Source organism: Hemicordylus capensis, chromosome 7 (genome assembly GCF_027244095.1).
Source record: "Hemicordylus capensis ecotype Gifberg chromosome 7, rHemCap1.1.pri, whole genome shotgun sequence".
In the NCBI taxonomy this organism is placed as follows: domain Eukaryota; kingdom Metazoa; phylum Chordata; class Lepidosauria; order Squamata; family Cordylidae; genus Hemicordylus; species Hemicordylus capensis.
In genome coordinates this window covers 31403476-31473472 of record NC_069663.1, presented here as the reverse complement: position 1 = coordinate 31473472, position 69997 = coordinate 31403476, and the positions used below count along the sequence as shown (strand labels likewise).

At 54.1% G+C, this 69997-nt stretch overlaps 1 protein-coding gene and 1 long non-coding RNA gene across 3 annotated transcripts; one reads left to right on the top strand and one right to left on the bottom strand.

Annotated features, from left to right (window-relative positions):
- Nucleotides 1-37615: 37615 nt before the first annotated feature.
- LOC128333342 (uncharacterized) lies at nt 37616-48507 on the bottom strand. Of its 2 annotated transcripts, XR_008310919.1 has the most exons (4): nt 48325-48507; nt 47727-47813; nt 44144-44635; nt 37616-41791 (listed from the first exon to the last, which is right to left on the bottom strand). It is a non-coding gene; the product is annotated as an uncharacterized LOC128333342 (long non-coding RNA). The 2 variants fall into 2 exon arrangements; XR_008310920.1 differs by having other exon boundaries at nt 37616-44635.
- Nucleotides 48508-51051: 2544 nt separating this feature from the next.
- POU3F1 (POU class 3 homeobox 1) lies at nt 51052-52356 on the top strand. Its single transcript, XM_053268753.1, has one exon. The coding sequence runs from the start codon at nt 51070-51072 to the stop codon at nt 52222-52224; it is 1155 nt and encodes a 384-aa protein (XP_053124728.1). The 5' UTR covers nt 51052-51069; the 3' UTR covers nt 52225-52356.
- The last annotated feature ends 17641 nt before the right edge of the window (nt 52357-69997 follow it).

The following is a 69997-nucleotide window of genomic DNA, read 5'->3' as shown; positions in this document are numbered from 1 at the left end:
CCGCCAGCTCCAAGGGGGGCCACCCTTGCGCCTCCCTTTCCCTCCGGAGGACTCTCTCCCTGGGGTGGGCCGGAGCAAGTGAGCTGAGCCTGTATGGGCGGCTGCAGCTGGCATGATGGAGGACCTCCCTCGGGCCTCCCCTGGGGAAGGGCAGGAATTCGAAAGCTGCCTGGAGGAGCTCCCAGCAGGAGGACAGCCTGGCCACTGGAGGCCCTCCCAAGGGTGCTGGGGGAAAGACAAGCGCCAGCGCCAGGGGAAGGGGGTGTCATTTGCTGGACCTTTTGAGGAGGGGCTGAAATGGGCTCCGAGGGCCCCTTCGAAGGGGTGCAGCACCCCTACATAAGCACATCAGAACAGCCCTGCTGGATCGGGCCCCTCAAGGAGGCCCACCTAGTCCCGCATCCTGTTTCATACCGTGGCCCACCAGATGCCACTGGAAGCCACAGGCAGGAGTGGAAAGGGGCAGGCCCTCTCTCCTGCTGTTACTCCCCTGCAACTGGTACTCAGAGGCATCCTGCCTCTGAGGCTGGAGGTGGCCTATAGCCCTCCGACTAGTAGCCAATGATAGACCATGAAGTTACCCAAACCCCTCTTAAAGCCAGCCAGGTGGTTGGCTGTCACCACATCTTGTGGCAGAGAATTCCACAAGTGGATTATGTGTTGTGTGAAAAAGTACCTCCATTTGCTGGTCCTAGATTTCCTGGCAATCCATTTCATGGGATGACCCCTGGTTCTAGTGTTATGTGAGAGGGAGAAGAATTTCTCTCTAACCACTTTCTCCAGTCCCCACCATGCATGATTTTATAGACCTCTCCACAGTCGTCTTTTTTCTAAACTAAATAGCCCCAGGTGTTGTAGCCTTGCCTCATAAGAAAGGTGCTCTAGGCCCCTGATCTGATCATCCTGGTTGCCCTCTTCGGCACCATTTCAGTTCTACAGTGTCTGTCTACCCCTGTCTTCCTAGGGTTCATCTCCCTGAACATGTTGCCATAGTGAGTAGAATGTGTGCTACTTGCTTGGGGATCACCTGGCTGACATTCATCCCTCTCCGGTCTGGGATGACCCCGGCAAAAGCTCTGGGCCACAGAGGATGCTCTCTTTGCAAAGGGGCCCTTGAATCTAGCTCCCCCTCCCCCTAGGACAGACCCTCCTTGCTTGTGGCACCACCTTGCAAAGAGGGCATTTGAGACGGACCCTTCAGATCTCAGGGGAGCGGGGAGATGAGCCCCAGATCAAGGACTGGGAAAGGGGTCTGGCTGTTTCAGGTGTTGGGGGGGGGTGGCTGCTTTTGCATGCAGAAGCCCCCTGGCTCCACTGCCTTTCTCAGCCAAGCTGGTCTCGCTGGCACCACAGGGGCCTCATGGGGGAGCCCCATATTTTTTGCGCCACCTCCCTCCCCCCAACATACCCAGTGCCAGTTTGCAGAGACGTGTCTGGGAGGTGGGGAGGGGAGGGGAGGGGTGTTGTTTTCTCTGCCCTCACCCCACATGGCTTCGCATGTGCTACCTGACACAGCCTTCTGCCTCTCTTGAGCTTTTCTGCTCAGTATACATTTGTAAGTACAATTGCTAAAATAGTTCCACATTAAATATAGCATCACACAAAACTAATACTTCACATCGAGGGAGGGTGAGAGGGAAGGGCGAGGAGGGAGTCTGGCTAGTACAGCTTGCTGGAGTCATGAATATTCAATATGCAAAGAAGGAAGGCAAGCTGGAGTTAGCATAACAACCCCCTCCCCAAACGAGCATTGCCACCTTCGCCAACATGGTGCCCCAGGGAGTGGGTGGCTGCCACCAACCTGTGCTGGCTGAGCTGCCAGGGGCATTGCAGGGGGGCCCTCCCCCTCCCTCAGCAGGGCCAGTCCAGATAGCTCTGTGGGCAGCTCAGAAGGGCAGCCACCCACCAGTGGCGTCTACATAGTAAAGACATCACATCCCGACCCGGCACAGTTGCCCTGGCAGGGCTAATATTTTCCCTTTGCTGGGAAAATAACGTATAAACGAGTGAATGGCACTGTCAGAGGTTAGGTTTCCCTAGATTCCTGCTGAAGGAGGAAGGCAGAAAGTAAAGACAGTAGAATGGAGCAAATGAAATGAAAGTTAGCGGGTGGAACTCCATGCCACAAGATGGAACTGCAGCAGGGCAGTGCCAGAAAGGCATTCCTTGAAGTTGTAAGTAAAGTCATCGGCTGTGCACAGCTCAGAAGGAACTTAAGAGCAACATCTTATACTGGGCCCAGAAGCAAGCTAGGAATCTATGCAATTGCCATAAAATGTGTGATGGAGAGAACAGCCCTACTCAGGCTCAAGGACAAAAGTGAACTGGTTTCCAAAACAGACAATAGCTTTGCTTATTCTGAGCCCTGGTTTGAGATGGCATTGGCCAGTCTCTTCCTTGGTTTGGAGCGGTGTGTGGAGAGTTCCCTTGGCAGGGCACAAGCAGCGTCTGCTTCCCGTCACCTGTTCCAGTGAGCCAAGGAGGAGAGTTCCTGTGACAGCACACGTGTGGCTTCTCTGGCTGCTGCTCTGGCTCCTCCCCCCCCCCCAGGCCAAAGCCTCCTCCTCACCTGGGGTGTTGCTCCGGCACCAGGGCTTGAACTCGGGTCCTGCGGGAGCCTGTGTCTCTTCTATGCCTGTCCCACCCCAAGTGAATGGTCTGAATGATCCTCTAGAAGCAGCAGCATCTAATTGTCCGAACAAGCGGGGCGGGGGCAAAAAGAGGGAGGCACAGCTGCCTCTGCTTTCTGGCAGCAGCTGAAGTTGCTCCTCTCTCTCCCGCCCTGCCCAAGAGTCGTGCTGCCTGCAGGCCGCCCATTCGTCAGGTAGAGCTGTGCCGTTAACCGTGCAGCTCCACCTGATAAATGGTGAGCCTACTTCTCTCTCTCCTGCCCTACACACTGCAGGTCCGGAGGCTGGCTGTTCGTCTGGTAGAGCTCAGTGGTTAACTGTATAGCCAGCCTGCAGGCAGCATGGCTCTCGGTGGGGCAGGAGAGAGAGGAGCAACCTAAGCAGCCTCTTGGGCACCATTTGGCTCATTAGGACAAGCCGCTACTGTCCAGAAGAAAAGTCCATGTTTCTGCCCATGTGAATTGGCCCGTCAAAAGGGCGAGCCTTTGCAGGCTGGGTGGGTAGGCAGGTGTTATTGTCAGTGGTGGGTGCAAGGGTGTGACATTACCAAATGACCCCCTTTCCCCTTTCTTAAAGTGGGGGGCAGGCAGGAGGGCATCTTGCCGCCTGCTGGCGGTGACCCTCTATTCTGCTGCCGGAATGACCACCTGGCCTGACCTCACGCAAGGGGCGAGTGTCCGGATCGGGGCCTGCAGGGATCCCACCCTGGAGCACATCAGAAACTGGCCCCTTGCTGGGTTTACCACAATGCTCCACACAACGGAGGGTGTTGTGGTGTGTTTGTGCCACGTGTGGGCAGTGGGAGACATGGAGATGCTCAGCTCCTCCGTCATTGTCTGGCGTGGGGCGGCTCCTTCCATGGAGGGCAGCCCTGAGGGGATTGCCTGCCTGCTGACCCTTGGCTGGGGGGTCTTAGTGGTGCTGCTGCTGGCCACACCCCCACCCCAAATAAAGGGGGGTTCTGGAGCGTTCAGTGTGCACATGAGAACATCCCTGTGTGCACTGCTGCCCCCCGCCCCCCCGCCCTCCCTTGCTTGCTACCCCGCTGCCGAAGAAAGGCCGTGTTGCCTGGGGGGGGGGGTGGGGTGGGGAGGCAGTGCAGATGGGCTCCCATGATCCGTGCAGGGAGGGCCCTGCAGCACAAGCCGCTTGCAAGCCTTGACCCCAGCAGCCTCCCAGCGGTCTCAGGTGTGTCTGGGATCAAAGCCAACCTGTGGCTGTGATTTAAACTCTGGTCCCAGGAAGAAAGGCAGAACCCACCTGCTGGAGCACACTTCCGCTGCCCCCCTCCACCATGGTGCTGCTTCCCCCTTCCCATCGCCCTCCCTCCCCTCCCCTCCCCAGGGCTGGCCTGAGCTTGATGTCGGGCCCCCACCCCGCCACTGGCACAGGAGGAGAGCCAAAATCCCCGCAGGTGCTTGAGGCTGACAAGCTGCCAGCACCCCAGGACTGAGTGGCTCCAGAGTGGCCGCAGAGCAGCCTTTGCTGAAGCTGAAGCTGCCCATATTCCCTGGCTAGTGTGACGGAGGGGTCAAGACTCGCCCCCCCAGAGATCATCTAGTCTGCCCCTGCCCTGTCACAGGAGACAGGTCTCTCCACTAGGTCCCACTCCCGCCCCAGCCTGCGCCTCCCAGGCAGCCCAGTTGGGATGAAGTGGCAGCTTCAAGCTCCCTTCCAGGCAAGGTGAGGGAGGGTCTCCATGGCCAGGAGGTGCCCCCCGGGCAGGAACACAGAGGAGGACAGGACAGAAGAGGCAGCAGCGAGGACAATGCCTCGGAGGAGAGCTGAGAAGGGGCCATGGCCGGAAGGACAGCAGGAGCCCTTGAGCAGAGTCTGCTGGCAGCCAAGACGAGGAGGCCGCCAAGAGCAGCAGAGGGGCCCGGGCAGGCCGTTCTCCATGCCATGCCTGCCTGGGCACCCCCTCAGCCAGCCAGCCAGCAAAAGGGGCCCCAGCTTGCGACCAAGAAGAACGCCCGCGAGGAAGGCGACGGCAGCACCACCTGAGTCCCAGGAGTGGCTGCCCCTCTCTGCTGAGAACCCCGAGTGCCCCCGAGATGGAGACAGACAAGAAGATTCCTTGGAGCAGTTTCCTGAGTGCCAAGCTGAGTTATACGGAGGGAGCGTCTAACTGGAAGAAATCTCCTTCACTCTCCACGTTCGCCTCCCTCGCTTCTGCTGGAGTGGATTCCTCCTGGCAGCTCAGCCGCCTCGCCAGGACAGCCAAGGGGCTGGAGACAGCTCTGCTCATGACACGAGGCGGCTTTCCCTTTCCGGTCCACGCTCCTTGTTTCTTTCCCATGAATTGATGCACAGTAATAAGGGGTTCTGGTAGGGGCGGGGGGGGGGAGAAGGGGGCATTTCTAGCAGCCCACTGCAGCTGCTGCAGCAACAACACACATTGCAAAGAAGCATCACTTCTGGGTGCCCCCCCATGGCCAAAAGAGGGTTGTGTTTGCCCCCAGGGAAGAAAGAGGGGAGGGGTGCAAGGGGGAGCCCCCTTGGTTGCTGTGCATTCCTGGGGTGGCTTTGGCTGCAGCAAAACCTGATCATCTTTTGCCTGACTCCAGTTTAACCAATAGAGGAGAGCTGGTCTGGTGGTAGCAAGCATGACTTGTCCCCAAAGCTAAGCAGGGTCTGCCCTGGTTGCATATGAATGGGAGACTAGAAGTGTGAGCACTGGAAGAGATTCCCGTCAGGGGATGGAGCCACTCTGGGAAGAGCAGAAGGTTCCCAGTTCCCTCCCTGGCAGCATCTCCAAGATAGGACAAGATTTTTTGATTGAACCAACAAACTACCAAAGCATACAGTATGTTGCCAAAGCACAATTATATACAAAGTGGTTGTTTGTACATGATATATCTACAAAGATTTACACACAAGGATTTGGAAACCCTCAAGGTTATGAAGTATATGCAGGTAGTACTGTAACTTGGGCTGAGAGAGACTCCTGCCTGCAACCTTGGAGAAGCCGCTGCCAGTCTGTGTAGACAATACTGAGCTAGATGGCCCAAGGGCCTGACTCTGTAGAAGGCAGCTTCCTATCTATGTTCCTATGACTGGGGGGGGGGCAGGGATGAGAGACTGGCACTGAGTGGAGCTGGCCATGATCCAGAGATTCGCCACAGCCTTCAGGGGTGGGGCACTTTGCCACTTCTGCTGGGGGGAGGGCTGGGGAAGGGACGCCTCCTTCTTGTCTGAATTGCTCCAAATGTTGCACACCCTGCGGCCTGTGTCTGATGTTTTTGCCATCCTAGCAGGCACTTTTCTTCCCCTGCTGTCCTCTCGTAACATCCGAAGAGTTCTGCTGGACCAGCCCAAAGGTCTACCAGCGGGGAATGCAGGCTTAGAGTTCCCTCGGCAGAAACAAAGGCAACGGGCAACTCTTGAACTGCTTTGAAGCAGTTGCAGCCGGTCCTAATGAGCCGGGAGTGGGGGGGGGGCACCCAAGGAGGCACAGCTGCCACTGCTTCCCAACCACAGCCTGGGTGGCTCCTCTCCCCCCCCCCCCCCGAGCTGCCTGCAGGCTGGCCTTCCGTCAGGTAGAGCTGTTGTGCAGTTAACCGCACAGCTCCACCTGATAAATGGCCAGCCTGCCGGCAGCACAGCAAACAAAGGAACGACCTGAGCTGCTTCAGGGAAGCAAAGGCTCCTCCTTTTAATTTTATTTATGTATCTATCATATTTAACTGCCACCTGATATGTGTATCCCTAGGTGGTGTACACAATTTAAAATACAACAAATATTTTAAAACAGAATAAGAACCAATTAAAACAATTTCACAGAATAAAAACTGTTAAATAGTTTAAAATTAATTTCAATTAAATGCCTGAGAATACAAGTGCATCCTGAGGGGCTTTAAAAAGCAATCAGAGATGGAGACACTCTTATTTTGACAAGGGGGCGGATTCCAAAGCCCTGGGGTAGCCACAGAGAAGTCCCAGTCCTTTGTTGTGGTGGTGGCAACTGTAACTGGACTTGACAAAGGGTTGCCATTCAGGGGCGTAACTATAATAGGGCAAGGGGAGACAGTTGTCTGGGGGCCCACTGCCTGGGGGGGGGGCCCTCAGAGGCAAATCACATGACTGACTCCCCCAGCCGCGCACCCGCCTGGGCTTCCTTCTGTTGTATCCATCCTCCGAAATGGATGTGAGTGTTAAGACCTGGAGCTACCAGAACAGCATGTCTTTCTCTAGTACCCTTAAATGAGTTGCATCCTCCATAATTTACAAAACCTTAAAAAAAAACAATTTAGGATGATGTTCTATTGTGGCACGTAGGATAGATAGATAGATAGATAGATAGATAGATAGATAGATAGATAGATAGATAGATAGATATTTTACTCTGCTTTTTGTTACCACTATTTAGCCTCATTTAAGATTTCTTTACTTCATGAGCTGAGCTTTGGGGGGGGGGAATTGTAAAATCTTGTCTCTGGGCCCACTCCAGCCTTGCTACGCCCCTGCCTCTCACCCCATTGCAATGCTTTCCCAAGCAAATCTTGTGCCTCTGAGAGCAGCATGGAGAGGTGCATTGCAGGTCCTCCCCTGTCTGGCCGTCTAGCAAAAGACAACGCTGCTTCAAGAACAAACCCGTCTTCTGGCCACGTGGAATTAGGTTAAAGCAATAAATTGCCGCTCAGGGTGATGAGAGCAGCAACCCCTGGTCCAGTCCCGCAACCCCTCTCTTGGCACGGAGAGGAAACAACCCAACCCCTGCTGCTGCCTTCTGCTTGTAGGCTGAGGGGCTTCTCTACGCGTTCCGGCTGTCTGCATGCCCCTTCCTTCCTGCCCTTCCTGTCCAGAGATGTGCATCTGGGGACAAGCTGCAGAACACCCCCCACCCCCTGCCAGCCACTCTAAAGGGCAAGAGAGCCCAGCTACCAGAGCAACACGGAGGTCCCCCCCCCCGGGAGTGTGTGCGTGTCTCAGGGAGCAGAGAAGCCACCCAAATGTGTGTGGGGCTGCACTCTTAATACCTGGAGCCTGCAGCTCCCTTGAGAGGAGAATGACCCCAGATGAGTAGCTCAGAGCACTGTCACCGCCAGCTGTGGGCGGCCAGAACTCCGGAATGTGCCTCCTGCACCAAGAGCAGCTGTGCTATCCTGGGGAGCACCTTCTGTGTGAAGGAAACACCCTGGAGATGATCTGCCAAGCGCTTCCTGCAAGCCCTGCAGAACCCCCAGCTGGCACTCACCCTTGGCTGACTCTTCGGCTCCCATCGCCTGCCAACTCTCCTCTGGAGGCAAGGTGAGAATTGGCCCATGTCTGAACTAGCCTTGGGCAGAGATGCCGGGGATGGGATCCCTCTTGCTAAATGTGGGGAGGCAAGCATGTGGGGAGGGGAGCGCTTGCACTGCAGTTTCATTCTCCCCACAAGGGGCTCTGCTGCAGCTTCCCCGGTGACTGTGGGGCATCCCACCTCAGGTCAGTTTAGTTCTGCCCTATTGACTGACCCTCAACTCTCGTCTCGCTACACTTCTGTCTAGACTGTGCCATCTTCTGTCCTTCTCTCTCCTTTCCATGTTGGGAAAGGGCAGTCTCTTCTTCAGAGTGAGGCTTCCCTGCAAAGACCATGCCCCACTCTGCAAAAATATGCCAAAGGTGGGGCTGCGGCTTCTTGGCCCCCAAATATGCAGAGCAGCTACAGTCACACACCAGGCTACCAAGGCTGCTTTGGAATGCTACCCCAAGGATGGCACAGTGCCCCAAACATTAGTGAACATAAGAACAGAAGAAGAGCCCTGCTGGATCAGACCCCCCAAGGAGGCCCATCTAGTCCAGCATCCTGTTCCTCACAGTGGCCCACCAGATGCTGCTGGAAGCCACAGGCAGGAGTTGAGGGCATGCCTTCTCTCCTGCCATTACTCCCCTGCAACTGGTTCTCAGAGCCGTCCTGCCTTTGAGGCTGGAGGTGGCCCACAGCCCTCCGACTAGTAGCCATTGATAGACCTCTCCTCCATGAAGTCATCCAAACCCCTCTTAAAGCCATCCAGGTTGTTGGCTGTCACTACGTCCTGTGGCAGAGAGTTCCACAAGTGGATCACGCGTTGTGTGAAAAAGTACTTCCGTTTCTTGGTCCTACACCTCCTAGCAATCAATTTCATGGAGTGACCCCTGGTTCTAGTGTTGTGTGAGAGGGAAAATAATTTCTCTCTCTCCAAATTCTCCCAACCATGCATGATTTTATAGACCTCTATCAGGTCTGCCCGCAGTCGTCTTTTTTCTAAACTAAAAAGCCCCAGGTGTTATAGCCTTGCCTCATAAGAAAGGTGCTCTAGCCCCCTGATCATCCTGGTTGCCCTCTTCTGCACCTTTTCCAGTTCAACAATGTCCTTTTTAAGATGTGGTGACCAGAATTGTACGCAGTACTCCAAGTGTGGCCACACCATAGTTTTGTATATTGACTCATCCTAATGACTGGGGCGGGGAGGCCAATGGAAACACATCTGCCTCTGCTTTCCATCAGCAGATTGGGTTGCTCCTTTCTCTCCCACCCACATGCTGCTTCTAGGCTAGCCATTCATCAGGTTGAGCTGCATAGGTAACTGTGCAGCTCTACCTGACGGATGTCCAGCCTGCTGGCAGTGTGGCTCTCATTAATGCCAAGTTGGGGAGCTGAACTGTGCAGCCCTGCCTGACAAATGGCCAGCCTGCAGGCAGCCCGGCTCTCAGGTGGGGCAGGAGGGAGAGGAACAACCTGAGCTGCCCCCAGGAAGCAGAGGCAGCAGCACTCATTTGGTGCCCTCCCCAGCTCCTTGGGATGAGCCGCTACTGGTACTGGTGCCAAACCATGGACACCTCCAGGGGCTAGAGCCCAGCAGAACAACAGGGCTTGGTACTACTGCCTAGGACCCTGCCGCTCCAGCAGGACTCTAGGTCTGCTTCTGCTTCTTCTCTTCCTGGATTACGGCATAGCAAAGCTGGTCTCCAATGAATCTCCTTCCATGGCGGCCGCTAACAGAGACCAGTGGCACCTAGAAATCACCACAATGCTTTCACTACTAAGCCCCAAAGCTGCCTGTTTCAAAAGGCAGCTACTGAAGCTGGAGCCTCCATAGCCAACCCCTCTAGGCCCTCAGACCAAGTCTTGCTGCAGGAGAACCAGCATGGCTTCTGCGAAGCTCCGCCCTGCCACACGAACCATTTAGAATGCTTCGAGAATGTCAACAGGCAGGTGCATCGAGATGCTCTGGTGGCTGATGCTGTGCACCTGGGTTTTCAAAAAACTGCAGGCAACGTCCTTCACCAAAGGCTCTTCTTAGCAGTCATGGGATAGAAGGACAGGTCTTTTCATGGACTGGTAACTACTTGAGAGTTACCAGAGAGCAGAGAGTAGGAACACTCACAATTGTAGCAGTGGACAAAAGAAAGAAAGAAGTGGGATCCCCCAAGGACCTGTGCTTTTTAAACTTGTTCATAAATGATCTGGAGTTAGGGGTAAGCAGCAAAGTGGCCAAGTTTCAGACTACTCTGTGTAGTGAAAACTAAAACAGGCTGTGAAGTGCTCCAAAAGGATCTCTCCAAACTGAATGAATTAGCAAGCAACCAAAAAGCACATACAGTTCAGTGTAAATAAGCATAAAGCTGTACACATTGAGGCAAACTAGGCAGGTATGGAGGTCATTCACACAATCCAAAAGTGTGTTCTACCCGGGTTTGGGAGCTGCCTGTGCTCCCAATTTACAGTTGTGTAGAAGCAAGGTAGGATGAAAATCTGGGTAGCTCTTCCTCTTACCTTGCTTCCACACAATCACTTCTGCCCAGGTTTTCCTGCCACCTTGTTTCCACACAACTGAAAACTGGGAGCACTCACTGCTCCCAAGCCCAGGTAGAACACACTTTTGGATTGTGTGGATGACCTCAAGCTCTGACTAATCGGTAGATCAGAACTGGGCGGTGAGCGAGTGCCCAAGCCCGGCTTCCCTTGGGCCCTTGGCTTCTGGCACTGACCAGGGCATGCTATGGATGGGAGCCAGCCATGATGACATGGCATACGGGAGAAGCTGCTTGGGGTGGCTGGCCAGAGGCAGAGGAGGAGGAGGGCAGCAGGGCTCCTGTGCATGGCAGAGGAGAGGGAACCTTCACAGCTGCTGCTCTCCTCACCCCACGTGACCTTTCTCTTCGGCATCCTTTCTCCTCCGCCACCCTTACGGGGACAGATGGCCCTTTGCCTCTGGCCTCTCCAGACCCCACTGTGCTCTGCGCTACAGGCCCCTCCTCCCCTCCCCCCACCCCCCAGGCACTGCTACTCGGCCCTGCTTGGCCCTGTTTTGCAGGAGGCAGAGGGAAGGGCTGCTGTGGGGCGCCTGTGTCCATGTGCCCACCCTGCGCAGGCTGTCGCTTGTGATGCGGCTTCCCTCCGCCGGCCGTCTGGCCGAGCCTTGGCAAGTGGAAGCGCAGGTGCAAAAGGCACGTGCTGCATGCCTGGTATTTCTGGGAAGAAATGCTTTATACCCAAAATCTCTCTTCTCCAGGGGGATGAAAGCAAAACAAATTTAAGGATTAAATCACACCAAAGTATAACCCCCCAGGGAAACTTTTGTTACTTATTATGGTGATTTTGCAATGTATGCCTCTGAAGCTGTGTGAATGCCATTTCAAAGGGGAATAATTTCCAGCCATACAGCCTATAGTGCATTATAATGTGCTCAGAGGGGCCTGGCTGAGTAATAGCTGTAGCCCTCACTCTCCCAGGCTTTTTCCTGTTGACTCTGATGCTTGGAACACATTCTTTGTCTGCCGAACAAGGCCGGCAAAGGCTCTCCTTCAGGCAAAGAGCCCCCAGCTCAGCACCAAAGAGCCTCCAGCTCAGCACCATTCAATGGCAGGTCCATGAGGCCTTTGCAGCAGGGGCCTGCTCCTGTGAGGGCTGCTGTATAATAGCCACACCTGTCTGGCCATCATCTGTTTGTTTGTTTGTTTGTTTTATTTAATTTAGTATATTTGTACACCGCCCCAAACTCACGTCTCCGGGTGGTTTATAACAAACATATAACAAATTAAAACAAATTAAAACAAGATAGTATAAAACCACAATTCTGGTTAAAAAGCTTGGGTGAATGATGTCTCTGAAGAGTCTTCCCCAGACTGTTGGGAAAGGGAATACCATAGACTGTGGTGGTGCATAGGAAGAAAGGGGGAGAAGGAGGTGGCTGGTGGCCAGTGAGTGAACTAGCAGAAGGAGGGAGAGGGGAGAGGGAGGGGAGGGGGAGACCCTTTGCGGGTGGAAGGGCGGGGAGAAGAAACCATTGGATTGCTGACCCAACTGGATGGGATTCACAGGTTGCTGCTGCTCAAGATCACCCTTGTTTCCCCCAACTTGAACAGCAGCCGCAGAGGGCCTCAGATGGGACTAGGATGGGGAAAGGAGGCTCAGCTCCCCATATAAGGCAGCTCCCCCTGTTCATATATTCATTTTTAAAAGTTTTTAAAATGTTTTATATTGTATTGTGTGTGTTGTGATTTATTTCTTGTGTTTTATGTATTTTTATCAGATGTTTTTAAAGGTTGTGCTGTGAGTCGCCCAGAGAACACAAATAAAGTTGTGTTGTTGTTGCTGTTGTTGTCTGTTTGCCTTTTAACACCCTCAAGAAATGTTGGAAGGAACAGGAAGAAGGAGAATCAAAGGACAAAGAATCAAAGGACAAAGACCCACAGCGAGCCACCCCACATGGGCTTCCCACTCCATTTTCCTGGCATGGCAGCAGCCCATCGCCCAGACCAGATCTCAGGATGGATCCCCCGTGGCAGAGGAAGGATGGAGAATGCCTCCTGAGACCAAGTGACAGCAAGATCTCTGCTCACTTATTCCTCAAGTGCTGGCAGAAGAAAGAGGGGATGAAAGTTCTCCAAGGGACTGAATAGAGGGCAGCAGAGGAGATGCTACCAGCAAGACCCTCTTGGCATTTGAATCCCATGGAAGAGCTTGAAGCTCTTGGGAAATGGCAGGCAGGGAGTTGGGAGTTCCAGGCAGGGGCAGAAACACAGGCACACTGGAAAACAGCTACCTGGCGTATCTCCGTTGTGCCCATGATGAGGCCCAGGAAGGAAGCAGCTACAGATGTTCCCCAAGAACATGAGGAGTGTTCTCTTGAGCCTCTCTTGAGAGTATGTATGTATGTATGTATGTATGTATGTATGTATGCATCTGTCTGTCTATCTATTAATAGAGAATCTATTCTTTACATTTATATACTGACCTTCATTCATCCTGGGACCTCAGGGCAATGAACGACAAATCAGAAACAACAAACTCATTAAAAATTCAGCTAAAAAACACCAAACACCATTGCAAAACCAAATAAAAAGAAATTGGAGGACAGCTCCGGTTTGTTAAACAAGGACAAGAATTGATTCTGGGGAACTTAGGCTGAACGGCCCCGGGCCAAAGCAGTCCTCAACCATATTTTCTGGACTTTCCTAGAAGGACTGGAACTGTTCCCAAACCAGCCCACTGAGCCCCAACACAGAGAGGCAGACCAGAAGGAAGTGGTCAATGGTATGGCAAGCTGGCAAAAGGTAGTTGAGAGTTTGGCACCCTATTCTGTGGGCAAGACCTTGTGAGGTTGGGGAGCTGACCCCCAAGACCCCTAATTGCATACCATTCAATGCACCAAAGTGGACCAGAGCTGGGCTTTCATCTTCCATGTCCCAGTGCCTTCTGCTATCACCCATGCCCCCTCCCTCTGGGGAGAATCTCTCATACTAGCCTTTCCCACCTCAGCAAAGTCTCTCTGTCCTCAACTGCACGTGAATGTGTATGGTGGGGTAATTTGGGTCCCTGGCAGGGGTGGCCCTTTCATGAGGCCAGGCCAGGCCGTTGCCTTAAGCAGCCAATTACTAGGGTGTCAGCAGGGCACCAAGCACCCCCCCCATGCCCCATTGCATCAAACAGGAAGAAGAGGCATGCAGTGGTGCCAACACTAGTCCCTGCTGGTGTCACTTCCCAACATGGGGTAGAGAAAGAAAATGTCTCTTTATTGCTCCCTGGACCAGATGCTTCTGCATCCATTTCCTCAGCCTGGAAAGGCAAGGTGGGGTCAAGGCAAGGGAAGCAGACACACACACACACCCTTCTCCAGCCGAGGCAGGCGTTCAGAAAGCGCTCTTCTCCTGCCTGCTAAAGCCCTTTTCGGTGCTTCCTGAGTCTCCACTCTAGGCACCGGCTGGTGCTTCCCTGCTTTCTTGCCTTTCCTTGCCAGCTCCATTTGCTGCTATCCTGCCAGGTCTCCACAGAGTAATTTACTGGCAGAATCTCTCCCAGAATCCAGCTTGAAACCAAGCTGTAAAAACAGCTGAGAGTGTAAATAATTCATGCCGACAATATGACTTTTTTATGTAAATTCAGTGCATTAACCCTCTATTATAATGATGGACGACAGATATGGGCGACGTTGCCTTGGTAAGAGCTAATGGATGGCCGCCATAAATTCACTGCACATTTTATTGTGTTGCTGGAAATTGTGCCTTCAGGCAATGCTGTTTACTTTTATGTAAAACTCTGGGTTCCCTAAATATTACAAATATTTTACATCCGACTCCTCAGCATTTCGGCAGAGGGCACAAATCAAGCTTTCTCCATGCAAGTTGTAATTAAAGGTTTGTTGTTTTCTTTTCTAGGGACAATTATCTAGACCTAAAAAGAGACATATATTTCCCCCCTTAGATGCTCAGTCATTGGCTTCTCAAAAAATTCTTTTGATGCAAAAAGAATAGTGACTGCAGCATGCCACGCTGGGTGCTGAGGCTGAGTGTGTCACCGGATTGGAGCATTGATCAGGGGCGCTTGGCCCCAACCGAGGGGATGCCTGATGCCCTGCTGATTTCCACACAAAATATCCCGTCTCCCCCTCCCCCACCACATCTCTTTCTATAATTCATATCCACTTTTTAACAGAGTAATTCTTTGAAGTGTGTCCTAGAGGAATTGTCTCTCTGCACAGACAGGGAAAGTTGTGTTCGTTTGGGGGAGGCTTAAACCAAGATTTCCACAGGGACAGAGGGAGTTTAGTCTTGAGTGGGGCTCTTTTGCAGGAAAAGAGGGCTTCTCTGAAGCACTGGAGACCTGGCATGAGCAGAAGCATTTCATGCCCCGAAGACATGGCCACCGCTCTTGCTTTTCTGTTTCTCCTGTTTCTCAACTTTGAGGCCGACTTGTGAAGTTCTTGTTGATTCTTCACGTCTGCTTTATGGTTGACTGTGAAGAACAAAAGACACAGAATTGATGGCTTTGCATCCTGCTCAGCCAGCTTGCCAGCCTCCCAGCAGGTAGCATTGAAATGGGGGGCCTGGCCTGCAGCTTTGCCTCTTTCCTTCTGGTTGCTGCTGCTGCTGCTGCTGCACTCTCTGGGTTCTCCCTTTGTGTGGCCAGCGCCACATGTGGGGAAACAGCATGGCCTTCTCACAGCACTGCCAGTGGGTGAGGAGGAAAAGCCACCACTCAGGACTGCCTTGAACCACAGTCCCCGGAATTGCCCCCCACCCCCCAGTCTAGCATTCCATGTCCAGCAGTGGCTCTTTGATGCTTCCCAAAGTTCACAAGCAGAGCATGGCAGCGATAGTTAACTCCTCTTTGTCCCAAGCATCCGGTATTCAAAGATACACTGCCTCTGAACGTGGAGGCCCTACTTAGCTAGCCTGGCCTTAGCTATCCTCCATGAACTGCTCTGTTACAGTTTCAAAAGCCATTTATACCACATCCAGTTGTCAGTGACGGATTGCCTCAAGGGCTTCCCTTTGTCTGCCCTGGAGCTGCTCCCAACCTCTTCCATTCATGGCTTTGTACTCATTCTCTCCCCTCTGTTCATCATTGTGCAGGCCTCTGTTATGCTTCCTCTCCCACCACCAGCCGTCTTCCTTCTAAAGCCCAAGTCCCAACTGTTTTGGCCCCAGGGAAGGTGCTCGGAGTCCGGCTGATCCTTCCGGCCGCCATCTTCCCAGCTCTGCTGCCTGAAGACTCCTCCAGCTGTGTGTCTCCCTTCTCCCCATGTCGGTGAGACTTGCTTCCCTCTCCTTCCCATGAAGCTCAGCATTGCCTTCCTCCGCCCTCTGTCCTCCTCACTCCTCCTCTCTGAATATTTCCCCATCCAGCCAGGTTCTCCTTCTTTGGTTTTTCATGAGTAAAGAGCAAGGGTGGAGACGAGGGAGGCCAACTCAGCCTCATGCGCTTAGTACTTGGGTTGAAGGGGCATTTCTTGTCCTGAGGAGGCCAGAGTGCTTGGGGGCTGAGCACCTCCCTGGCAAGGACTGAGGGCTGGCTCAGAGCTACCTTACACATTGTAAGGAGGTCCAGCCAAGGGCCTGATTCTTCCCCAAAAGAGTATGAGTTCACAAGCATATCTGCTGTAGGGAAGAGTCTTCCCTCATCTTGATTTCTTGTCCCAGTGGAGAAGAAGTGGGATGCGTATGAAATAGGGAGGGGGCAGAATCCGAGCACAAAACCTTGTGAACTGCATGTGGCAAGGAAAGAGGCTAACAGCTGAAACGTGCATAATCCCCCTTAATCATCTGATGCATTTGAGTCGTCCTCCGCTCTCTGGATAAAAGCAGCCTCTAAACATGCGTGAGCTGGACCAGGAGGGCTGGCTTTTGTCTGCCCCTCACGCTGGGGACAGAGGCCCTTTCGACATGGCCTGGTCAAGCTTTGTGCAACACCCTGCCCCCGCCCGCGTGCCTCTCTTCAGCAACAATAGCACAATAGTCCAGGGGGTTGGGGGCTTCTCACAGACCTGGCGGCGAGGTTGGAAGAATTACACTCCAGGGAAATAGCAATGCTACTCCTCCCCTTTTAAAGTCTGGCTAGATGCATGCTCCATCTCTTGGGGTTGTGGTTGTGGCTTCGGAGAACAGAAGGAAATTGCTCAGAGGGGGTAATCCTTGTACCTGCTTTGAAATTTTGACTGCTTAAAACCATCTGCAGAGTGAGCACCCTCCATGCCAGTGGTGTAGGATGTGGGGGCACAAATCTTCAAGGAACGCAAAACACACACATACATACCTGCATGCTTTGTGTACCGAATTGGGTGGAGCTGTATGAGGAGCTGTGCTCCTGCTGCAAAGAAGACTCAAGAGGTGCCTGTGACACACACACAGCCCCTCATGTGAGTGCCCCACAAAAGACAAGCAATCTTGCATGCAGGAGAGGACATGCAGTCTGTATACAAGCAATGGGAAGCCAGCAACTGCACATGATGTTGCTAAAGCTCTGGCCCTACATTTCAACGTTCTTTTCTTTTCTTTTCTTTTGGCACTATGGCTTTGGGGGCCTAACAATGCTGACACATGAATTTTTAGGCCTCAAATTCATTGTTTCCCCATATACTATTTTGTGCTATGTGGGATCCATCTGCAGCCTTAAGCAGAAAGGCTGGGAATGCTTCACTGAGAATCCTGGGCAAATTCCCGCAGATCCTTTTCATTTGGGATAGAATCTGCTGCCCAAAACACACTCGGGAGACTTCACAGAAATGCCTCTGAGGCTTGTTCCAAGCATAGCAGCAGGCTAAAGTGGTCAGCCTGGGATGGGAGGAGGAAGAGGAAGAGGAAGAGGAAGAGGAAGAGGAGGAGGAGGAGAGGAGGAGGAGGAGGAGGCCACAGCAAAGGCATTTCCATCATATTCTGTCTCTCCTCCCTAAAACGCCTCTGTCCAGGGGCTGCTGCCTTGGATTCAACCAAACAAGGCCACCCTCACCAGCACACACACACATGCACGCACTCATACACATCACTTATGATAGCCATAATTTCTTCAAGAGCTTCCGGGTTGTGCTCTTGAGACATATTTTGGCAGTATTCTTACAATCACAGCAATCCTGGTTAAAGAGTTAACCAGGATGTCTGAGTCCCACAGAGTTGATTGTGAGAATACAGATTTCCTGGGCAATCCTGGTCAAACTGCAAATCACATTTAACCAGGATAAAGAATCAGGAGGAACAGACCCTGGTTACCTATCCTGATTAAATGCAATTTAACGGCAGCAGTTTGACCAAGATTGCCCAGGAAATCTGCATTCTCACAACCAGCTCTGCAGGGCTCAGCAAACCTGGTTAAAAAGTTAACCAGGATTGCCGTGATTGTGAGCATGCAGTCTTCGTGAGCCAAGAGTAGACCAGGAGCTGGGTGCTGGTGACATGGTGATGTAGCAGGTGATGGAAAGAGAAGGCAATGAGGCTGGAGCTCCACTTGTAGTGTGCCTCCTTGCATGACCTGATCTGGCTGACAGCGACTTCTAGCTCCTGCTCTAGACAAAGCTTGGTGGTGGAGGCAAATTGAATGAAACCCTGCTTGGCACCGTTTGGGCTCAGGAGGACCCACTGTGGGCTTGATCCTGAACAGAATGTGCCTGGTCTCATCCTTCCTGTCTGCACTCAGGGAGCTAAAACACACTGCTGGGGTGGATGCAACCCAGGCCGCCTGAACCCCGTTTTGTCTTCTTCATGACCCCCAGATGACTGCTCGAAGCACAACCCTGCTCCAGACAACAATATATCATTCTACACATGCTGGAAGACACAACAGCTTCCCACCAGCTGCTCCAGCCAAAGAGGCTCTGAGAGTAGCAGGAGGAGGAGGAGAGCAGCCCAAAGCTCCTCCCAACTCTAGCATGGCTGGCCTTGGCCAGGGAAGGTCTCGAGAAGGAGGAGGAGGAGAGCAAAAGGATGTGGCTGGCTGGGGGGGAGGGTCTGGCTCTCCTGCCCCCACCCTCAGAGGTAACTTGGTTGTGAATCCACAAGACTAAGCCCCCCCCCCAATTTAATACCACTAAGTAATGCACTATCTGCTTATGAAGGACTCCCATGTGATCCAAAAGGATTCAAAAACATAGGTTTGAATGAAATGTGTTGACAACTGCTGAAGTAAAGTTTTTGCTAAGTCTCAGGAGTTTAGCCATGACGAGCGGTATTAATGAATTGAATTAATTAAAAAGCATTTTGAGATGAAACAGCCTCTGCTCTATGTAAAACGCTCTGTACATTAGACAGACATTATGGAAATCTCAGCTTTGTACTCTGTCGTAATGCAGCCCATTTATAAAAGCTCCTCCAGATCCATGGATAGCAGCAATTTGGACTGCTTTGGCAGGTCTTTGAAATTATTGACTGCAGCGTGTGCTGCTTTGAGGCATGACATTGGGATGGTTCCGCTGCCCTCCCCCTTCCTCTGCTGGTTTCCCTGAGCTGGGTTGTTCGTGGCACTCCTGGGATGGGTAGCAAGGGGGCCCGGAAGGCAGGCTGTGCTGGGGAAGCAGCGGGGTCAGCACCAAGGCCTGCAAGGGAGACGCTGGGCCCAAGAGGCCCACGGGGGAGAGGGGAGCTCCAAGGGGACAGGTCTCTCTCTCTCTCTCTCTCTCTCTCTCTCTCTCTCAGAGGTGCAGATAGTGCTGCTGGCCTCTCCCTTGTCTGGCGGGCAGAGCAGAACAAGGCTGCTCCCAGTATCGCAGCAGGCAGGCAATCCTGGCCCTCATCATTGTCCCCGTCTGGACAGGCATGGAGGAGTCCTCTTCCGCAGAGCTCCAGAGCTTCCCTGCTCCATTGAGGAACGGCTCCCGCCGCCACCACCTCACTTGGCTTCCATTCCTCGGAAGCAGCAAAGTGAGCATCATCAGTACCCCCAGAAGAGCATCTCAGCTGAGCTTCACAGGTGGAGTGGAGGTTCATTCTGACTCCTGCCGGTGGGTAAAGCAGGGCCTGACTCTGGCATGCCTTATTGATTGGTTTGATGTTTTCTACTTGCTCACTTCATGAAATCCAGCCCAAGACCCCAGTGGAGATCCAACACGGCCCTTCCACTTTGTGGCCCCTCGCGCTGGCATGGCTGGGAGGGCATCCTGACTCTCGTGGCTTTGCTGCTGTCCTGTCCCAAGTGGGGTGGGCCTGGTCTCTTCAGCTGATTGTTGACCTTGCAAAAAAGAATTGAGGGAGAGGAGAATTGCCTCTCTGTACGGGATTCCCAAACTTGGGGGCCCAGGTGTTGCTGAACCACAACTCCCACCCACCCACCAGCCACAACAGCCTTCAGTCACTATGGCTGGGGTGATGGGAGTTGTAGTCCAATATCTGGGGGCCCAAGTTTGAGAACCCTGCTCAACCTGAAAAGCCAGTGCCGTGATGGAAGCCCCCTCCTATTCCACCATCCCAGTTCTTCTGCATCCTTTGGAAAGGATCAGCAGCACCCTCTCACTCCAACCCCCCCGCAAGAAAACACACACGTACACACTCCTCTGCCCCCCGCCCCGAAAAACAAGTAGGGGCCATCTTGCCAGCAAAGCTGCTGCCTCCCCCCTGCACTGCCCAGTGTTGACTGATGGCCCGTTAAGGGCGGGCCCCCCTTGCATTAGCCTAGCCATTTGGAGGTTTAACGAGCTGCCCCAGTGGGGCCACTTGGGGAAGATGCTAATTGGAGGTGGCAAACCCCAGTTACCTGGGCAGCGCTGGCATCCGACCGTCAGCCATCAATATTTAATTTAATTACTGCTGTTGTGGTGCAGGGAGTCACATCTGATTTAGGAGACAAAGAGGGCTCTTTATTAATGAACTAAAACACATTCACGTGCACACACCATTGTGGCTCTGGAGCACTGGAGGGAGGAAGCGCCAGCACAGGGGGGTCGGTAGGGATAACCCCCCCCCATCCACTTTCCTTCCCAGGGTGACTTGCCCTACAGGACAGAAACACTAGAAAGGAGACAAACTGGTGAGCCTGCGGGTGGGGAGGGGGCCAAGAGGGGGGAGTGCCATTTTTCAACATAAAGATGCACTGGTGTTTTAAATAATTTATCATTTACATTATTTTGTTACACAGGAAAAAAAAATCCTGGCATTAATCTTGCAATGTGGCTACAGTTAAGTGCAGCAGAGGAAAAAAATGAAGCTTCCCTTGACTGTGGTCGGGAAAGGAAAGAGGGTCACACTGGGGAGGGAGGGGGTCTTCTGTGCAGGCTGAAAATTTCATGTGGCGGAAGAGTGATGTGGGGGAGACCAGGGGCGTAGCTATCATTGAGCGGAAGGGTTCAAAGAACACGGGCCCCCAGCTCCTGAGGGCCCTCCAGCTCCATCCCTCCCTATTTTCTCCATTGTCTCCCTCACTCTGAGGGGCCGCCAGAGAGAGGGATGAACACGGACCCCTTCTCCCCTAGCTATGCCCCTGGGGGAGACCCAGAGTCCTTTCCAACCAGCCTCTTCCTGTCTTGCCCTCGGCTGAGTTAAGCTCAGGGGTGCTGCAGGCCACGTCGGGGTCCCCAAATGTGGTGGGGCATCCCAGAAATGTGGGTGCCTCGAGGCCCAACATGCATCCTGCGGACGCATCTCGTAACCCAGTGCTGGTTGTGGGTCACCTCTGTGCAAAGCTTCTGCTGGGGAGCACCGGGGCTGGGTGGGGCAGATGGGCCCCATTTCCTGAGCAGCAGTTGGGAAGTGTGCAGGCAAGGAACGGCCAGCCCATTGTGGGGGAGGGCTGAGGGTAAGGGGGGCCCAGAATGGAGGAGGGACGACTTGCTCAGGCACACCAGGCTGCGCCACCAGGCCGGGCCCAGGGGGGTGCCAAAGGAGGCTGCTGGGGTTGCTCCTCTCTCTCCTGGCCCGCAAGCAGCACAGGAGAGAGAGAGGAGCAATCGGAGCGGCCTCCTTGGGCTCCTCCACACACACACCCCGGCCCCCTAGGATGAGCCGCTGCTACTGCCAAGCAGCCGCTCTGGGGTGGCCGGATGGCCAGAGAGCCGGACTTCTGCCTCAGAGACAACTGGCAAGATGATGGCTTGTGTGGGAGAACTATCCGGAGGGAGGTTGTGGACGAGATCCAGCTCTGTACTGCTTGGGAAAGGAAGGGGCCCAATGCCACCCAACTGGCCTCAGCGTGGGAGTCCTGGCTGGGCAGCCTTTTCCTGTCAGAATGTCCTCCATGGGTCACCAGCTGACCAGTGGCTGATGCTGGGCCCACCATGGCCAAATGGGCAGCTTTGGGAGTCAGGTTGTGACTGGCCAAAGAAGCCTTTCACTGCAGGCACCCTTAGCATCCATTCAGCAGCCACGGCCCTTTCTGGCCCTTGCAGGAGGGACTGAGATCTAGGGGGGCTGGCTGTGTCCATCGTCATCAGTGGGGCTGGCTTTTTCCAGGGCATGGGCCAGAGGGATTCAGGTTGGGACTCTTGCCTTACAGGGGCCTGGTGGGAGGCTGAGCTATGCTCTTGGAGAAGGAAGCTCACGTGGAGAAGGCTGCCCGTGCTGAGGTTCACCGTTTGTGCGGCCTGCCCCATAGTGGAACCCTGGTGGCGGCATCTCCAGGTAGTGGTGTGAAAGACGCTCCTCTGCCTGAGACCTGAGGGAGCTGCTGCCAGTCAGTGCAGACAATGCTGAGCTAGATGGGCTGAGGGTCTGACTCAGTATAAGGCTGCTTCCTGTGTTGCTATGAGCAATAGGGCCCACAGGTGGGGCAGGTCACTGGCAGAGGCGCTCTTAACTCTGGACTTTGGGGCCAAAGGCTAGGGCTTTCACAGCCCCTGGGAGGTCCCCAAATCCTCTTTAGTCTGTGGTCACCCAGTGGAGCATAATTGCGCTTAATTTGCAGGGGAGGGGGGCCTCCAAAGGCCTTTAGGTCCAGGCTCCAAAATGACCTCGGTACACCTCTGGTCACTGGGGCAAGGGGAAGAAGAAAGGGGCTGTTTGGGGGAAACTGCAGTGCATAAATCACAGCCAAAGGGTGGGGTGGGGGGTTCACGATGGGGTGGCGGCAGCATGAAGAATCCGGCAGCCTCTCCGCTGTCTCTCCGCCACCCTCCCATTGCCAGGAGGGGAGAGGCACCCTGAGAACGGCTCCCTTCCCCTCCAGCACATTCCGCATCCAGCCCAGACCTGTCAGAAGAGTGCAGAGGTGGGCTGGAGAAGGCTGGGCTCCTGGAAGCGGCATCAGTGGTGCAGCCGGGGCAAGCAGGCCAGGGGCCCCCAGTCAGGACAGAAGGCAGGGAGCGGAGGGGAAGGCTGCAGCCCAGCGGCCCCAAATGCACATTTCCCAACCGCACGTTTCAGAAGGTGGGGTGTGACAAAGCGGGGGGGGGGGCTCTGTGCTCTGATCCCAACCTAGGAGCAGACCCCTCCTTTGAGGTAGGCTGCCACCAGTTGGAGACTGACCTGAAGCCACTGACTGGGCTTGGGCACGGCTTCAGCCATCTAGAACGGTCTGGCTCGGGACATACAGGCACTCCACAGCCGGGGTCCACACAGCCCTGCTCCAGGCAAGAATATATCGTTCTGAAAGCAACTCAACAGTCGCGCATGACCTTATACGAAGCACGTGGGGAAGAGTTTTGCTAGTATCCCTCCAGAACCTGTTGAATCAGCCTGAAGCCACTTCTAAGTATATGGGCCTGATTAAGAAACATGGGTGCACATAGAATAAGGAACTGGGGGAAATAGGGGAGACTGGAAGCAAATAAAGGCACACAGGAATTTAAAAGAAAATACAAAAACATTAACTAACTAACTAGCACTGAGTTTTACTTTAGTCTAGCAGTAGGCAGGTCCTTGGCTGAGGGAGCATTAATCCCGGCAGCTTCTCCTTTTCTGGACACTAGTAGCAGCTGGAGGCATGGTGCCTGGTTGCTGGCAACTCAGGACTCTACGGATGACCAAATGGTGGGGTTCTTGTCCCTTATTTTATAGTGACTAAACTGCCACCTTAAGTGGCGCAGCAGGGAAATGCTTGACCAACAAGCAGAAGGTTGCCGTTTCGAATCCCTGCTGCTACTATATTGGGCAGCAGCTATATAGGAAGATGCTGAAAGGCATCATCTCATACTGTGCGGGAGGAGGCAATGGTCAACCCCTCCTGTATTCTAACAAAGACAACCGCAGGGCTCTGTGGGCGCCAGGAGTCGAAATTGACTCCACACTTTACTTTTAAAGAGGGGAAAGGCTCCCCCACTCCTCCAGAGATAGACAGCTCTGGGATCCAATGAAAAGAGCCCACTCTTCTCTGATATAAGGCTGGTCTTAGGCCAATCCAGGGCAGAGGTTTCCCCTCCAACCTGGAGGTTCCTCCTCCTCCATGGGCCTGAACTTGCATGTCTAAAGATGAGTCTGGTTTGAACTGGCTACCTATCATGAAAGAGGGCTTAGGCCTGCAGCTGGCTGGCCCTGTCCCCGCAATCACACAAGTAAGAAACTGTCCCCATTTGGTGACAAAAAGGAGGAATGTCCCCCCTTCCAGAGCACTCCGAGCGGCGCGTATGTGTAAGACATGGCTGAGCTAAGGTGGGGATCTGTGTTTCGTCACATGGGGAAAGAGAGCCAGAATCCTGCAGCCCAAGTGCCAGAGGAAGGTCCCTGCGGTGCTCAAGCAGCGCGCCAGGCCTCTGCCATGCAGGACCTCTTGGCGACGGCAGCAGGACTGCATAGCCTGGAGTGAAAGAAAGGCGCGGCAAGGACAGGGCTGGGGCCGGACAGGCCTCCATCCTCGCTTGTGGCTGCAGCTTCAGCCCAGGCCTCAGAACTTGGGGAGGCGGCCTGCCTCCCCGCCTGCCCACGCTTCAGAGCACCACACTTCTATTCAGCCCACCCTGCCTCTGCTTCCCCCGGCTGAGAAGAGCCCTCGTGCCAGGGTATCTGGCACGGACAGCTAAAGAGGCTCAGCCAGCCAAGTGGGAAGAGGGTGGTGGGCAAGCCCAGCACAGGGCCACCCAGTCCGCCCACTTGCCGGCCTTCCTCCTGCTGCTGGGCTTCCCCTCTCGGGACAGAGTGGCTGCAAGGGGCAGGTGATGCCCTTTCTCTGACTCTTCTTCGGATGGGCTCCAAGGCTTCACTCACAGCTGGGTGCAGAGTGAGTGAACATGTCAGAGCCATCTGTTCCTGATTCCAGCGAGTCATTGCAGAGCTCAGAAGCCCAAGGTGGCAGCCAAGGGGAGATTTAGGCCACCTGCAATCTCACCAGAGGGCAACTGAGTTGGATCTCTGCAGCAGCTGGCAGGGAAGGCTGAGCTGGGCGTGACCCGACGCTCCCTCTCTCCATGCTGTTCTCGGCTCCCTCAAAGGCACCGCCGGTGGTTTGGAACTGGTGCTGGGAAGGGCCCAGCCCTCTGCCTGTGTGTGTTCTGCCACGTGAGTCCCACCAAAAGGACTCTTGGAGGACGGGGGAGATTCCCAGGGGAGGGCCGTTTGGCTCACCGCTGAAACAGAGGCAGCGTGTGTGGACCAGCTGGGTGGAAAATGGACACCATGGCCCGATCCATATCCAGTCATCAAAATCAAGTTAAGAGGCAGGTCACCCTGGTCTGCACGATCGTGTGAACTCGCAGAAATCCCTCCAGCTCAGGGTGCTCAAAGCAGGGTAACCCAGCTTTCATATTCTGCTCATAACCAGGGTAGGGAGAGAGCTCTCCCTCCTTGATTTTCTGGCCATGTGAACCCACTAGCCTCTTCTGCACAGCCACTGGGATGCTGCAGACATGGAAACAACAGAGAGCGGTGGCTACAGAGAGGAGAGCTGGTCTTGCGGTAGCAAGCATGACTGGTCCCTTTAGCTATGCAGGGTCCGCCCTGGTTGCATCTGAATGGGAGACTCGATGTGTGAGCACTGCAAGAGATCTTCCCCTCATGGGGTGGAGCCGCTCTGGGAAGAGCAGAAGGTTCCAAGTCCCCTCCCTGGCAGCATCTCCAAGATAGGGCTGAGAGAGACTCCTCCTGCCTGCAACCTTGGAGAAGCCGCTGCCAGTCTGTGAAGACAATACTGAGCTAGATAGACCAATGGTCTGACTCAGTCTATGGCAGCTTTCTATGTTCCTATATACAGGGGCAAAGCACACGCTATGATATGATCCTGAAGCTGGAGCAATTTCAGCAGGGCTGGGTTTGCCTCCTGCCCTCTCGGGGCCAGAGGGCAGCTGTGGATGTCATGAGGCTTTCCAGTCTGCTGGTAGTGCAAAGCATGCTGGGAAGGCGTGAAAGGCCTCAGAGGACTCTCAGCTCCCCATTTCAACAATGAACCCCTGGTTCAACCATGTGTTTTCCGGGTTTGCTGAGTCAAACAGCAGTTCTGGCCATGAGCTGCTAATGGTGTAGGAGCTCTCTAACCCCAACCCCAACCCCAAATGGCCATGTGAACAGGCCTAGTGTGTATTTGAGGGGTTGTGGGTTCAAGTTCCAATTGGGCACAAGAGCCTTGATTATGGCTAAAGTGAGGTCCAGCATAATAATTATTGTTTTAAAACGTAGCAAATTAAAGGTCCTGAGGTGTCCTACCCAGGATGGGATCTGTGTGCACTCCCAGTTTTCAGTTTTCTGGGTGCAAAGAACCAGGTAGGAGGAGGGAGAAGTGATTGTGTGGAATCCCGTTAGGAGGAAAAGCTGGAGAGAAGTTCTTTTCCTCCTCCCTTGGTCAAATGCTGGGTATGAAAGCAGGGCGGGAGAGCACTGCCCTCTCCAGCTTTTCCTCCTACTGTGATCCCACACAACCACTTCTCCCTCCTCCTACCTTGTTGTTTGCACCCACACAACTGAAAATTGGGAGTGCACACAGATACCAAAACTGGGTAGGACACTTATTCTACCCAGTTTTCATTTGTTATGAAAACAGCCTCTTTGTCAGTGGCGATGGGTCGTGCAGGAGGGCGCCGTTTACCCTCCGCCTTCTCTTAGTCACAAGGGGAGGAGTGTCTGAACCAGCCTGGAGAGCGAAGCTGATCTGTCCCTTTAATGCAGAGAGTATCAGCTGCATGCTCAGGGCCGGTTCAAACTTTCCACCCTTGCACGGCTGTTCAGGGGCAAGGAATAGTGGCACACCCCTAGCTCTCTTTGCATTGTGGGTCACCACTGAACTGACCCAGCCTGTTGTAGCTATTCTAATATGCCTTTGAAAGCTCTCTGGTTTTAGTTTTTGCTTTTTAAACTGCTTGCACGTATCTTACAATTTTATCTGACATTCTTGTCATTTGCTGCACTGTGGTATTGATGCCACACACACCCCACACCCTGCTGTCCCAGTGCCTGTTCCCCCATTTTTAAATCCCCCCAACAGTAAGTGATCATGGCCTCCTTGGTACCTGTCATGTTGGAGAGCCTTGGAGCAAAGATCCAGTCACACAGGCTATGAACTCCCCATGCAACTTCAGGTGCCAACAATATCTTCTCAGGTTGGCAGCAAAGGAATTCCTGATTTCTGCTAATAGAGAGGGCAGCCACTTATGAGGACACCATCTCATTTCCCCCATCAGTAGCAAATCCAGGAGATTTCTAGGTCTTTCCACTGGCAAGGAAAACTCAGGTACCATCCCCAGGTAAACATAGCAAAGCAGCTGCTGCTTAATTCAGGAAGAACCAACCTTCCTTCCTTCCTTCCTATCATACAGAACTATTCCTCCTGTGATTATTTTCCATGGGCTCTGAGAGAATTCAAGGGGAAGGGCAGGTCCCTTTGAAGGACATAGGTCTTGAAAAACAAGGGACAATCTCCTGTGTGTTACAAGTAATAATCAATAATTAAAAGCCTTGTTCAAGTATTGTTGGATTGAACTTCAGAAGAAAAGTAGTTATACTGCATTTCATGGTTAATTCAATGTCAATTAACGGATTGCTAACTTCCCTCCAGCTAAATCTTGCTTGGTGCAGAGAGGAGAAATCAAAAGGCTTCTCGCTTTAACAAGCCTAGTGTTCCAATCACTCATCTCTAGCCGCAGGCATAGAATCAGTGTCGACAGATGCTCTGTTGCAGTTTTATCAGCCATTTTGTCGTGTCACTGTTTTCTCAGCTGTGCCTCCCACCACCACCACCACCACTACCACTGAGAAATCTTCACTGCCTGGCAAGAATGTTCTTTGAGCAGAGATCCCTTCCTCATGGTTTCCCTTTCCTCTGGCGGACATGGAGAATGTCTCAGCCACCAGGCTACAGAGAGAGCCTCCCAGGATCCATCCTAGTCACCCACAGAGTACTGAGGAGGGGACAGTCTAACAAGTAACTAGCAGCTGGCAACTGGAAGGCCCAGCGACCTTGGACTAGATTCAGCACCACGGCCAGATCCCAGGGAGGCAACTCTGAACTGGCAGGCAGAGGCAGAACTCAACCACTGGCAGGGTCCGACTCGCTTGCTTCCCATGCTGGAGTCCCAGGATTCTGTCCCAGGACCTCCAAATGCCCCCAAGAGGCTAGATTTCTGCAGAGCACACCACTTGTTCCACCCCCCACAACACCAGGCCCAATATTTGAGAGGGAACCTCATGGAACAGCACCCCCACCCCCCATGGAGAAGCTGCTGAGAAGTGGGCAGAATTGCCTTGCCTACTGAAGTTGTGGGCCTACACTGGCCAGAGTCTTGCAAGACCCACGCTTTGGACGGGAGTCTTGCAAGAGTTCAGGCAAATGGCAGCAATGGGCCTCTATCAATCCAACCCAGGGGTGGGCAAAGAGGTCAGTGTGGCTGGGGAAGACGGTCGTTGTAGTTCAGCAACAGTTGGAGGGCCAAGTCTGCCCACCCCTGATCCAGCCCCATCGGTTGAGGCAGACAGGGAGGGAAGGGCCCCGGCTCTGGCCAAGCTGGTAGAGATCATGGGGTGACTGACGTGTCACTGACATCCCCAAAGGATGACGCAGCATGTTTAAAATGTTGGGATCAGATATCAGGGAGAAAATGGTGGGCATGTGCAGAATATGGAGCATGTGGTGAGGAAGAGATGCTGGGTCCGACAAGGTGGCGGGCCCATCCAGCCCAACCTCTGGCCTTTGGCACTGGCAAGCCCACCAAGCAAGGTGTAAAGGGAAGAGCCCTCCCTCATTGCTGCTCCTCCGTGGCCGCTCAGGGGCAGACTGGAGACGGAGTTCTTCATTCACTCTCTTGGCTAATAACCATGGATAGGCCAAGCTTCCATGAATCCATCTAAACATGGGGCAATCTCTAAGGAAAGCCTGCGCGCTGGTGGTAAGGTTTCCCTATACATGTCTTTTCCATTCTCACATTACTGCTGATCAACTACATCATAAAACTCTGAGTTCTAGGCTTCTGAGACAGGGAGAAAAAGCTCTCTCTAGCCACCCTTTTCATGCCATTCATCTGAATAATCCTCTCCCACGTCCCCTTTCATAGCCACGCTTTTCCCCCGAAACTTAAAAGCTCCAAATGTGTTTGCCTTTCCTCATAGGGAAGTTGCTCCCCCCACCCCCAGCTTGTTTTGGTGGTCATTTCTGGGACCTTTCTAAGCTGTGCCTGGAAAGTACAGCTGACCTTTTGGGGGTGTGGTGACCGGAAGGGTGACCAGTATTCCACACATGGCCACACCATAGATGTGTATAAAGGCTGCATAAAGACAGCCACAGTTTTATCCTCAGTCCCTTTCCTAACATTTCCTAGCATGGAATTTTCCTTTCTTCTCACAGCTACTGCAAACCAAGTGGACATCTTAACTGAGCGATCCACCTTGACACAAGATCTCTCTCCTGGTTAGCCATGCACCAGCAGCTCAGATCCCATCCTTGTCCATGTGAAAATAGGAAGCATTACAACAACTTGTACCACTTTACACTTACACTGAAACTCATTTGCCATTTTGCTGCCCATTTACCTAGTTCAGAGAAGTCTGTCTGGAGTATATGATCTGCTTTTAATCTGCTTTTGATTCCACCACCTTAAACAATCCCGTGCCCTACAAAAATGAGCACCAAACCTTCCCTAACTTCAAATACAATATGAGCAAGTCACCAAGCACCAATCCCAATACATTTTTTCCTCCCCCTGCCCCCACCTTTCTTTTTCTTTTTGGTGTGTGGAGATGCTTTAATTCTCTCCATAATGAAAAATGTCTCTTTATTCCTTTGGCTACTCACTACCCCAAAGAGGATCTGTCCTCTTGTCCAGGGACTTAAGTTTTTTCAAGAGCCTTTGGTGATGGACTCTGTCAAAACCTTTTAGAAGTCCAAGGACACAGAGCATACCAGATCACCCCTTTCTAATGTTTGTTAGTAGTCTCTTTGTCCTGGTCAAGGCTAAGCAAAGGTCTCCACAGACATGGACAGCTCCAGGTTCCAGAGCTGGAACCTCAAACAGAGCAATAGGGCTGGGTAACACAGCATAAGGCAACGTCACTCCGGCAAAGTCTAGCAGTAGAGCTGGTTCTGATTGATGTTGTCCCAGCAGTGTGGATTGGCCCCACTCCTTTCCTTAGAACTGTTCCTTAAATGGGACTTGTCTAGTTCCTCAAGTGCCATCTCCAGTGATTCTGGGGGGCTTTGCTGCAATTAGCAGTTCCCCAGAGGATGAGGGCAGGGCTGTGTCCTTGGGCTGAGGTGGGAGTGTTGGCTATGGTTCCCCTGGTTATCCTGGTTGTGCCAGTGCTAAGGGGTCAACTGGGGTCTGGATCCTAGAGTGTTCCCAGCCTGTCTCTTCCCCTGAGCTTTCTGCATCATCCCCAAAATGGGGGAGTGCTGGATCTGGGGTCATAATACTCCACAGGTTGGTGAGGCAGGACTCCCCTTTGCAGAGACCATGCTGATTCTTCCTCAGCAAGGCTTGTTCATCTATACAAACATGCTCACCAGTTTCCCAGGAACCAATGCTAAGCTAACTAATTTCCTGGATACTCTCTGGGTCCCTTTTTAAAAATCAGTGCTATGTGCTCTACCTTCCAATCTTCTGATATGGTGGCTGATTTCAGGGACAAGTTGTATATATTTGTGAGAAGGGTTAGTAGTCGATCATTTCTGATCTTTAAGAACTGTCAGATGAACACCACCTAGATGAGGGGAACAATTAATTTACACTTTCTCAATTAGCTCTAAAAACTTTGTCCCTTTTCCCAGACCTGTTTGGCATGGCTCCTCTGATGCTTTCCACAAAAACAACAGCTTTTTTTTCCTATGGTGAGTCACTCTGCAAGTAGGGATGTGCATCCATTCAATGAATGATGGCCCTGCCATCTCCCTGGCTTGTTTCCTGCTCCTGGGGCAGTGGGGTGGGCATGTTTGATGCCTTCAACTATTTGCTCCTCCATTTCTTTTCTCTGCATGTTGTATCGTCAGCTTACATTTATTTGCTCAGTGTGTACTCAGTTCATTTTCCCAAGTGGTCCAGAGCTCTGCTTGATGAAACGTGTTTCTTTGGATGTGGCTGCACCCACAGGATGAGTTGGGGCCCCTGGAACCGTTTGGCCAAGTGTGACCTCAGATCTGTTGCCTGTGCCCTCCAATGGCTTTAATCTTCTGGGATTTACATTTGAGGTTGTGGGCCACTACTTTGACAAGGCAAAATCCCTTCCATGTTTAGCTTTCGAATGGTGTTGTGGTTATCCCCACACAATGTCAGGGATTTCGGGATTTAAATGGATTGCAAACATGTGAGAAGTTGTTCCAAACACTGGTGGGATAGTGACAGAAGCCAGCCCCACAGCATTTCTGGAGTTAACCCTATGGATGCTGGCCCACTGGCCTACCCACAGGCTCCTGGAAAAATGCATATCTCGGATCCTGGAACCAGAGTCCTGGGAAGGCAGCAGGCTGGAGGCAAAAAAGGCAGGCCAGAGGAGGTGACCCTGAAGAATTCTGAATCTGTCTAGGGTGGACTGCCTGGATTTCTGCATGAGCAGGAGCTCCTGATTCCCTGGGGCTTGACACTAGCCAGGCCAGCTATTTTCCCATATTGGGGCAGGTGGAACATAGCGGGCACATTTTGCCTCATAGGGCTGTGTCATGTAGAGCGAGGGAGGAGGTGATTTCACTTTCAGGGAATGAGGGAACTGTCGAGTGTCTTCATTGTCATGTGCAAGAGGGGACCCACAACGGTATGTCGCAGCATAGCCCCAGATCCCAAGAGGAGTCCTCCTGCCCAGGGGGAAGTAACTGGGGTGGCTGAGCCCAATTGTAAATGAAACCAGGGGTGTGGGGTAGGTGGTTGCCCATCACTAGCAATGGATCAGTTGCAACTAAGCTGAAGTGTGCCAGGTGCACCTCGGCAGGTGGCCCAAGCGGGTCTTCCTGGGCATCTCAGACGGGAGATGGGCTACAGTCGCCACCTGTCCACGCAGTCATGTCATGGCCTCTTCCGGGAATAAAGCCGTGGATCCTGGCAATTGGTTTGTTTGTGCCTCTTCATGTCCTTCCCGGGAAGCACAAACAAAGGCCTTTTCTTCCCAAGGAGGGGCAGCTTCTCAGGCTGGAGGCGTCCACTCCATGTCAATCTTCCTGCTCCTCCAGGACAGCAAACGGCATCTTGTCCCCTGCGGGAGTTTGGCTTCTTCCCAGACTGGGCCTGGTTCCTCTCCTGCCTTCGCTGGCCACGGCAGGCTGAGGGCCTGCAATGCTCAGAGTGTCACCTGTGAATTGCCACCATCTGAGAGGCAGTTCTGGGTCTCCATCTCAGATCTCAGGGCTCAGCCACAAACCTTACATGACACAACTAAATTAATATTTAAAAATAATTACTTGCTGCCTGGAGGTAAACAAAAAAGGGGCAAATAATTGCTAGCACTGGGACCGGCAGCCTGGAACTCTGTGGAGTGTTTCTGATGAGCGGCACAGGTCCAAGGGAAGGCCTGCTGGTGGCTCTGAGGGGAGGGGTTTAGTAGCCCCTTCCAAGGCAGCAGCCCCCCGCAATCCCTTTCCCCCTCCCCACCTGTCACTTGGCTGCATTCAGTGGCACTTGAGCTTAATTCAAGCACTTCTCTCACTTAGGACGCCCAGTTTCCTTTTGAATGGTAAATTCTAAAGATGCCCTTAGAAAAAGGGGTGCAAGGGCTGGAGGAGGGGCCACTCTCTCTACCTGCCAATATCTGAAGGAAGGTGTTGTTTGTTCTCAGCCAGACATGATGGTCACTACAATAGTTTCTGCAGCACTTTCTGGCCTGGCCTGGCTAAGTAACTTGTATTCAAAAGAGTTACCCTCACTACAGATCTCCAAGGCTGAGCAGAGATTTCAAATGTGTCCTGTCCTTCAACCAGTTACTGATCCACACACGAACCTGTCCTCTTATCCCATGACAGCTAAGTTTCCTCAAGAGCCTTTGGTGGGGAACTTTGTCAAAAGCTTTTCGGAAGTCCAAGTGTACTATGTCAACTGGATCCTTTATCCACATGCCTGTTGACACTCTCAAAGAACTACAAAAGGTGAGTGAGACAAGACTTGCCCTTGCAGAAGCCAGGCTGGTTCGCCTTCAGCAAGGCCTGTTCTTCTATGTCTTTAACTGCCATGTGAAAGGGGGGGGGCTGGTATATTTGACACAGATACCCCTTTTTGCCAAGGCCAGAACGGAGCTATCTATCTATTTTTACATCCCACTCTTTACATCCCACTCTTCCTCCAAGGTGTCCAGAGTGGTGTACATGGTATCTTGCCAACTGATTGCCAAGAAATTTAAGACTTGCAAGAGGAAGTACTTTCTCACACAGCGCATAATTAATCTATGGAGTTCTCTGCCATGGGATGTGGTGACAGCCACCAGCCTGGATGGCTTTAAGAGGGGCTTAGACAAATTCATGGAGGACAGGGCTATCAATGGCTACTAGTTTGGTAGCTGTGGGGCCACCACCAACCTCAGAGGCATGATGCCTCTCAATACCAGTTGCAGGGGAGCCACAGCAGGAGAGAGGGCTTGCCCTCCCCTCTTGCCTGTGGGCTTCTCAGAGGCTTCTGGTGGGCCACAGTGGGAAACAGGATGCTGGACTAGATGGGCCTGGGGCCTGATCCAACAGGGCTGTTCTTATGTTTATGTTCAGCCTCACAACAGCCCTGTGAGGTAAGTTAGAGGGTCTGAACTCAGGCCTCCCCAGTGTCCTAATCCAATCACTATACTATACTGGCTTTCATTAAAAGGAGGAATTTGGGTGCTTGAGATTCTAAGGTGACCCTGTGAAGAACCTAGAGTGAGGCCGAATGCTTGGTTGGAGCTGTGTTGACTTGAAAGCAAACCTCACAATGTACAGGTCCAAACTCTCATTCCATTGTGTTGGCATATAAGGCCAGTTTTTTCATAGTAATGAATACGAGTGGGGAGAAGTGACGAGCCTGCAGAGTTGGGATAGGATGGGAGGGCCAAGAGATGGGATGGCCAGCCACACTACATGGAGGCTTTCATGCAGCTCCTTCAGGTTCCTTAGATGAGGACCTTGGGTGACATATGAAGCTGCCTTATATCAAGTCAGACCTCTCTAGCTCAGCACCGTCTACTCTGACTGGTGGAAGAAGGCGCCCCCTTCTTCCACCAGCAATCCGCCTCACCCCGCTGCCCTGCACTAGTTGGAAGAGATCCCCGCCAGTCAGCCGTGCCCTTCTGCTCCCAAGCCGGCCTCAGGAAGCGAGCAGCCGGCGCAGCCAGAGTCGGGCGGCCCTCCTGGGGTGGGCAACCAGGGCAGGCAGCGGGACGAGGGGGAGGGGGATGCCGCGGGGGTCTGTGCAGAGCACCCGCTTAGCCAGGCTCCGAGAGAAAGGAAGGCTCCCTCTACTCCCCCTCCCTCCCTCTGCGGAGAGCAGCCGGGCGGGGCTCCAGCCCTGGAGAGCGCGGCGGCGCAGCCTCCCCCCGCCCCTCCCGCCGGGAGGAGGGAGCTGTTCTGCTGGGGAAATCGCCCCTGAAGAGCCGCTCACCGGCGGCTGCCAAAGCAGCGGAGCCGCTGCCGCGTTGCCCCCTGGCTTCCCTCCCTCGCCTCTGGTGGGTTATCAGTGTGACGGCAGGAGCCGAGGAGCGGGGCGCCCTGCATAATGCATGAGCCTGGCTGCCACTTGCCGGCTGGGCGCTCTGGCGGCTGCTGCGGCGGCGGCTGCCTCGGAGGCCTGTGCGGTGGCCGAGAGCACCAGCCCACCAGCCCCCCGCTGCAGCACCCAGGAGGCGGGAGCAGCAGCAGCAGCAGCAGGCTCGCGCCTCCGGAGCCCCCCCCTCGCCCCGCCTCTCTGCTTTCTTGGACGGTGACCTAAACGTGCGAGGGAGTCCCTCATGTGTACAGCCCGCCGCCTGCGGGCTTGTTGCAGAGCAGGGAGAAGCAGGCCCCGGAACATACAGGAGTCTTGGATGGCTTCCATCAGTCACCAGTCTCTGGATGGCCTCCAGGAGCACCTGGAGGAGGAGGCCAATTCGGTGCAGAAGAACCCAACAAGACGTGGAAGAGAAGCCACGCGCGAGTCCCCAGGCGGAAGATCCACCCGCTGCCGCTGCACGACAGGATCGGGGCCTCCTGAGACACGCAGAGGGCAGCAGAGGCTGTGCAGTGCAGGGCCCTGGGCGGGGGCGGCGGCGGGGGTCTCCAGAGGATGCCGCTATAGCCACACACCCCGTCTCCTGCCGAGGGCACAGCTCAGAGCGGAGGAGGGGGTAGTGTGGGCACAGAAGGGGCAAAATACCTTCCTCCTGGGAGGGGGGTGAACTGTGTCCGACATGTTGGATTTCGACATGAAAGTTAATGGTGCATTTCCCGTTGGTGCTCCCACCCCCAACATGAATGGGAGCAGCAGCAGCAGCTCATCATAACGAGGTGGGGGACAGCTTGGGTGACTCCCCTCTCTCTTTCTTTCACTGCCTGCAGGCTGGCCATTCACCGGGTGGAGCTGCACGGTTAACCACACAGCTCTACCTGATGAGTGGCCAGCCTGCAGGGGGCAAGGGTGAGAGAGAGAGAGAGAGAGGTGTCACCCCAGCTGCCTCCTTTGGAGCCCAAGCCACTACAGCACTGGACTCCTCCTTCTGCACATGTAGACACAGCCTGCATCAAGCCATCGTAGATGGTGAGCAGGGGGAGGAAGCGCCAGCGTGCATTTCAAGCAGGACTGTTCGTCAGGAGCAGTGGCAGTGCTGACACCCAGGCAGACCCTCTGCACTTTGCTCTTCCCACTTGCTGCTGCTGCTGCTGCTGCTTGACTCCCTCACTCTCACTGCAGCCAGGCTTCTCCACTGCTTCGAGGGCGGGGGGAGGGGGTCCCATTAGCCAGGGAGGCATGCCAGACTCCCCCTCTGAGTGAGCAGCCCCTGGGAACCAGGATGCCAAGCGGCTGCTTCTTCAGCAAAGGGATCTGCCCGGCCACCGCTCCTTGACTATGAGCAGCACAGCTGGGCTGGGAAGGGGAAGCTTTTCCAATGCCATGGGGAGGGGCCACTCTCGCTGGGCCCCACTGTCGGCCAGGGCAGCGCCAAGGCTGGTGCTGGGGAGCCAAACCAGTCGGAGGCAAGATTCTCAGCCCTTCCCAGGAGCCGGCTGTTGAAGTCAGGGCAGAGATGGGCCAAAAAAGCCAAAGGAAGGAAAGTGGGGCTTGGGGGCTTCTTGCTGAAAGAGGCAGGCAGGGGAAAGGGGCACTGCATCCCAATGTCAAGAAAGCCCCCAAGTGTTTCCTCCTGTTCCCATTATTGGCCGTCCACTGGTGACACGGATTATCCAGATCCAGTTCAATCGGATTTCTCTTGCAGGTTCAGTCCTGAAACTGCTTTGATTACTCTACTGGATAGACTGCATCAAGGGAAGGCTGGGGTGGGGGTGGGGGTGTGTGACCTGCACCTCCTAAGACTATAACAAGAGCTCTGCTGGGTCAGTACTGACCGAGGCCTATCTAGTCCAGCACCCTGTTCCCCTTGGTGGCCCACCAGATTCCTCTGGGAAGCTCATCATTCACATGCCCCCCTCTCCTGCTGCTGCTCTCCTGAAACTGGGATCCAGACTAGCAGCCGCTGTTAGACCGGTCCTCCACGAATTTGTCTAATTCCTTCTCGGCAGCTTTCTTTGGGACTATCAGTCATGGTCTGGAATGGGAACTGGGGGTGCTGTGCTCCAGGAGGTCTATCCCTACTTGCCAGGAAAGTGGTGATGGAGGCTCTGCCCCATGGCATTCTGCCCTGGAGCTCCATGGGGCTCCGTGTTGCCTCCCATGCTCTTTTTAGCATCTCCCTGCAACAGCTGAGGGAGGGCATCTGGGGATGTGGGGGTGAAGGGTCATCAAGTCTGTGGATGACACCCAGCTCTTTGTCTCCTTTTGTCAGATGCAGGCGCTGGACAGACGCTCCTCAATGCAGCAGCAGGTTGACGGAGGGTCAGGAAAGTGAAGCCCCATCCAGCCCTGCACAAGAGGTTCAGGCATCCATTCCCCCCACCCCGCTGAATGAATGGATGAGCTCTTCAGCTTGGAGGTCTACTCCAGTAATAGGAATGATGGAGAGAGGTCCCACCTTTCTCACCGCTTCTTTCACTCCCACTCTCATCCAATTAAGCCTAGGACGTTAAGTCTAGACCATAAATAATCCAAATCTGCATGCTTAATTAAGACTTTGATCTTGTGAGAAAATGCATATGGTTAGCTATAAACTGCATGGGTTTCTGATGTCACAGACACACACATGCCCGGTTGGAATGCGGGTTGCTTAAAAAGAAGCTTCTCCTAATGAATGCTCTGTTGGTTAAGAGCTTCTGGATTTACTCGAGGAAAAGTCTGGCCTCCAACTACTAAACTGTTGACTACTGCAGGTCTACCTTGTTTCATCATTCCAGTTTCTTTCAGAGATGGTGCCAGGATACACACACACACACACACACACACACACACACACACACACGGACTTTACCCTGTCTATGGAGATGTGCAACCATCTCTCATACACTCAGGTACCAGACCCCCCCCCAGGCTAGTTTCCTCCCAGAATTTTATGCATAGTAGCCACCAGTTCTTGGTTTAAGGCCCAACTGAGCCTTGATTGACACATCGCTCTGTTATGCTATTTCCCTGAGACGGCAGATCCTAATTGGGAGGAGAGAAGCCCTCCTCTGGGATCAGACCCTCCCCTCGGGACCATCTCTTCTCACCCAGTGTAGTAAATGATTTGTCTATTGTGTAATGAGAGGAAATGGCCTCAGACTATTACCAAGAACAGAGGACCCTCTTTGTCTTCTAACGGTTGTCTATTAATCTAAGTATTAATTACCCAACAAGTCAATCGAATAATGAGCCCAAAGCAAGATGGTTAAGCAGTACGATGCGTCCAGTATATCATTCATTAACACAAAAGCAGATGTGAAGCAATCACTAATGGTAAAGCAGAGAGGTTTTTATTTTATTTTAAAGTTTACACATTTTAGATATCTTAAAGAGTCAGCCATCCTTATTGTCAGAATTTATTTATATTGTGCAGAGGTGCTCTTACTCCCAGACTTCTGGGCTGAAGTCGAGGGCCTCCACACCCCGTACCAACCCCCCCCCCCCATCCTCTTTAGACTGTCCAGGGTGGAGTGGTCACCACGCCACTGGCCGGCACTGTGTCAGGGGGCCGAGCGTGACTGTGACCTCCCTTCTTGCCTGTGGGTTCCCCAGAGGCATCTGGTGGGCCACTGTGTGAAACAGGATGCTGGACTAGATGGGGCTCCTTGGGCCTGATCCTGCATGGCTGTTCTTATGTTCTGTTTCTTAGCCTAGGACCCTCTTGAAGCAGCTAATACCATTAAAAGTCATAACAAAAAAGTATTTTTAATAAGAGAGCAAACAACACAGGAGTCCTTATCACACGGCGCATACATGTACCTTCACCTGGATTTGTTCTTTGCTCCCTGCTCCCCACAGTAATGGAAACAAGGGGGAAGGGACCACTTTCTTTGCTGTGCTCCACAAGCTGAAGGGGGCACCTCGGCACTGGTGGGGCTGGTCAGCTGGGCAACCCCAGAATGGAGTTTTGCAGCATTTCAGAATTTCACGCCACTCACTCAGCTACAGGACAGCCATCTGCAGGGAGGGAAGGGATGGATGGATGGATGGATGGACATCTGCAGGAGACCATACAGAATTTGAGGGGTTTTTTTTGGGGGGACGACAACGACACTCACCTGCATTCTTTATTAATCTCTGCAAGAAAATCAAGGGGCATCTTCAAAAATTTCACTTGTGCAGTTCTAACTCTGAGCCTCTCTGTTCTGCTCCAGTCCCAGCCAGAAGCTGCACAGCCCAGGGAATGCACCACCCCAGCCTTGGGATTTGGTTACCCCCGAGCCAGGAATTCTTGGCAGGACCAGACTAGTTGCACACATGTTGCCTGACAGGAACAGCCCCTCTGCCCCCTGCCAGCAATTCCAGGAGGAACCCCAGGCAGGCAGGAGGGAACACCTCAGCAGCAACAGAAGCAGGGTGGGGTGTGAGAGCGGATGAGGTGCTGCTGCTGCTGCTTCTGCTGCTGCTGTACTCCCTCCAAGTTCCGACCTGCCCTATGGAGGGAGGGGAGAGAGAGAGAGAGAGAGAGAGAGAGAGAGAGAGAGAGAGAGAGAGAGAGAGAGAGAGAGAGAGAGAGAGTGTTCACAGAAGGGGTCCATGGGGCACAGGGGAGCCACATATCCCCTGCTGCTTCACGGCTTGTTTGGTGCCCAACATGGCCATGGCCAGCCTACAAAGGAGGTGTTATAGTGAGGCAGCCACCTGTGTGTGTGTGGGGGGGCGTGGTTGGCAGAGGCAGCAGAGTAGCCCCCTCAGTTGGCCTGCTGCCTCAAAGCACCTGCCCCACCATCTCGTCCTGTTGCCTCAGGTGCCGGGCGGGGGGCAGGGGTTGGCCTGAACGTGGCCCACGTTCCCAGGATCCTGGTGGGTCACCCTAAGCCAAGCTATTGCTCCAAGCTCTGGATTCCACAGAGAGGGAAAGGGAACCCCCCAGCGCATGACAGGGAGACCCTGCGTCCAGGTCAGTTACTAAGGGCTGCCATGCACACACCCAGACTCACCCCTTCCGTGCCCACATTAAATGCACAGCCGAGCTGGGGTGGGGCAGCAGCAGGAGCTGTGGAAGACCCAGAGTCGGAGGGAGAAGTCTTTCCTTGCTTAGCCTCGAACCTTTGGACAAGTCTTCTCCCTTGCTGTGCCTGCCTGCAGCGCACCTGACCTCACCCAGCTGAGCTCCACCATATATTGCTTCGCAAAGAATAAATCCAGCTTGGGCAAGATGAAGCCCATCCTAAGGGAAGGCTGCAAGGGAAACCAGCCGGTTGTCTCCCGAGGCTTCCGAGACGAGCCGCCAGAGCAAATTCACAACTCCACTCTGGGGCACAGGAATAATAACGGGGCTTTTCCTCTGTTAATGCCCAGGGCAATGTCTAGGAGTGTGCACTCATTTCGTAACCCATGAAAAATGGGCAGGAAGTGAGTCCATTTGGCTTCTTTTCCTTTTGTTGCAAAATAAATGAAAAAGTCCCCAGGTCAACAGAATGTATTCATTCATGCACACACTGGTTTTTATTCGGGGGGGGGGGGAGTTGTCTGTACCATGGTCAAACTATTTAAACCTTTAAAGGAGCAGCAGCACTCCTTTTGGTGCTCACCTACTGAGAGAAGCCATTATTCCCCCCACAATGCCCCGGACATAGTGTCACACGGGGGGGGGGAGTGCCAGGAGGGGCTACCCTAGTTTCATAGCAGCCACCAGATTTTTTTACCCACAGTCCCCGAGAAAGACGGGGAGGGTGGATTCAGAGGACTGTGGGAAGACAAGCCTGGAGGCAGTCACCAAAAGGATGTTGCTGCCCCTTTTCAGGAGTGACTCTAGAGCAATTAGTTTGCGGGGGACAGGGGGGTGGCAAATAAGGTTATTAAGGGAGCAAGGATTTTGCTGCCGCTAAATACTTATCAAGGTACGGTAATTAATGTCTGCTTAACCTATTAATTAAGCTTGCTTGACATTTGCAAACTTATTTAGAAAATGGGACAGATTCCCCTTGGAAAAAAACAGTCCTTTTGGATTAGGCCAACCTTCCCGTCTGCTTTCTGGGCTAGTTCTCTCTTCCTCTCCAAGACCAGCGTCTGGGGACCTAAAGGCTTGGCCTGGCTCCTGGGAGGCTGGAGGAGTCTCCTCCTTACTTCGCTGGCTGCACTGGCTTCTGCGGCTTGTTCGGGGGTAGAATGAGGCTTCTTTAGATGGGGGGCGGGTCTTCCAAGGTAATGCATTCAAATTCTAGGTCCATAATCTGCCGTGTATATTGTCTGTCACTTTGCTATAAAGCTCCAGTAAGATGGATGGAAGAATGAAAGTGGAAGAGGGAAATATTTTTTGGGGGGGAGCACCTGCTATGGAGTCACCCCCAGGCAGCCCCGCCTGGCACTTCAGGACTGGCATCCCCTGAGTATTACTGCCACAGTAATTATTTTTTCCATGAGGTTGCTGAAAAGGTCATTTCCCCCAGGAGCAGCTCATCCTAAGGACCTGGCCGGGGAGGGGGGCACCAAAGGAGCCTCTCCTTCCCATAGCTCTCCTTGCTCCTCACCCTCCCATCCTGCTCTGCTCCAGCATTAATGAGAGCCACATTGCCGTCAGGCTGACCATTCGCCAGGAAGGGCTGTGTGGTCAACCACACAGCTCTACCTGATGAATGGCCAGCCTGCAGGCAGTGTGGGGTGGGGCGGGAGAGAGGAGAGCAGATGGAGCTCCAGGAAGGAGAGGTAGCAGCTGTGCCTCCTTTGGTGCCCCTCCCCGGCTCTTTAGGACAAGCTGCTCCTGGTCGTCCCCCCCCCCCAGAGTGAGCCTGCCCCAGAGTCTCCTCGGAGTCCGGGCAAAAGCCCTCTGGACTAGGCCAAGCTGGGAAGAGTTGGCCTGTTGGCCTTTTCCTTGTGCTGGCTCCTCCTGGCCCCTCCAGAGGCAAGGAGAAGTGGCTGAGGAGGACGCCATGCTCAGAGAGCTCTCCCGTTTTCCCAGGCACCGGAGGAGGTGATGCAAGCCGCCTCCTCTGCCCACTGGATTCTGGAACAGGCTCCCGTAGACAGCTGAAGAGGAGAAGTGTTTATTGCAAACTGCAAGGAGAGCAGCCAAGCAGCTTGTCACCACGGACGGACGAGTTCAGACGGGAAGGGAAGCCAAATCCTCCTCAGGGCCTCCGTGACAGTAGTGGGAGTTTGTTGGTGAAACACAGTACGAGAAAGACAAGTTGTGGAGCAGATCATGGCTCCAGCAAGACGGGTTTGAGCAGCGCTGGGCCTCTGCCAAGGAGGCACTTGCAACACGCAAGTGTTGAAGGCAGAGGGAAGCCGAGGGAAGCAGATGGGATGGTGGGACCCGGGCCTGGAAGAAGCTGCCTCGGCAACACCCTTGACAGATGCCTCCTCTGGGTGCGCACAGCTCTCTCCATCACAGATCTCAATCTCCACCTCAAAGCCAGGGAAGAGCAGGAAGGCCCAGGTGTGTGTCTCACGGTGCAGATGTCTCTTTGGGTGCACATGCACAGCTTGGGCTACACATTCACACAGCGGTGGTGCAAAAATGCCCTTCTGGTCATACATTGGGAAACACAAATTATTCCTTTTATAAATTTATTCCTTTAATAGGAATAAAGGCCGTGTCCCCGACTCCCAAGGGTGAGAGGCTCGGGGAGGCAACACGGCCAGGCTGGGTTTCGTTTGGATGAGAGAGATGCCAAGCAAGCCCCGGAATTCATAGAGGGAGGCAGGGGGTCAGTGGAGGCAGGTGGGCACTCCCAGGTGGCCAAAGGTCCCCCAGAGAGCAAGGAGGGGGGCAGCCCAGCCTCCCAAGGCTACAACCCAGATTTTAGCCAGAACTAGGCAGAAACTCTCAGCTCCCTCTCATTTTCCAAAGTTCCAGAATGGCAATCTCCGACCCAACGCGTTCTCTCTCTCTCTCTCTCTCTCTCTCTCTCTCTCTCACACACACACACACACACACACACACACACACTGTTGCTTTGATCTGGGAGGCCAGCCTGCAGGCATCCTTGAAACCCATTCAGGAAGACATCCACACAGCCATTCAGGAAACTAACTTAAAGGGCCGTTTATCAGACCCTGGCTGACTCCAGTCAGGAAACGTGTTAGGCAAAGCCTTCCTGGAAGACCCATTTCCAGCAGCAGGCAGAGGGCTCCATGCAAGGAACACTCACTCCCTTCCCAGAAAGGCGGTGCTGCTGCTGCTGCTGCTGCTGCTAGCCAAGGAGGCCTACATGGCTTAGGGCTGCAAACAGAAGGAGGAAAAGACAACCTGGACAAGGATGAGCAACACTTAGAAACGTACACGGTGGGTCATCATTAGGTACCATACATACCTGTTAGGAAAAGTGTTTCCTGTCGCAGAGACACTTTCTTCCTCTGGCTGAAAACACTCTCCACATGTGCTATTCCTATCCACACCATCACCATTAATAATGCAAGAGGACAAACTTCTGCCAAAGGGCAACCCCCACCACCATACAAGCACAGGTTACTTATGCAGAGGTGCTCTTGCCCCTGGACTTCGGGGCCAAAGTCCACAGCCTCAAGAGCCCCTGGGGCCCCCCAACTCCTCTCTAGTCTGACCCGGGTGGTGTGGTCACCCACCCTCCTTTTTTCCCTTGAGGCCTTTAGGTCCAGGCTCCAAAATTACCTAGGTGCCACCTTAAGCGGCTCAGTGGGGGAAATGCTTGACGAACAAGCAGAAGGTTGCCAGTTCAAATCCCCGCTGGTACTATATTGGGCAGCAGCGATATAGGAAGATGCTAAAAGGCATCACCTCATACTGCGCAGGAGGAGGCAATGGTAAACCCCTCCTGTATTCTACCAAAGGAAACCACAGGGCTCTGTGGGCGCCAGGAGTCAAAATCGACTTGACGGCACACTCTGCTTTACCACTGTTCCCTCTAACAGGAATTCCCAGATGTTGTTGGCTACAACTCCCATAATTCCCAGCCAGAAGCCACTGTACCTGGGGATGCTGGGAGCTGTAGTGAACAACACCTGGGGATTCCTGTTGGAGGAAACTGTGAGGTGCAGCTCTGCTTACGTGGCCATGAGGCCTCCTCCTTCAGGCTCCCAACTTCTCTCTCGCTGCTCATCCACACAAGCGAAGATCCCCATCCCGAAGTTAGACGGATCCGTTTCAAGGGTGTGGCTTGGGCAGGCGAGGAGGCATTTGCTCTGTGTGACTGAGCTGCCTGCCAGGACACACTCCAGCTCCCCAATAGATACACTAAGCCCCCCAAGACACACTCTGGGCTTTTTTCCCCACCTTGTAGGGCTTTTCAGCCCTGTGTGTACACTGAGTTTCTCTTTTTCACAGCCCCATGCATCTGGAGGCTCTTTTCCAGACCCACCTCTCTGTCAGGCCCCACTTCGTTTTCAGAGGCTTCTTTCAAAACCAGACAAAAGAATCTTCCTTGTAACTGGGTCTTTGCTGCCGCCGCTGCTGCTGCTGCCTGCTGGTGTGGAAACTGCTGCAAAACTGAGTCACCTCCTGGTGGCAACCCATTTTTATTTTTATTTTTGCCCACAATGGCCTTGGGACACAGCCTCATCACAGGGCAGTGTGGGACAGCTAAATGGCCGTTACCATGAAAAAGAAGGCATCGACCAGCAACAGTTGCTAGCAGGTGACCCCGGCCAGGCCTGCAACAAGCCTTGATCCAGGGATATATTGGGCCAGACTGCAGGGCCGATTCCTTTGAGTTGGCTGCCAGCAATTCCCCCACCTGCCAATCATCCTGACCACGGATGCAGGGCATGGTGGCCTCCCTACTCTGTTTTGCACCCATAACTCACAGGCTCCTAGCTTATTCCCACCATGAGAGCCTGCCTCTGGGACTCTCCAGCTGGAAGGGCCTGATCCCATCACAAAGCATGGAAATCACACCTCACCTTTGGCTTCTGGCCCGTCCCTCTCCAGCGGTGCCAGTTCTCATTCCCTTTCCTCCTGCCATGTCTCCCAGGCTCCTGGACAGATGATGTCTCTCAATTCCCCACCACTAAGAGCCCCCAAGCTTTAGCTGCCCGGCCATTGGTGGGGTAGACCTCTTCTGCCGCCCGGACAGAGGGCTCTGCTGCTGAGCTTCTGGCCCAGCTGTGGGCCCTTGCAGATGCTGATCCAATGAAGCTCTCACTTCTTCTTGCTCAGTCTGACTGGAAGGTCCTTCTAAGGCTGTCGCTGCAGAACTCCCATTTCGGCATTCTGCATCCCACTGGCTTTGTGGAGCCCCCATTTTCTGCTGAGCTTGCTGTTTTCAAGAGCACCCTTACTTTTCCATCTTCTTCTCAAAGAAAACACAGTGCCACCATTGGCACCAGTCTCTTGTTCCCTCTGCTTTTCTCCAGGAGAAGGAAGTCTCAGAGAGCACTACCAGGCTGAGTTTCCTTGGGAAGAAAAAGAGAGAGTACTGGGACCTTGTACGGACTGCTTTGTTCACAAACATACAGAGCATAATTGGGGAGGGGGTTGGCCAGCAGTGGCCCTAGGTAAAGCACAGACACTGTGCTCCCCACCACTTCAGGCACTGCTTCACTGGCCGCCTCACAGTCAGAGCAAACGCTGCATTCAGAGGTGCTCTTCCCCCCGGACTTTAGGGCTCTGGTCCGTGGCCTCACAGCCCCCACTGTCTCAGGAGGCCTCCAAATTCTGTCTCAGGGGGCCTCCAAATCACCCAGCCAGCCAACCCCAGCATGCCTGCCCTCATCTCCGCTGCATTTGGAGGCTTGTGGTCCAACAGAGCCCCCTTTCTCCAGAATACTGATTTCCCCTGGGTGGGAAAGTTGGCTGCAACTTGCTGAGTAAGGGGCAGGTTGTCGAGGAAGTCCAGTCCCCTGCTTGGCAGAAGGAAAAGGGGGAGATGCTCCAAGGCAGTCTGAATGCTCTGTGCACCCTTTCTCCAGGAGCCAGGTCCTCCCATTAAAAAACTTTTAAAACACCATTGCAGATGTGCAGAGGCGTAACTATAGGGGGGCAGGGGGGGCACGTGCCCCGGGAGCCATCTTTTCTGGTCACATGGGGGGTGCCGACATGACCAAAAATTTTTTTTAATTTTTTTTTAATTTTTTGTTAATACAAATGTTTCCTGCTCAGTGCAGCAGCGCTGCAGCAGTCAAGGGAGTGCGTCGGCAGCCCATCCCCCACGAGCGGTCCCTTCCGCGCCGCCCGCACCCCCCCCCCCATTGCTTTGCTGGAGCCTGGCGGCCAGTCAGTGGCCTGGCTTGGCGGCGGCGGCGGACACTTGTGAGGAAAAACCTAAGTATAATGTAGTATGTTGTGGCGCGGGGGGGCGCGGGGGGCGCCATTTCAGTGCTTGCCCCGGGCGCCATTTTCCCTAGTTACGCCTCTGCAGATGTGGCCGCTGCTACAGACATGATGTCCAGGACAATGGAAGCATGAGAACACACGGAGAGCCAGCAGCCTTGCAAAGCTATCACCTCTTTGCCATATCTTGGGGTGAAGACCTTGTCAAGAATCACAGTGAGCATTCATCCCCCCAGACAGTACCTACCACCTCAGCTAGTCTCATCAGCTGCATTCCCTCTTTTGGAGATGAGTTGCCTGCCTGGGCATTCATTTCCAAAAAGAGAAGGTCTCAGACTGGATTTCCAAGCTAACAGCAGCGTCTTTTCATTTCTGAAGTGTTAGCTTTGCCCCCACAATAGTCCAGGAACTCTCTCCCACTGGATCCTCAAACCAGCGTGGGTGAGTCATTCACTGGTCATCCACATGGGCTGGTCATTTGACCTGACAAATGAGCATTTTGCATGGCTCAAGATAAAGCCGGGGCTCTTCTTGGCTGGCTGGGTGTGTGTGTGTGTGTGTGTGTGTGCGCAAAATCAAACTTCGCCTGGGGTGCCAAAAACCCTAGGACTGTCCCTGCTAGTGTGCAGGTGGGAGGGCACATCTCCACTCAGAACAATGGGTAGACCTGGCCCCCCAGTGCCCCCCCCACCCAGCCAGGCCTCCCACCAGCACTGGCTCACCCATCACACCAGGGGCCAAGTCAGCTGCTGCTACTGAGGCTACCATAGTAATCAAGTCCCCAGGTAGGCCTGGCCTCTGTACCCCTCCTCTTAGCAAGACTCCTTCTCCCCCAAAGATGCCCCTACCTCTTAGTGGCTCATCCTAATGTGCCAGGGTGGCACCTAGGGTTGCTCCTCCTCTCTCCCTCCGCACCTGAGAACCATGCTGCCTGCAGGCTGGCCACTTGTCAGGTAGAGCTGCTCTGTTACTGGGCAGCTCTACCTGATGAGTGGCCAGCCTGCAGGCAGTGCAGCTCCCTGGCGCCTCTGGGAAGCAGGCAGCTTCCTCCTGACTCTCTCTGAGACTCAAGAAGAGGCCAGGGTGTGTGTGTGTACACCTGAGTGTGCCACCCTCCCTAAAGCACCCCGTGAGGCTCCCCTGCAGGCATGTACCCTACTCCCTCTTCTCCATTGCAAGCACCAAGGGGGGAGGGGAGTTGCTCCACCACCACCACCACCACCCCGCTGCCCCCTTGGCCCCTTCTTGCGCCCTTCCCATTCGTCGGTCATCGCGAGAGTGGCATAAGCAGGGCAGCCAACCACCTCCAACCCAGCGGGGTTCCGCAGGAGCCAGAGACCAGTCTGCGAACCCGCTAGCAATAAGAAGTTTAAACGAGGCATTCGAGCACGTGCAGAGTGTGACCTCCTGGGATGAGGAGTATGGGAGCAGCTCCTCCCGCCTGCTTGGCACCACCCCAGGGGACCTCCCCGTCCCACCCGAGCCTTTCTGGGGCGGCCCGGCCAGCAGGGCCGTCAGGAGCTCCCTCCTTCCAGGCGACACTTCACAGGTCGCAGCTGCTGATCCCCCCGCCCACCCCCACGGGGGGGGGGGCCTTCGCCTTCGGCGGCTTCTTGCGGCAGAACAAAGCCCGCCTCTCCCTCCGCCCCCTCGCCACTGTCCGTCCCCAAAGCGCTCTCCCTCAGGCAGCCTGCCAGCCAGCCAGGCCAGACAAGGCGGCGGGCAGCGGGCCGCTGCTGCGAGTCTCCCAGCAGACTGGAGGGGCGGGCCGGCTATGCCTCTTGACAGCCGGCCGCCCCCTCGAAGAAGCCCCCTTTCTGGGCGGCCTTAGCTCTGCCCCCTCTGCCCCTGCAGTCCAACCCCCCACGTGCCGCGGACTCTCTTTCGCGAGAGAGATCTGGGGCCACCTCTGGGCCAGCGAGCCTGCCGGGACGCCGCGACCGAGGCGTTGCCGAGCGCTGGGAACCCGTGAGCGGCCGCGGCCTCAGGCAGCCCGCGGGGGCCAGCGCTCCTCAAGAACCGAGCCATGCGCCTGGCGAGGAAGGGGGCGGGGGGGGGCTGCCCATGCGCGGCGTGCGTGCCAGCGAGCCCTGCAGGAAAGCTGCAGGATCCGCTGGAGGCGGAGACCCCACCCCCCGCCCGACTCCACCGGCATTGCCTGGCCTCTCCCTACCGCGTCCGCTCCCTCGCCCTCCAAAGCCCAAACTGGCCCACCTGACAGGAGGCGGCGGGGCAGGGAAGCCCTCCGAACTGCTCCCTGGTCCTCAGGCTTTCCCGTCAGCGGCACCTTTTTACAGCAGGCTGGCGAAGGAAGAGAGAGCCTCTGAGCATTTGCAGAGCGCCTGCCATGTAGTCGCCGGCCGGGGCCTCCACACCTAGAAAAGCCGGCAGCAGAACTGGCAGGCGCGGGGTGCGAGGGTCGGGTCGTGGTCCAGCCTGCTTCGGCCCCCGACCCTGTGGCCTGAATCCCAGCTAGCTTCGGCGGGGAGGGAGATTGGGGTGCGGCTCAGATACAGGAACCCCCCACCTCCTCCCAGCGATGGTTCCTCGCCTTCTGTGGGGTGGCGCTGCTCCGGGGAGCAAACAGCCGCTACTCCCGCTTGTGCCTTCGGTGTCGCGGGGCGAGCGAGCGGCCTAGAGCCCAGCAAGGCAGGGCAGCCGCCGCCAGGAGGGACTGCTCAGCCCGCAGGTGGGGCGCGGGGCCCTTCCTCCCAGGGGCCCTGCGAATAGGGAGCCGCCAGAGGGGGCGGGGGCTGGGCTAGAATCCCCCTCGCCGCGGGGCTAGACTTTGATCTGCAGAGCAGCCTCCCACCTGCCGCCTGGAGGGCTGCGATCCATCCCTGAGTTTCTCCTGCAGGAAGCTGCGTGGCTGGGGGAGCCTGCATCGAGCCCCCTCCCGACAACGGAGCTGCCACGTGGCCGATTCTCCGCCTCCCGGCAGCAGCCTCTAGCCCAGAGAGAAGGGCACAGGGGCCGGTGGGGGATTCTGTGAGGCCCCCCCCCCGAAGCGAGAGCCCTTGGAAAGCAAGGAGGACCTGGCCTGGAAAGCAGTCGATGGGGCGGGGGGGGGCGGCAGCAGTTTATGAGCAAGGAAGGAGTATTTGGGGGCGGGAGGAATACGAATACCGTTCCCTTTCTCTTTTCTTCAAGCCTGTGATCATCCACCAAAGCTGGCAGGCAGCAGGTTGACCCAGGAAAGGAAGATTTTCCAGTTACTCCTTCACTCACGTCGTCGTTGAAGCTGGGGAACTCAGTGCCACAGGATAGCTTGCACACTGGCATAACGGTGCATGGTGGATTTTATCTTGAAAGAAGCAGCCAAGCTATTTTAAATCCAGTAAACAAATGCAGAGAGAAACGGCTGCGAGCCCTGAGGGTCAGCGAGTCCTCTGGCGACCATTGGTGGGGTGGGGGGCGCATTATCTTCTGTTCCCTGTGTGGGCCGGGCCAAGACCTAGAGCGGGTTAGGTCTTGTGGACCACCTATTGCCGCGGTGGTTCTGTTCTGAGGCTGGAGGCCTCCGGAAAAGCCCCCTCTCCAGCCTCTTGGCCACAGCTCTTTGCCTGTGGGACCGTCCACGCCGCCCCCCGCCCCGTTGACGACTGGCCAGACAAACTCTCCCCCCTTGAAGCCCCTCCCCGCTCAGGAGAAAACCGACCAGCAGGGGTGCCTTTCTTGGGGTGCCGACCGTTGAAGGGAGTCAGTCTTCCGAGTTTTGGAATGGAAGAGGCGGCTCGGAGGCGCTCCGAGGAAGAAGGCGGAGCTGCAGCTCCTGGGGGCCTCGGCTGCTGCAGCCCGGTCCTCGCCGCGGCGCCGCTGACCCAGGTCTCGGGTAGAGGGAGGAAGCCTTTCCCAGCTCCTGCTGCCACCGAGAGCCGTGGTTCTGTTCCGTCCGACGTGCCGGGCCGGCAGACGGCTCCGCGATGCTTTCGGCAGGCCGGCGCGGGCGCTGTGGCCGAAAGCTTCGGCGTCGGCGAATCAGCTCTGCAGCAGCCGCTGCCCGCCACAAGCCTGGCAAGCCTCCCTCCCACCAGAGCAAGGCGCTGCGCCGGAGGCCTTCAACGGCCCCTCCAGTAGGAGGAGACGCCTGAGAAACCTGGGCCAGCAGCAGCAGCCGCCGGGGCATGGAACGGCCCCCCACGGGGTCTCCAGACCAGCAAGCCACCCCCGCCGGCTCCTCAGCCCGGGTAAGGAAAAAGGATGTTTGCCTGCCTGCGGGCATCATCAGCACCACCACTAAGGAGTCGCGCAGAGCCAGGCTTCTTTGGAGAGCAGGAGCAGGCGAGAGCAGGGCAGCCGCCTCCCCAGCAACGCTCCGCCGGCGGGGACAGAAGGGACGCCTGCACGACCTGAGGAACAAAGGCAGCCCCCGCGAGTCCTAAACAGGACCCGGCGGACAGTCTCAAGGGAGGAGGGTGCCCAGTCTCGGCGCTGCTCCTCCATCTGGCGCAGTCCAGGAGCACCAGAGGACCGGCTGCCATCCGAATTCCCTGCTGGAGAACGCGAGCAGCAAGCAAGCTGCAGGAAGCAGCTAGTGCTCACGGTCTCGGCTACTACTGCCACAGAAGAAGGAGCAACGGAGCAAGGCCGGCAATTCGGGGACGGATGGCGGAAGTCCTTTCTGCGCCCCCGGCCGAGCAGCCTCCAAACGCAGCCTCGCGCACAGGGAGGGGTTTCCACGCAGGGCTGCTGCGGGATGGGCGAAGTTGTGCGCCCCTCACCCAGGGATCCCCCAGGCGCTCGGGTCCGGTGCCAGCGTGTGGGCGTTCTGCGTGCAGGTCGCACAGTCCTGGGGACAGACGCGCCATGTTGCGGAGAAGAGCGGGGCTATCGCGAGCGGGGCGACGCGGCAGGCAAGAGCTCGAGAGGCCGCCTAGGTTTTGCAGAGCGCTGGGCTCACGCAGCACAGCACCCTGGGGGAAGAAGGGGACGGAGCCGCGGGCCGAGGAACACCCGCTGTCAGCCCTTCCAGGACCCTCGAAGAACCATCCCGCCCCTCAAAGCAAGCAAGCCGGGCCAGCCCCACTCGGTCCCCAGCTGTGGACTCACCTGAACAGAGGCGAAGAGCGAGCGGACAGGCGAGCTTCCTCGGAATCCGCAATTGCGGGAGAAACTGGCCTGGGCGACCGAGGAACGAGCGGTGGGGGAAGCGCCTGCTGTCCCCGAGCGCTGGCTGGCTGGCTCTCGCTCGCTCGCTCTCCTTGCCTTGTCCCGTCCAGTCCTGCAGGTGCCGGCGCGCTCCCCCCACGTGGTGAATGGCAGAGAGCATGAATGGAGCGCCTCCCCCCCGCCATCAGGGGTGGCCGCCCCCTTCCTCGCTCCAATCCCAGGGCCGGCGCCGCCAGACGGGGCGGGGGCGGTTCCCTGCGCCAGGGGCGCCCTATGGAGGTGCGGTGCCGGCTGCCAGTCGCGGGTGGCGGAGCCAATGGGGCGCGCGTGGGGGAGTGGCCGCGCGTGGGGCCGAGCCGGGACTCTAAAGCGCGCCCCGCCGCCGAGGGGGCCCCAGTGAGAGGCGCGGAGCGGAGCGCGGGCTAGCCGACCCGACCCCAGCGCAGCCATGGCCACCACGGCGCAGTACCTACCGCGCGGCAGCCCACTACTGGCCGTGCCCACGCCGGAAGCGGAGCGCCTCCACCAGGGCCCCACGTACCGCGAGGTCCAGAAGATGATGCACCACGAGTACCTGCAGGGCCTGGCCGCCACGCCGGGCCACCCCATCGGTAGCCTCCCCCACCATCAGTGGCTGCCGGGCGCCACGGGGGACTGGGGAGGCGGCGGGACCCATCTGGAGCACGCCAAAGGCGGAGGCGCTGGGCCGCGCGGAGACCTCGACGGCGGCTTCCACTCGCGTTCGCACCTGGTGCACCAGCAGGCAGCGGGCGGAGGAGGCGGCGGCGGGGGCCACTGGGCGCAAGGTGGCCCCGCGCATCACCTGGGCGGCTGTCCCTCGGCCATGTCCCCTACGGCCGGGGGGCACCAGCCTCTGCTCTACTCGCAGGCCGCCTACCCCGGCCTCAACGGGATGTTAGGCCCGCAGGCGCCTGCCCTGCACCTCTCCCACGGCCACGCGCCCCACGGGCACGACGAGGCGGCGGAGGCGCACCTGGAGGGCTCGCCGCCGCACCTGGGCCACCCGGGCCACGAGCCGCCCTCCGACGAAGACGCGCCCAGCTCGGACGACCTGGAGCAGTTCGCCAAGCAGTTCAAGCAGCGGCGCATCAAGCTGGGCTTCACGCAGGCCGACGTGGGGCTGGCGCTGGGCACCCTCTATGGCAACGTCTTCTCGCAGACGACCATCTGCCGCTTCGAGGCGCTGCAGCTCAGCTTCAAGAACATGTGCAAACTCAAGCCCCTCCTCAACAAGTGGCTGGAGGAGACCGACTCGAGCACGGGCAGCCCGGCCAACCTGGACAAGATCGCGGCGCAGGGCCGCAAGCGCAAGAAGCGCACCTCCATCGAGGTGGGCGTCAAGGGCGCGCTGGAGAGCCACTTCCTTAAGTGCCCCAAGCCGTCGGCGCACGAGATCACCTCGCTGGCGGACACTCTGCAGCTGGAGAAGGAGGTGGTCCGCGTCTGGTTCTGCAACCGGCGGCAGAAGGAGAAGCGCATGACGCCCGCGGGGGGCCCGCACCCGCCGGCCATGGAGGACGTGTATTCACAGGCCGACGCCTCGCCGCCGCTGCACCACACGCTCCAAAGCCCGGTGCAATGACTGAGCCGCGGGGGCTGCGGGGCCGGCTCCGACGGACTGGCCTGGCCTGGCTGGGACTGGCTGCGGGACCTTCCCTCGGGGCCCCCGAACACTTCCCCGCTCCGGCAAAGCCCCTAGCGCGGCCATCGGACACTCGGAGCGTGGCGGGCGTGCGGGAGAGCAGGCGCCTGCGAGGCGATCGGACAGAGCGCAAGCAACGGGCGGAGAGGCGCCTTATTTCTTCCTCAGCCTGCCGGCGATCAACTCTCTTTCTAATTTAAATCTCTGTATTTATTTGAACCTCCAAAAACCAAACTCGCTCCGACCCAGCGGAGGCGCCCAGCGGGAGAGGAGCGCCAGGCCAAAAGGTTTGAGCTCCGTCGTGTTTCTTGCTTGCCTCCCACAGAACACGGAGTGCCGGCGGAGTGGGGCGGGGGCGAGAAAGGGACGCGGCCGCTCAGTCCACCTCTGGGAGACCTGGAGTGCGGGGAGCGGGGTGTTTGATTCCTAAATGACCCACCCGGTGCCATCTCCTGTTCCAAAAGGGTTCGCTTCCAGCCACTCTTTCCCCGTCGAGGATCCGAGGCTGATGCCGAACTGCACTGGCCAGCCCGGCTCCCGGTGGGCGAGACATCCACCCAGAGGTGCGGCCTGGGCAGGACTGCACGCCTGGCAGCGGGCTCCAACCTGCTCTGTTTCTGCGGTGGTCGGGCCCCCTCCGCCCGCACCCGGGGCCAAGGGTCAACGGGTGGGGTCGGCCCCGCGCTCCTCGGCATGTCCCTCTGTATCCTACTCCGTTTTTATTTATGTTACAGCCAATATTTTATTACTCGCATAAAACATTTATCCAGGAACCCGCCTCGTGTCCTTCATTTCCCTCGCTCCCCCCCCCTGCCCGTTTTCTTTGCAGCTGGGAGAGGAGGCGGAGGGCTGAGGCCACGGTGAAGTTGGGGGCGGCGGGCTCGGGAGTGCGGCGCCTCTTGAGTGGTTCCCTTGCAGCTCCTCTTCCCGTCCGCTATCCAAGGAGATTCCCTTCGAGGCCCTCCGCCCCACCCCGCCCCAAGACTGCCCGCTACTCTGAGGCGTCCCCTCGCCCTGCTGCCCTTTTGGCCTCCAACCCCTGGTCAGGCGCCAGAGGCAGAGGGAGAGGCGCCCGAGGCCGCCCAGAGGCAGCCTTTGCGGCCGCTGCCCGAGCAAATGCTCCGGCCTGCCTGCCTCCCCAGCCCACGCGCAGACTGGGCGCCTCTCTCCCGGGCAGATCAGGCGCTCCAGGGCCCGCTGCTGCCTACAGCAGCCCGGAGCTTCCGCTCGGCCCTGGGGGCCCTTCGAGCCTGTGCAGCGCCCGGCCGCTCTTGCGCGCAGCAAGCCCCACGGCAGAGGCCCGGCGGGCATCTCCGCGACCCCCAGCCCCGCACCGCTGGAACTCCGCGGACTTAAAGCGGCCCGGCAACATCGGTAGAGAGAAGCTGGAGGAGCGACTCTCCCAAGCCGGCCGTGGCCGTCAGTTTCCGGTGGAGACTGAGGCAGCGCTCGGTTCCCTCCCACCTTAGAAGGAGCCCCGAGCGAGCCCCGACGTGGCCTGAAGCCGAGGGAGGAAGAGGGAGCTCCCGCCATGGGGCGCTGGTCTGGAAGCGGGATCCGCTGCCGGCCCTACCTCCGCCTCGCCCGGGTTGCCTTCGCTGCCTGCCTGCCTTTCTCCAGGAGGGCCGGGGGTTGGGTGCGTGTCTGAAGCTCTGGCTTCTCGGCGGCGGGCATCCCTCCGAGGCCCGCCAAAGGAACCGTGGGGAAAGGAGCCCCGAGCTCGCAACCCGGTTCAGAAGGGGAGCAGCGGAACAAGCCGGGCAACCTCCGAGCTTTGGGTCGTGCCGCGTTTCCCGCTCGCCGCGGGCTCCTAGCAATGCATTGCAGTCCAGGCGTTTCTCTCCTGCTTCCTCCTCGCCGAACCATTTCAAGGCGGCTGTTGTGCACCCAAGAAAAAGCCTTGGAAGTGGACCCGGCTCCGCACTCCGGGCGCAACCCAGCCGGAAGTTCTCCTGCAGAGGCCCTGTGAAATTGAAGCCGGAGCGGCCCAAGGGGGGCGGCGCGGCGCCGGGGTCCCACTACAAGGCGGCCTTCCTTCCCGCTGGGTTTGGCGGCCTGCTTGCGGGCTTCAGTCACTCCTGGTGGTGCCGCAGACGTCTTGAGCCGCTGGTGCTTGTTGACAGGGATTCAAAATAATTTGAATCAAATTATTTGTCGCCCTTTGGAAACAGGCTTGAGTTATTAAGTGACTTGGTAGCCTTCCGAATATTGAGAGGTGCGTCCTGTTACTAGCATGATCAGGACTGCAAGTGGTCAAATGGGAAAGGAGGTAGATCGCATTTCGAAAGACCGTCCGAGCAAGCGGGACAAGGAGAATCCCAAGGAAAGAAGGAACCTCGAGAATAGTTTTCTGTGAAATCTGAACTTCGCAGAAGGAAGGAGGTTCAGAGGGGAAGATTATGGGACTTGCCATGTTTGTGTTAGTAGACTGCATCGCTATTGTTAATTATTATTGTTGTTGTTGTTATTTTATTATATTAATAATGTTACCATGATAATGTAGAATAGCAGAGCAAGCAACAGGAAACGCAGTCAAGAAAGGCTGAGGGGCTCGTCTGTTTAGCATTCGCTGTGGATTCTTCCTAGAGAGGGGCCTTAGGCTGTGTGGAGATGGCAAGAGAAACAGAGTCAGGCGAGGAGCGGAGGTCTCTTTCTGCATCTGCCCTTAAAACACAGAGCGCGGCGGCCGTTTCTCTCTTCGGTAGTTTCCCCATTTAATCTGTTGAGGCCATGATGCCGCCTTGCCATTCCTTGATAGCAAAAGTCATTGTTTAAAAAACGGAGATTGCCACTTAATGGCAGGCAGGAGCTCTGTTTTCTTTCTACCTAACTGGAGGCATGTAAGAGGAACTCCACTTTCCACCGCCAAGTCTTGGTCAGAAACGGCTCCGCCTTGAGTGCTGCTGGTGCAGTCGACAGAGAAAGCCACTTTATTATTATTATTATTTATTTCTATTATTTTTACATTTATATCCCGCTCTTCCTCCAAGAAGCCCAGAGTATGCAGAGTGTACTGCATACTTAGGTTTCTCCTCACAACAACCCTGTGAAGTAGGTTAGGCGGAGAGAGAAGTGACTGGCCCAGAGTCACCCAGCTAGTATCATGGCTGAATGGGGATTTGAACTCGGGTCTCCCCGGTCCTAGTCCAGCACTCTAGCCACTACACCACACTGGCTCCCTTTTACTGGTGTGGAATCAAGCTCTTCAAAAAGAAAAGAAAAAAGAAGGATGTGTGTGTCCGTGTGTGTGAGCGCTTGAGTGAGGCTTCACCTTTAGATCTAAAGAATCAGTGGAACCTACATTTTTGTTTAGCAAGGATGGTGCGCCTTGAAAATAGTGCGCAGATCCTGTCTGAGGAGAGCAGGCCATTCTCCGGGAAGCGAGGGTAGCGCAGAGGTGTGTGTGGAGATAGGCAGTGCTCGTCCCCAGAAAGCCTACCGTTCACTGGTGCCGGTGCCATCCAGACAGCTGCAAAGAATCACCCCGGTCCGGATCGGCCTCCTTTCCACTCTGGAAATAATTGTGGGTTGCAGAAATGTGGCTTCCGGAAAGGCCAGAGCTTGGCGGCTTCCCTGCTAGAGACGCCTGGGATATGTGGAGCAGGTTCGGGACTGCGGAAGCCGTGGCCACCTCTCCGGGCGCCTGCTGCCGCGGTTGCCCCTTCCCTAACGGCTGAGCTCAGCGCCGCGTTGGCGAAAGTCGTCTCCTTTCCTTCCTCGGTAGGCTTCTGTGCTGGTCTCCTGCACAGCCTGGTGGGCCCCTTGTCAGGCCATGAGGGTCCTCCTCGTCAGGAAACAAGGTGTCCAGCCAAAGCTGGGCGGTCTTCTTCTCCCTTCACCCCCAACCAGCAAAAAGAACTTCTCTGTCCCGCGAGGAGATTAGCGGGGAACTCTGCCTCAGGGAAGGAGGGACAAGCTGTTGCCCAGCTTCCAGTAGCCGCTTTGCCCTGGCCTCAGCTCCCCCTCCTGCCGCTGAAGAAGGCAAGAGCTGGCCAGTGGTTAGACCAAGCAGGCCAGGTTAGTGATCAGCCCTTCCCGAACTGACTGCCTTTGTACTCCGAGTCCTGCTCCAGATGTGGTTTTGAGTTTCGCAGGTGCGGAGTTGGAGGAGAAAGGATGCCAGCCCCGTGTGGTTAAGAGCAGGATCAAAGTACTGGGAGGTTGCTGCTGGCAGCTGGAAGGAGCACGCCCCCCTCCCCAGTCTGGCTTCAGGGCCCCTCCTGTGAAGTTTCAGTCAGTCACCCGTTTCCCCCCAGTCTTTCGTTAACAAGGTGGCAAAGCAGAGGAGGACAGCGTCAAGATACAGGAAGGAAGGTTCGTAGGCAAGGGGCCTCCCCCCCACCCCCGGCTCCTGATGCTGGACATTCATGCTTGCTGGCCAGTTGTGTATTTGGTGGCCCTTCCTTGCAGTAGGGTCTGTTGGGATGGCACCTGCCTGAGTTGTGGGACTCAAGGGCTTGCATAGATTTGTCAAGTGTGGCGCCCTGTATGGTCTGCTGCGGGGGATATTTTGTGTAGGTGGAGCGCCCCCTCCTGTTGTGTAAAGGAAAAGCATCGGAAGAGTAGGTCATCCTGGCACTTCACATGTGTTGTGGGGAGGAGGGTGTGTGTGTGTGTGTTGGGGGGGGCGGGGCGGGTTCTCAATATCTAGGACCCTCACAGAGGCAGGAAGTACCCAGAAGAGCAGGCAGGGCTTGGAGTGATATCTTTCAGACAACTATCTTCATCTAAGGTGCCCTCCAGCTCTGCCTTTGTGGGGGCCTGCTGTTTCAGAGCATGATTGCTTGCTTCCTAAAATGTACACTTGCCCAGGAATAGATGCTGCTATTAAGCCAGACTTCCTCTTCATTGCCATGACATTCCCACCGCAGATGGTGGGAGTTTATGCGCTCCAAAGTCATGGCATTGTCAAAGCCATCGAGACTGGGAGGTTAGAGGGCAAGCTTGCAGGGCTCCATCTGTGGGGGTGGGGGTGGGTGGGCGGGGGGGGAGGGCACGAAGGCAGTGATAAACCCTGCTCCCCACATCGAAAGGTGACATATTCAGACACCGGAAAATGCATGCCTCTTCGATAGTGACATCAGTGGCCAAGCGATGCCAGCTGAGCTGGAAAACCTGAGAGCACATTACTGATAATCTGCCCCATCTCTAAGCATCACTCCAGATCAGTGAAAGGGCCCTTGGTCAGGCTGCTGAGAGAAGAACACCAAGGAGTACATGCATGTGCGCACGCACACACACACACACACACACACACACACACCCCACACACACCCCTCACAGAACCTGATGCAGTGAGGTCCAGCAGTGGGCTCAGAATCCACTCCGGTGGGCCAGGGCGGCGTAGAGACCAGCCGTTTGCCTGTTTCTTGCCACTGATGCACAAATAAAAATAGAAGGTGCCTGCAGCTTAATCAGGTGTTTTCCTCTGTGACTCGCATTAGCACTATCTGCAGAAGTTCCCACTAGTTTCAATTAGATCTAATAAGAGCGAGCTTTGTTTCTCTGAGTAATCACTGGGAGGGCTGGGGAATTGGACGGCTGCAAAGGCAGCATGAAAGCCCGCCGTGCCATTGGTGAGGAAGAATGCTCATGTTAAATCAGGCCTCCTGCATAATTCATGCCACTCAACATCATGTTCTTTTTTCGGTGGTGGGCTAAGCCAGTGTGGCTTCCTATACAGTCCCGGATAATTGGATGTGGTGGCTGGACTCCTCAGCTGCCAGGAGTGCTTGCGGAGGGCTGCTGCTTGGCTTTCCTGCCCTCTAAGAGAAAGGAAGGGATGCTTCCAAGGCCTGGGCATTGTTGGGGCCTCAGCACCCAGAAGCACAGATCCAGCGCCCTCTTCTTTTTTTGCTTGTTAACCGGGTCCTCTGCTTCAGTCAGCCGTTTTTCTCATTCTCTGGGCACTGGGTTGTTTTCACATCACAGATACACCTATATCAAAAACAGTGACGATTTTATTGACAAACATGATGTTACTTTGTCATGGTGGGTTTTTCATAACATTTAAAAAAAAACAACTGTACCTTGCAGTTGTTCTGCAGTTGCTTTGCTTAATTTCACATTGTTGTAATTAGTTAAACATTTTAATTTGATTTTTACAACAGCATATATAGCCTTTACACAAACAGAGTATTTCTCATTACACAACTGTATCATTTTAAACATAACCATGATTGAAGTGCTAGTTTCCATGTTTTCATACAATATGCTAGAAAATGGGGATTTCATTTATTCATGAGAATATAGCAAATTGCACTTAGATGGGAATCTGAATTCAATTAAAACCATACATGCATAATTGTATAATAGTTTAATTGAGCTAGCAAAAATAATGGTGTGCACTGGATATGTAACATTAAAATAAAAAACAAACCAGAAAGTAATTTTGCAAAACTGAAACTGGAAGCAGTGAGAGGCAACATTGCTTCTTCCTCCAGATGCCTCAGAGGTTCTTGGAGGGAAAAATAATTCACACAGTTCTGCCACCTTAAACATGAAATGTCTCCAGCTGAAATGTGATGCTTAACTTTGGTACTGACTGACTGTGTTCTTGCAAATGTCATCAGAAAATGTGTAACAGCAAAGTTAAGCATTTTGAGAGATTCTTTGCAGGACCAAGAATCTGGCACTTGACAAAATTGATCATTCTTTTAAAGCTGACAGTCACAACATTTTGTCATAATCTTAGGCATTAAAATTGTGTTTATGATTCAAGGATCTCTTATGGGCATGACGCTGGGTTCTTTTTTCTTTGTTTGCCCTTTAAAATCCAACCCTGGGAATGTAATGGTTGTTTCCCACGAATCTGAAGAAGTCAGTCTGTAATTTGTAGTTTGGTTTTAATTAGAATCTTCATTCTTAAAATAGAAAGAAAGATTCTTATTTAAATTTCAATACACGATCATGTATTTATTTGTATCTATTTATTTATTTATTTATTTATTTATTTAAGGGAAGACGTGTTAAACCATGCCATGATCCCATTTGCCTCTAGCTGCAATGTGCAAGCAGGACACATTTGTGAAAAGAGAAATTTCTCTTCCTCAAACCCCGCAAGTTTCCAAGCGGCTGTTGTTTGCGGAGTGGACAGAACTCTTAATTGTTATGGGAAACAAACCCGGACTCAGTGTGGAAACCTTCAGGGAGACCTTCCAGCTTGTTTCTTCAGCCTTTTTTGCACTTGCCCTGAAGGGCTGAAAATATCTATAATTTCTTTATAATTTTAAAAGCAAAAATAATTTATTTGGTGGTTGTTTTGTTTTGTTTGCAGGGCATGGAAGAGGGATCCCTCCTTCACTTATGCTCTCACCATTTTTTCTCAAATGTAAACAAGATCATAATAGAAGTAAAATGTGTTATGTGGGTGAAAGTCAATCATGGGCCAGGGGGTCTGAGCGGAATTTAAGAGGAGGAAATTGTGTTGGCCTCCAAACGTCCGCTATCCACACAGCTTGCCTTCTTCATTGTGGTTTTAGCTTGCCTTGCTATTTAAAAACCCCAAGATGTCTAATTAAAAAGTAACAAACTTAAAATGGCAGTTTAAAAGCAATGCAGAGGCTTTGTGACTTATAACAATAAATACATATTGACAGCAAAATAGGCTATGAAAAAACGCCCTCTGAAAGAAGAGGGTCTTTACTCTCTGCTAGAGAGTGAAACGGAGGAAGACAGGCAAATCTCCAAGGGAGAGGGTGTCAGGGCAAACACAACAAAGCCCCTCTCAGATGAGGCCACAAATGAAGAAAGAGCAGGCCTTCTGATGACTACTTTAATTTTATTTTACCATCCCCTCCATCCCGACTTTGCTTCATGATGAAAGTAGCTGCAAATTCCTGGCCCTTTGAGGCCTTCTGCCTAAGTGCCTCAAAACATCTGCTCAGTAAGTTGTCTGTAAGAGAGGGATGCAGAATTATAAAGATTATTGGAGAAGGGAAGGAAGATGAAAAATAAGACAGTACTCTCTCGCAGGATATCAAAAGGTATGTCCTTACCTTGGCTGCTGGATCCCAGAAGTTCTCAGGCATCCAGAGCACACACAGTGCTCAGATCTTGACAAGAGTGGGGAAGGCCCAAGTCATGTGGTGGTTGGGCTCTGAGTCCACGGGAAAGAGGTAGCGAATGCCACCTCCCAGAAAGACTGCCAAGAGTCACTCAATAACAATTAATTTATTACTGGGAACAGCCTATATTTTGCGATGGTATCTATAACAACAACAACAACAATATTGATAATAAAATTCAGCCATCCCAGGTCCTTGGGAAGGACTTGATGTCTGGATAAAACAAATTGTCAATAACACCTGTCTGACTCTGTAAACAAGAAACAATAACAACAATAACATTATTTATTATTGTTGTTGTTTATTGTTTACACAGTCAGACAGGTGTTATTGACTGGTTTGTTTTATCCAGACATCGGGTCCTTCCCAAGGCCATGGAATGGCTGAATTTTATCATCAATACTGTTGGTTATTATAGATATCGTCGCAAAATATAGGCTGTTCCCAGTAAAGTTGCTTTTTGTAATTGGCTGATGGTGATTTCTGTGGCCCCTATGGTGTTGAGGTGCTCTTCAAGGTCTTTTGGAACTGCATCCAGGGCGCCAATGACCACTGGGATTATTTTGGTCTTTTTCTGCCACAGCCTTTCAATTTCAATTTGTAGATCTTTGTATTTTGTGGTTTTTTTCTATTTCTTTTTCTTCTGTTCTGCTATCCCCTGGTATTGCTTTGTCAATTATTTTGACTTGTTTTTCTTTCTTCTCGACTACAGTGATATCTGGTGTATTGTGTGGCAGATGTTTGTCTGTTTGTAGTCGGAAGTCCCATAATATTTTTACATCTTCATTTTCTTCAACTTTTTCAATTTTATGGTCCCACCAATTCTTGGCTACAGGTAGCTTGTATTTTTTGCAGATGTTCCAGTGTATCATCCCTGCTACCTTGTCATGCCTTTGTTTGTTGTCAGTCTGTGCGATCTTCTTACAACAGCTGATCAGGTGGTCCACTGTTTCATCTGCTTCTTTACAAAGGCGGCACTTGCTGTTTGTTGTGGATTTTTCGACTTTTGCTCTTATTGCATTTGTTCTTAGTGCCTGTTCTTGTGCAGCCAGTATTAAACCCTCTGTTTCTTTCTTCAAGTTGCCATTCTTAAGCCATTGCCAGGTCTTGGTGATGTCTGATTTTCCACTTATATTGTGCAAATATTGACCATGCAGGGGCTTATTTTTCCATTTTTCTGCTCGGTTCTTGACTTGTTCTTTCTTGTAGGCCTGCTTTGTTTCATTGGAGTTGAATAGTTTCTCGTTCTTGACCATTTTAAGTACATCTTCTTCACTGTCTTTTATGTATTCTTCAAGGTCTCTTTTCTCCTCCTCTACTGTTTGATGGACTTGCAGCATTCCTCTTCCACCTGAGCAGCGAGGGAGGTAGAGCCTATCTACATCACTGCGGGGGTGCAGAGCATGATTGATGGTCATGATTTTCCTGGTCTTACGATCCAGCGTCTCTAGCTCTGCCTGGGTCCAGTCTATTATTCCTGCAGTGTATCTGATAACAGGTATAGCCTAGGTGTTTACGGCTTGTATGGTGTTCCTGCCACTGAGTTTGGACTTGAGGATTTTCTAACTCTCCTGATGTATTCACTTCCCATTTTTCTTTTAACTTCAGTGTGTGCGATATTATCAGCCTGGAGAATGCCCAAGTATTTGTAACGTTCTTTCTCTTCCAGGTTCTTGATCTTGCTTTCATTGGGCAGTTCTATTCCTTCTGTTTTTGTTATTTTTCCTCTTTTCATTATGAATGCAGCACACTTGTCTAGTCCAAACTCCATGGCTATATCGCTACTGAATATACGGACAGTGTTTAGCAGTGATTCAATTTCTGACTGTGTATTATTATTATTATTATTATTATTATTATTATTATTATTATTTTAAAAGCAGAGTGTTATTCAATAAACTGGCCTGGAAAGCCATTGATCAATTTAAGGGAGACGGCACATAGTGGCTTCTGATAACACTTCTGGTGTTCAAGAAGAGAATGGCCAGGCCCACCCAACTTCTGGACTAGCGGCTTCTGCAGGGAGGCCCACTTCGCTCTCTGAGGACACTCCCTGGCCATTCAGGTCACCAAACTGAAACATTAATCGTGTGTGTGTGTGTATCTGTGTGTGTCTGTGTGTGTGTCTGTGTGTGCGAGCTAGCTAGCAGGGATGACAAAAATGTTCATTCCAGCTTGTATAACAAGAGAGGCAGAAAATGACCCATAACAAAGCTGAGTGGAGAAGGCAATGGCAGAAATCTGCAGAACCCTGAACAATGTGAGGAAAAGACATTTTAAAGCAAAATGGTTCAACAGTTCATAGAGCCGAATCAAAGAGGCAAGACTTACAAGAGAGGCTAGAGAGGTTTTGTTTTATCCAGCACAGATATATTCAGTGCCACTAGTAGCAATGGCCACAAACCAGTAGCAGCTCATCCTAAGGAGCCAGGGGGCACCAAAGGAGGCAGCACGGGTTGCTCCTCTGCAGGCTGTCCACCCATCAGGTAGAGCTGCATAGTTAACTGTACAGAAGAAAGGAACGGGGGAGAGAGGAGCAACCCAAACAGCCTCCTTTGGCATCCGCTGGGGCCTTTACACACGGCAGGTTTTACCGCAGGTTTACAGGGAGGCTTTTCTACACACTACAAGTTGTCCCAAAAACCCAACACAAATAGTGGATTTTTTTTTTTTACCCTGGATATAAATTGGGTTACACTCCAATGCACAGTGAAAAACTTGAATTGTGTGTGAACTGCTCCCCAGTAACTCATAGGGACTTGGGGTAAATCTGGCTGATATGTGAATGCACCCCCTCCATCCCGGAGGACATGAAAGTTCAAGGGCACCAAAGGCCCCGTGTGAAAAGCTTCCTGGCTCCTTAGGATGAGCTGCTACTTCCACTAACCGAGTCAATCAGTTTTATAGAGGCAAGAAAAACACATGGAAGCTGGGGTGATTTCCTGCTACTTAACTCAGCTGGACAGGGATATTCTCCTTCCACTTGGGTGTTAAAGGTGTGCTGGTCTCTGCTCTGGCTTGAGTCATGGTGCTGCCATTAAAGCGGTAAGTACTGGAGAGCGGGGATCTTAGGGGCAGCAGGGCAGGACCCTGGTCACAGCAGAGCAGTGTCCCCATGCCTGCAAGGGTGCTGCATCTTGGCAGCTGCATCCGAGGGCCCAGGAAACGCCTTCCGGATGAGCCTCCCTGCCTCCAGCAGCAGCGCACGGTGTGCTCAAGGCTGCCCTGCCCTGCAGAATTACTCTTCCTGGAGGAGGACAGGAGGCGAGAGCCGGAGCGAAATGCCAGAGGATGATCGATTGGGCATGAAATCCTCTGTACTGATCACCTTTCACCTCTGCTTAAACTAATGACCGAGCGTCCCTTTATCTGTCCCCAGGCGTCCGGCGCATCCCTTGCGCAGTGCCACATAAATCATCAGGGGTCACAGTGCACCACAGAGCAGTTTGGTGACTGACCTGCCTGCTTGCCTCTGGGGGGAGGCCGAGGCGACAGCGTGCACGGCGGCTTCTCCGTGCACACTGGGGAAGACTTGCCAGGGCTCTCAGCTGCTGAGCACCAGAAGCCACCACCGGGCCAGGCTAGGCCGGCTTGCGGGCGCCTTCGAGGGGGGCGGCTCTGAGCCAGCTGCGCCGCTGGAAAGCCACTCCTGGAGAGGGATCCCGTGTATGAGCCAAGGGGGTTCCGCTGCAGGCAGAGCGGGCTGCCAAACACAGGGCTGGCGAAGGGCCCGTCCTCTTGGCCCAGCAGAACCAGCCCCACCAGTCTCCTTGCGCGAGGCACGCACCCTCAGCTGTCGGAGGCAGAGAGCGGGAGGGAGGGACTCAAACCAGCAACAGGTTCCAGGAACAATAAAGCACAAAATCAGGATAGCAATACCCGGAAAACAATTAGCTCGTTTAAAAATGTGGCTGCCCGGGTTTTAATCCACCAAACCGCTGGAGCTGGAGTCCTCAAGACCATTTCTTTTCCTGAGCGAACCACCAAGGCTGTTACTCTTTGGCGGCCAGCTCAGCTCCTCCCGCTTAGGAGGGAATGCTCGGGTTGCATCCCCCCCCGCCCGCCACGCTGGAGGTGGCCCTGTCCACTGGGCTTGGTGTGGTTTGAGCTGGGTGGAGAAACAGTGGTGCAGGCAGGGACGCAAGGCAGGAAAAACGGAGACTGTCTCCTGCACGGAAGCTGCCTTCCCTTGCTCAGAATTGCTCAGAATTGGCCACACTGACTGCTTCTGTCTTGTGTGCCCAAGCGACATCCGCTTCCTAGGTACAGGGCTGTAGATGGGGGGGGAGAACTTGGGCCCCGGGTTTGCCCCTCTCCCTGGCGGCCCCTCGGAGTGAGGGAGATAATGAAGGAAAGAGGGAGGGGTGGAGCTGGGGGGCCCTCCAGGGCTGGGGGTCCGGGGTTCTTTGAACCCATCGCTCAATTATAGCCACAGCCCTGCCTAGGGACAGAGGAAGCTGCCTTACACTGGGAGGTCCATCTAGCTCAGTCTTGTCTACACTGACAGGCAGCAGCTCTCCAGGGTTTCAGGCGGGAGTCCATCCCAGTCCTCTCCAGAGATGCTGCCAGAGAGTGAGCTTGGGACCTTCCGCCCACAGAGCAGACGCTGGGCCACCCTGAGCGGCAAAGCCTTTCCTGCTTCCTCCTCCTCCTCCTCCTCCTCACAGTGTCCAGGGGCAGCTCCCAGTGATAAACGTCAGGCCCATGAAGCAAGGAAGAGAGAAGGAGAGGCTGGGCTATCGATGAAAAACGCTCTCAAGCAGTTGTTAGGCTACACAGGAGCTGCTTGTCCTCAGGAGCCAGGAGGGCACCACAGGAGGCTCCGTTTGCTCCTCTCTCGCCCATCCTGCCCTGTCCCAGTGCCTGGAGGCAGGCCATTCGCCAGGTTACTTAACCATGCAGCTCTACCTGGTGAATGGCCAGCTTGAAGGCAGCACAGGGTGGGGGTGGGTTTGGGGGGAGAGAGGAGCAAATGGAACTGGGGAAGGAGAAGCAGCTGAGCCTCACACACACACACACACACACACACACAAACACCCCTTAGTCTCCCATTCATATGCAACCAGGGCGGACCCTGCTTAGCTAAGGGGGCAAGTCATGCTTGCTACCCCAAGACCAGCTCTCTCACAGAGCATCTGAAACAGGGCCGGGAGCCTGCAGGTCCCTTCCCAGGATTGCCAGTCCTCCCTGGCTGAAGAGGCGGACGCCACATCCACAATGGCAGGCACTTCCGTGATCGGGATGTGCTGCAGGCATTCACCTCTTCAGAAGAAGACGAGAGTGGGCCGCTGACAGGGATGACGGACAGGGAAGCAAGCATCGCATGATGGCCCCTGAACTCCCTCCTTTCTGAAAGTCTAAGGGACATAACTACACCTGCTGGATCCCTCGCACAGCTAGAAGTACCTCAGAAGGGCCTCGATCCGGGCTCGCAGTGACGCCCTTCCCTCGGCTGTCCTTCAAGGAAGGCACAGGAAGATCCCTTTCCTGGAACGTCTGTGTCCCTGCAACTCGGCACAAGTCGAAACTGTGGCCCGTGTCCCCTTCACTACCTGTTCTGCAGAGACGTACGGAATGCCCTTCTCCTCCCACGACTTGGCCGATCTCCAGGACCCCCAGGCCTACGTCTTCCTGTTACTTTCAGGCTGTAACCCTCTATAGCAGACAAGGGTGGCCAAGTTCTGCACGGCAGAATGCAGAATTTGCTGGGCCTTGACCGCCAGCAAGAACTAATTCTTCTCTCATTATTCAGCCTTACTGCTTTTACTCTCTCCGTGTATCTTTCATAGACATTGTTTTACAGACTCTAACATTTCTAGCATGTGACTTTTAACAGCACCCTATAGATTTCAGCCCTACTCATGCTCCTTTTTAAAAGCCATTTTACCGTTCCTTTACTGTAAGGCTAAAAACCCAGAGTTTTATAGTAACCTCACAGTCTTCGTGCCAATAGGCATAGGCTCTGCCATGTTTAACTGCTTTTAATACCACCTGTTGCTGTGACTCTCTAGTTCTCACACTAGAGTTTTAGCAAGCTCACGGTTCTTTTTTGCTTTTAATCCCACCTGTGACTTGCTCTTTTTACTTGATGCTGGTCTGACTAATAAAGATTGACTGACTGGCAGGGAAGGGGGCGGGACTTCTGCCCCCCTCCCCCACCTTTGGACGTTCCACTTGTGCCTTTTGTATGGCCTCCGAAGGGGGCTCATTTGCCACCCCTCTCCCTGTGGAGCAGCAAGAGAGAGGCAGGAATCCAAGGCCCAGGATTCACATCCAGCTGGCTGACATCAGAGGCTCAGAAGAATCTCCCTGACCGGTTGTCCTGACCTATAAGTCAGTGTCTTTATTTTGGTCTTTGACCAGCACAGCATCGAAACAGACAAAAACGGTTCAAACAATCTACACCTACAAAATAAAAGTCTCTGCAAAATTATTTAGTGTAAGTAGAAGATGCTAAAAGTTAAAACTATGAAGATAAAACTATATATAAAAGTTAAACAAGACTAATAACGGAATGACACTGATTATAAAGGTAGTGAGACAGCAAAATTATATAATTAATACAGAGCAGTGTTAAAACTCATAGGATATTAGTTCTTAATGAGCTCTGGGTGAATTTTACTAGCTATGAGACAGAACTTAGCCACATCATAAGACCTAAAGCCATTCTGATCTGCTAAGAGGAAATTCAGATAAAAGGAATCAGTACAGCCTGGATATGAGCTAATATCTAAGGAGATGAGTTTATGTCAGATATCGCGATAATAGGGACAGTACAAGAGTACACGAGCTGTCGTTTCAGTCTCACCAGAGCCACCGGGGCAAATATGCTCTCCATAGGGAATTCTTGGATATCTCCCTTCCATCACAGCTGTGCACAAGGCATCGCATCGGGCCAATGTCAGGGCTCTGTGGCACTTTGGGGCTGTTAGCTGGTTCAAATAGTTGGCAGGGGTTAAACGCAGAATTTGATTGCCCCCAAAGACACCAACCGGCATGGAGCCCTGATCAATTTGGCGCTCCATATCATAAATCCTTTCTCTTGTTTTGAGCCTGGAGTTTTCATAGCCCAGGGTTAGCAGTGCGGTTGTCCTGACCCTTCCCAGGAGAGTGAATGGCAGAGGCCAGGGCCAGCAAAGGCCAATCAGGCAGCAGAGGGCAAAGAGCACCGAGGACTAGCAGGGCCCTTGGAGCCCAGCCCTGGAGAGCAGCAGAGCTGGCAGAGGGCAGTCAGGAAGGACCGTCGCACCAGCAAGGGCTGGTTGCAACAGAAGGGCTCAAACAGGGAAGGCCTCCACCCTCCGGGTGCTGCTCAGGCTCATCTCTCTCTACTGCTGTGTGTCCTGCTGCTGCCGCCGCCTCCTCCTCCCGAGGAGACCTCTCTGCCTCCCAAGAGACCTCTCCTCCCGGCACAGTCTGCAGGCTGCCAGCCGTTCTCCAGTGCAGCTGCCACAGCTGAGTCAGGGCTTGATCGATGGCAGCAGTGTTGCTCGGGGTCTGGTGGAGACAATGGGAGGGAGCCCAGCAGTGGCTGAGCTCTGGAACACAGAGCTGGAACACACCAGTCTTGCCCCCATCCGGCCTCATTCAGGCGTCCCCTAGAGCTGGGGGTTGGGGTTGGGCTGAAGCTCCAGGTCTGGGTCAGGGGGCTTCCAGACGCTGGCTCTGGCCATGGGCCAGTAACCCTGGGGCAAGATGGCAAATGATCTAGAAGCCAGGGTAAGCAGCAAAGGGGCCAAATTTGCAGATGACGCAAAAATATTTAGGGTAGTGAAATCACACAACGGATTGTGAGGAGCTCCAAAAAGATCTCTCCAAACTGGGGTGGGGAGTGGGCGACAAAACAGCAAATGCAGTTCAAGGTAAGCAAGTGTAGAGTGATTCATACTGGGGCCAAAAAAACCCCCAACTTCACATATACGCGGATGGGATCTGAGCTGTCAGTGACTGACCAGGAGAGAGATCTTGGGGTTATGGTGAGGTGCATGGCAGCAGTGAAAAAGGCCAATTCCATGCTAGGGATCATTAGGAAGGCGGTTGAAAATAAAAATGCTAGCATCATAATACCCTTATACAAATCTATGGTGTGGCCACATTTGGAGTATTATTATTTATTCGATTTCTATACCACCCTTCCAAAAACGGCTCAGGGCGGTTTACACAGAGAAATAACAAATAAATAAATAAGATGGCTCCCTGTCCCCAGAGGGCTCACATTCTAAAAAGAAACATATGATAGACACCAGGAACAGTCACTGGAGGTCCTGTGCTGGGGGTGGAGAGGGCCAGTCACTCCCCCCCCCGCTAAATAAAGAGAATCACCACGTTAAAAGGTGCCTCTTTGCCCAGTTAGCAGGGGTACAGTTCTGGTCACCATATCTTAAGAAGGATATTGTGGAACTGGAAAAAGTGCAGATGATCGGGGCCTGGAGCCCGTTCCTTATGAGGCAAGGCAACAGCACTGGAAAAGAGGGAACTATGGGGTGACATGAGAGAGGTGTATAAAATAATGCATGGAGTAGAGAGAGTGGACAGAGAGAAATTTTTCTCACAACACTAGAACCAGGGGCCATCCCATGAAACTGAAGGTCATGAAATTTAGCACCGACAAAAGGAAATACTTTTTCACCTAGCGAATAACTGATCTGTGGAATTCTCTGCCATGGGATGCAGTAATGGCCACCAGCTTGGATGGCTTTAAAAGGGGCTTGGACAAATCCATGGAGGACGGGTCTATCAATGGCTACTAGTCTGAGGGCTATAGGCCACCTCCAGCCTCAGAGGCAAGTTGCCTCTGAATGCAAGTTTCAGGGGAGCAACAGCAGGAGAGAGGGCATGCCCTCTCCCCCTGCCTGTGGGCTCCCCAGAGGCATCTGGTGGGCCACTGTGTGGGACAGGATGCTGGATGTGATAGGCTTGGGCCTGATCCAGCAGCAGGAGTCTTCTTATGTAACATCTGGGCATACCGAGAGAACAGCCAAGGTGCAGTCTTCCTTGAGGTGAACCTTGTGGACAGCACAGAATATAATCTGAGCTCTAAATAAGCAAAATAGGTCTTGATGTCTTATGCTATTGAATAAAGGATACCGGGGAGGAGGGCATGCCAGCCAGCCAAATGATACCTCATTTCCATGGGGAATGAAGGGGCATGTCATGCCAAAGATTTCTAAACCTCAAAATGACCATTTTTGTACAATACAGTATAAGCGTCTGAAGCTGCCAAGCATAGAGAGAGTCAGGCACTTTGTTTGTTTAGTACATTTATATACCGCCCCATACAAAAAAGTCCCTGGGCAGTTCACAACATAAAACCAATTAAAACATTAACACAATTAAAACAATTTAAAATATAAATAAAACTTTAAGACCGAAGCTTTAAAACTATAAACTTAAAGCCTGACTAAACAGGTCTGTTTTTTAAAACATTCAGAGAAGGGGAAGCTCTAATGTCATGAGGAAGCTCATTCCCGAGTCCCAGGGCAGCTCTAGAAAAGGCCTGGCCTCGTGTCACCACCAACCGAGCCAGTGACAACCGCAACTGAACCTCCCCAGATGATCTTAATAGGTGGCAGGGTTGATGAAGAAAAAGGCACTCTCTTAAATACCTCGGACCCATGCTGTTCAGGGCTTTATAGGTAATGACCAGC

Excerpts from the sequence above, each read along its gene's own strand:
- POU3F1 (XM_053268753.1), top strand. The coding sequence starts at position 51,070 with ATGGCCACCACGGCGCAGTACCTACCGCGCGGCAGCCCACTACTGGCC.